General features: G+C 41.4%; 1 protein-coding gene across 1 annotated transcript; it reads left to right on the top strand.

Annotated features, from left to right (window-relative positions):
* Nucleotides 1–22161: 22161 nt before the first annotated feature.
* Nucleotides 22162–38166, top strand: LOC307139639 (uncharacterized protein). Its single transcript, XM_079838686.1, has 5 exons — nucleotides 22162–22321; nucleotides 35537–35872; nucleotides 35995–36228; nucleotides 36312–36413; nucleotides 36500–38166. The coding sequence occupies exons 1-5, from the start codon at nucleotides 22276–22278 to the stop codon at nucleotides 36571–36573; spliced, it is 792 nt and encodes a 263-aa protein (XP_079694812.1). The 5' UTR covers nucleotides 22162–22275; the 3' UTR covers nucleotides 36574–38166.
* The last annotated feature ends 19215 nt before the right edge of the window (nucleotides 38167–57381 follow it).

Genomic DNA, 57381 nt, shown 5'->3' with positions numbered 1-57381 from the left:
TTGTTGTTATCTTAGTGTTGTCAAAGTTTGCAAGGCAATAAAGCAGTTAGCTTGGGTTTTTGTCCGCCTGAGGCAGACTGACCGGCGTCCACTTCATTTGAGGCCATAAATCGTTGATTTGTTGAGTTGAGTTTTGTGTGGAATTATGTTTGAACGAATCATCTGAAGATTCAGTTGTGTCTGGTGCACCCTCAAATCTTACATCGAAGCCTTTCATAAAATCACGCAGTGCTACAGCACAGTCATAACAGTGTAGAGGACTCTCGCACGCTATTGGCTGACCAGTGGGCACTGCATGAACCAATGGCAGAGCGGCGTAACTGTGCAAACCAATCGGTGCAAAGCCTGCGAAGCTGAACGTAGAGTCCAGGGGCATCTGCCTATAAAAGGCACATACTCTGCCATATAATTCAGATTATTCTCCTTCATCGACAATCTTCGGACCCTCGCTGATCACTACTCGAAGCCTCACCTTCTTCGCCAAAAACAGATGAGCCTGCTGCGAAACAGCATGCTAGCCAGCCTGGACCATCCTGCGAACAAGTCAGCAGCCTGACATCAGCGTGCTCAATCACCAGCGATACTTGTGATTTCCCTGTGCTTTCCGGCGAAACATTACGGTGTATCCTTTTCAAAGCAAACCCCACCCCTCGCGCTCTCCCATTCCCTTTCCCGTCCGAGCCACGGCAGAAAAAACATCAGAGTCAGAGGGCTGAGTATTCGGAGGTCAGCGAGCTCACGTCGACCCGCGTGTCTCGCTCTTGCCTCAGCGAGACATCTCAACCGTGATGTTCTCGTGATCAGACCTGCATCCCCCACTTGACGCAGAGGGCATGGTCTCGTTCCGTGGGTCTGATGACGACACACGAGAGCATCCACACGATGACTCCATGTCATTGGCCGCTTCAGATGCTGAGGAATGGTCGGACTCCGTTGATGACCCTGCCCCCTCGACATCTCAGCAACGCAGTGACTCCAGGGCTGGTGTGGACGCCGAACTCATCCGCTTCCTCACTAAAGCTGTCGGTGAACTAGGCCTGGACTGGGCCTCGCCTGAGAAGCCTGCACTCAGCCGCCTTGATGAATGATGAGGAGCCTATTGGCGCCCCGGCAGGAACCAGAGAGCCGCGGCATTCTTTCTCGAGGTGCATGAAGAACTGGCGAAATCATACTCTGCGTGCCTCCATTCATCCACCTCGCACACGCTCTCTACCATTGGCGCCGCTGACGAGAAGGGATATGAGAATCTTCCGCCACTTAAGGAAGTGGTGCCCGCACATCTCTGCCCACCTTCTTGGATGGGCTGAGCTAAGCCCTGCAGGACTGCTTCGGCCTTAGCGGGTAGGGCTTACACTTCCGCCGGCCAAGCAGGCTCCGTCCTCCACTCAATCGTGGTCCTGCAAGTATTCCAGGCAAAACTCCTCAGCGCTATATACTCCCTGGCCATTGAGCCTCTACTAGGAAGAACCTCTACTAAGAACTGAGTTGCGTGGGTTAACTATACCACATTGTAATGTCTCGTTGCACCTTTCTGCTTATCTGTTGATGTAATTGATTTTATATCTGGGGCTGATGATATTGAGAAATTGGAGATTATTGTTAACTGTTTAAAAAAAAATATTCTGCAAAAGTCAACTGGGGGAAAATTGAGGCCCTTTTAATGTGTGATTGGAATAGAGGACCTCCCAGTTTACCTGGAGGTTTAATCTGGAAGAAAGGTGGATTAAAATATCTTGGAATTTTTTTAGGTAATGATGATTTTGTTCAAAAGAATTGGGATTGTATGTTGAAAAAAATCAAAGGACATTTATAGAAATGGAAATGGCTACTTCCCAAATTGTCTTATTGAGGTCGTACACTTATAATTAAGAATCTGGTGGGGTCCTCTTTATGACATATACTTGCATGTGTTGATGTGCCTGTTGGACTTTTACCAAAACTTCAAGGAGAGATGGTTAACTTTTTCTGGGACAATTTGCACCCAACACCTCAAAGTGTTCTTTTCCTGCCAAGAGATGGATGTCGTTTAGGCCTGGTCAATCTTGTCAGCAAAGGAGCGACTTATCCGGTTGCAGTTCATTCAGCGATTACTGATGGGACCTCAGAATCTAGTGTGGAAACCATTAGCACAAACCATTTTATATGGGGTGAATGGAATGGGTAGCCTGACGTCGTCATACTCAATTCTAGTCAGAATATGAGTCTGATCTGCTCCGTTGGGCTGTGATTATGGGGCGTGTTTCAACCAAACCAGGAAAGACCTCAATTGGATAGACCTACAACCAATCAGAGCAACGGAGCGATGCATAATGTTAGTTGTCAACAGGACTCAACTGCACGCACGCTGGAAGAAGTAGAAGAAGAAGATGAGTGTAAACAATATTTGCCGGTGTTGTAAAAAAGAATCGGATCAAAACAGGGAAAATAAATTAAAGATAATTAGCAAATATGACGGTAACACTTTATTTTGATGGTCCCTTTTGAACATTCTGTTGACTACAAGTAACTTTGCAACTACATGTCAACTAGCTCTCATTAGAGTATTAGTAGACTGTCTACTTAATATCTGCCAACTCTTTATTGTGATGGTCCTCCAACAGACATTCTACTAACTATAAGTAACTTTGCAACTACATGTCAACTTATTCTAACCCTAACCCTACCAGTCTACCAATACTCTACTAAACCGCTAATGAGAGTTAGTAGACATGTTGGTGCAACATTACTTATAGTCAACAGAATATGTTAAAGGGACCGTCAAAATAAAGTGAAACCAATATGACTATATGTCCAGGTGGAAACTGTCAAAAACGGCAATCCCTCAGAAAAGAATAAGCCAATTTAAGTGCAAAAAGTGCCCAATATAAGAGATCAGAAGAAGCAATGTAAATAACAGGCATTCACACACGGAGTACTTACCAACACGATCATCATTTCTGAGAGAAATAGTAAAGGTGAATGCATATCCAAACAAGTTCTCCATTTAGGATTAGAACAACTTCAAGCCAAGCGCTCTTTGGTGACGTGATGATTACATTACTGTTTATCATCTTTCCATCATCGTATAAAGCCCGCCCTGGTTATTTGATTGGTTCGAACAGCTCTGGTTCGAGTATAGTTGCTCCACAACAGATCAATTCCAGAGCGAATTTCCCAAACTCAAATGTTGTGGAAGGGGCCAAATTCTGCTGGCATCAAGGCTATGGAATGGGACTACATACTGCACTTGTCTTAATGGATCATACTCTTCTAGAGAAGAGTATGCAGTGTAGAGTAGAGCAGTGTAGAGTAGAGCAGTGCTCTATATTCCGCAAGAGACGGAATATAGAGCACTGATCAACAACTTTGTGAAGTGGTGTGGAGTGAACCATCTACAAATAAATGTAACTAAAACAAAAGAACTGGTAATCGATTTCAGAAGGAAGAAAGATCATCCCTCACCTATTTCCATTCACTGCAGAGACCTAGAGATAGTGGACTCCTATCGGTATTTAGGGATCCACATAGATTACAGACTTGAATGGACAAAAAACACAGAAGCGATCTACAAGAAGGGCCAGAGCAGACTCTATTTCTTGAGAAGACTCAGGTCCTTCAATGTGTGTAGCAAGATGCTTCACATGTTCTATCAGTCTGTCATTGCTAGTGCCCTGTTTTACGCTGTAGTGTGCTGGGGCATGGGGATTAAAGCTGGAGATGCCAAAAGGCTGAATAAGCTTATTAAGAAGGCAGGCTGTCATTGAATTGGATCTGGAAATGTTCGGGGTTGTTACAGAGAGGAGAATAATGGCCAAGCTGTTGACCATTACAAACAATACCTCACACCCCCTCCACGACATGCTTGCTGGAATGAGAAGTACATTCAGCAACCGACTGATCCAGCCACGGTGCAACAGACAACGCTACAGGAGGTCATTTATGCCTACTGCTGTGAGACTTTACAATTCATCCCTGTGCCGAAGTACCATTAACTCTTAATTTTAGAAATTAGGTTACTATATCTGTCGCATAACTGTACTTAATGCAGTTAAGTGCAAGACATGAAATGTGCATTACTGCTTTTTTTTATTATTATTTTTTTTTATTATTTATTATATGTGTATAGTAAGTTTTTGTGTGTATTGTGAGTACTTTACTGTCTTCATGTATTGCTGCCAACGCACTTTAATTTCCCAACTGGGATCAATAAAGTACTACTACTACTACTACTACTACTACTACTTCTCGATTTGATTGGTCTACCCTCTTTTTATAAAAGTCTTTTTAAAGTGTGGAGAGGTTTTAAACATAAGTGGACACAGTCGGCTACATCTCTTTTTTGGTTGCTTGAGGAACCTGTGGTTTTTGGGAGTCGCCTGATGTGTCAGGAGATGACTTTCCAGGGCTAAAAGATTTACTTGTGCCAAAGATATTGTGGAGAAAGCAGGACCTGGACTAAAAAATGCAGAAACTGTTGCTATACATCTGGGTATAAGATCAGTGAGATTTGCTAGAAAGTTTCTGAACAAACTGGACAGGGTGTTCCAAGGAAAAAACTCTACTCGAGAGATAGAGTAGGGGTTATATTTCCCCTGACGTTAATTACTTTTTCCCAGACATCAGAATGATACCTGATCTTGAAAAATCCTCATATAATTGTCCACTGTTGTGTTTGAATTAAATTGAAAATGTAGATTTTTGTACAGTTAAAGGAAATGTGATATACAAATGCGTTGTGAAGATAATCAATAAAAAGACAGAGTTGACACAGTTTGGAGAGATAAACTGGGAGTGATAGAGGAAATGAAACCAGAGTGGAGAGTACTATACAAACCACCAGTGACTTAAAGGGCAGGTGATCTGCAATGGAGAATCTTGCATGTTGCAATAGCTGTTAATGCTTTTGTGACGAAAATGAATCCCACTGTAAATGATAATTGTTCTTTCTGTTCAGAGAGAGAAACAATATTCCATTGTTTTATGAATTGTGACAGACTTTCTCCACTCTTTGATCTTTTAGATTTTTTTTTTCTTTATTAGGGATTTATTTTACAAAGCAATGTTTTATATTTGGTTTTAAGTATAGTAGACTACAGAAATATAAGTGTCAAATAATGAACTTTGTTGGGCAAGCCAAACTTGCGATTTTTATTTCCAGAAGAAATGAAATAGAACAGAGAAATGGACAACACATTGTATTGGTTTTTAAGAATATGTTCAAATCAAGAATTCTTGTTGATTTCAATTATTACAAAATGATGAATGCAATCAATGTTTTTTTTTAGATTGAATGGTGTTGTAATGTTGGTCTGTACTTAATGATGAGCTGTTTTTTATATGTGAGTTCAGGTAGTTAAAATCATGTAATGTGTTTATTATATTGTTTATTGTTTTGTAATAAAGTGTTTGTAAAATTCTAAACTGTCTCTCTCTCTCTCTCTCTCTCTCTCTCTCTCTGCCTTTCAGATCCTCTTTGTTTTTCTCTCGTTCCTCCATGTTCTCAGTCTTATGGTTCATATCAGTGTCTTTGCTCTCAAAACTACATTCATATCTTTCTCTGTTGATGACGAGTCAAAAGAGTATTCTGAAGTTCTGCAATCACTCACTTCCAACATATCCACCGTATGTCAGTTCTGGCAGGTCACGTTAGTCAACCTTGCATCAGCTGACTGTCAGCTGATCACGTCTATAGGAACACGACGTCTATCACAGCATACACATATATAAGCTCCTTCAGTATCAGCCGCTATCACGTTTCTCCAGAGCTCATTTACCCTCCTCCACCCCCAGCTCCTCCTCTCATCAGTCAGGATTTGGTATTCTGATTTCCCTTGAATCAGATAAAATTTCTGAATTATTTTGTACATTTAATATCCACATTAATGATATCTGCAATACATTATGTTGGTTTTGTTCTGTTTACCCTAGGAGGGTTATTGCTGCTCTCCCTGCTCTTATACATGCTAGGCTTGCCCAACTATAAGCTAATAGTCAAACAATCAACTTTGACAATAGTGATCCTGACAGAACTACCATTGAGATCAATGTGAATGGATGGATGGATGGATGGATGGATGGAGAGCTGAGATCAGATCAAGAGTCTTCTGTTGAACACTAATTCTGTGAATGTTTGTGAAATTTGTATCTGATTGTGATTTATGATGAGTGATATTTTATATACTCTCTCTCTCCCTTTCTCTCGCTCTCTCTCTCTCTCTCTCTCTCTCTCTGTGTGTGTGTGTGTGTGTGTTTGTTCTTCAGGTCTGGAGTTTAACTGCAGGTTGAATCAGTCAGATTCCTGTTACGCTGCTCTGGGAGACAAACTGAATCTGCAGATGGTGCTGGATGCTAGTTATGAGCTGAAGATACAAAAGAGAGTGAGCAGCGAAGAAAAAGATCCAGTTTGTAAAATAAAGAAGGGCACGATGAAGGACTGTGATCTTTTTTATAACAGATCTGAAGTGACATTCATTAATGGGACTCTGATAATAAACCCTGTGACCAGAGCAGATTCAGGGAATTACACATTCCAAATCTTTAACTCAGAGGGCAGAGAAATATCTAAAAGAGATCTTCAAGTGATTGTTGAAGGTACAGTAACTCTCTCATCAGACTCATTACAATCTCATGTTCTCCAAACATCTCACTCTCGTGCTAAGCAATCAGTTGAATCTCTGTGAAGGTTTTTATTCATGTAACACACAGTAAACACACTACATACTCCAGTGATAGAAGGAGCAGTGTGGAAGTAAGGCATTCTGCTGATGTGATCTATAAATCAGTGTTATTTTTTAATTCAGTTTTACTATCTTGTAGCTTATAATAATAATATTAAATACTTTGGTCTTCACCTTAAACTTATTTCCGTTTAGTACCAATGCAACATTTCTAATAATGTTCGTATTTTACTTTATTTCAATTAACAGAAACTTTTTCATAGTTTTATTTAAAGATAATAACTCTGCTACAGATATCAGCCTTAAAGGATTAGTCCACTTCAAAAATGAACATTTCCTGATATTTTACTCGCCCCATCTCATCCAAGATGTTCATGTCTTTCTTTGTTCAGTTGAAAATATTTTTTTTTGAGGCAAACATTCCAGGATATTTCTCCACATAATGGACTTCAATGGCAACCAACGGTTGAAGGTCCACATCAATGTAAGGATACCCTATTCCTCGTCTGTGATCGTGCAGAGCCTCTGGAGCCCTTCCCTTGAAACTGCATTGATTTGGACCTTCAACCGTTTTAAATCCTTTAAAGGGATAGTTCACCCAAAATGAAATTATCCCATGATTTACTCACCCTCAGGTCATCCTAACTGTATATGACTTTCTTCTTTCAGCCAAATACAATCAGAGTTATATTAAAAAAATATCCTCAATCTTCCAAGCTTTATAATGGGGGTGAATGTTACCTGAGATTTTGAATCCCCAAAAAGTGCATCCATCATCATAAAGGCCATCTGAAGTGAAGAAAAATATAAACATTTATAACTTTACAAACTATAATCACTGGCTTCCGGTAGTGGCCGTGCGCAAGTGACCTCTGACCTGACGGATAACAGGATGTGTCAGGTCAGAGGTCACTCTTCCACCACATTTTTGGGTGAATTAACCCTTTAACAGGCTGATTGATATGTTGATTGATTGATTGATGTGTCTGTGTTGTTTTCAGTGATTTCAGCGTCTTTGGTGCATATGCTGGTCTGGTGTCTTCAGATGATGTTTCTGTTGGGTCTTTTAGGAGGTTTTCACATCTACATGAGACTCACGTCAGGTCAGAGACATTTATCATCTTTACTATGGATTTGACATGCAAATATTACGAGTGTGAAGATGATGATGAGAATCTGATGCTTTTAGGAAAGAAGCAGGAAGATGAAGAAGTGAGAATGAGAAGATTTAGAGAAGGACATGAACACACAACAGAAGATTGATGAGACCAGCAGCAGATCTCATCACATCTGTGAGAAATCACTCCAGAATCTCAGAGACTTTCACATCCATCCAGCTTTTATTTTACACATCTGGAGTCATTTATTTTTACTTATCAGCTCTTGGTATTTCACTTTAGTTGGTGGGTTGCTGTTGATTTTCTCTTCATTTACATTTGGATGTTTAACTGTTGAAAACCGGTTTTCTCATCTCTTTTTTTTTTGTGTGGCGTCTGATGTTTTGCTCTCTGTGGTTTTAAACTTCTGCTTGCAATTGTAGTTTTTTAGATGACTTTTAACATTTAACAGTTTAGCCACATTTGTGCATTTTTCTTCACGAGATCTTTATAATTTTAGATTATTGCTAAACAAATGAAATATGTGTTGAAATTGTTAAAATTAACTTGGTATTGAGTTAAATGAAAATAAAATTATTGGAAATTAAACTGCGTTTTATTAAATGTTTAGGCTATTTAATATAGGCCTGGTCAATTTTAATTTTATTTCAGAAAGCACACATGAATAAACAAGTAAATCTAAATAGATATCAACTTATAAAATGTACTTTAGTAAATGAGTCCAGCTAAACTCTGGTTTCCTCCTGCAGGTGTCGCTACTGTAGTAACTGAGACAAATCAGACATAATTATTGTCCCAAAAGACCATCTAAAGCCACAAGTGCCTCAGTTACTCAGATAAGATGGTTTATTGCTTAAAGAATGTAGCTACGTGGAATAGGAAAGGGGCCACATTTAAGACACAAAGCCTGTAAAAACACACTCCTTTGACACAATTTAAAGACAAACAGCCCTATAAATTAGCATGCACCCCAATACATTGTGTGTGTGTGTTTGTAACTGTCTTGCGCAGTGTTCTCTGAATGGGATGTCTGATTTTATGCACATTGTATGACAGAACCAACGGTTAATGTAACCTCACCTACACCGTGTTTGGTCTATGAAAATCTGAATGAATGTGTATATGATATATCGATACCTGTGTAATATAGTAGTGTTACAAGAAGCTTTAATAGTTTCTTCATCGGCCACCAATAGAGGTCAAACATGCAAATGAGTAAGCTGAAACAAAGAGCTATAACGTCTCCAACAGAGGAATCTTCCCGTTTGGAGATTCAACCTTTCCCATTGGTCAAACGACCCTATTAGGTGTGACTTCACCCCAAAACTTTAAAATAAAGATGCACAGATCTCACACGCTCTCTTCTCCCTCACGCCTACGACTGACACGCTGCGTCTGCGGGCTTTCCTGTGGGCCTACACACACGTCAGATTCCTCGACCATGACGAAGTCGAACTAACCATGCAAATGCATCATATCTTTTTCGAGCAAGACAGAAGAAATCGATTGCAACCTCAGCAGCATCGGCCCGAACTATCAGGATTGAGTTTGAAAGCTTAATTAAGGATTAAATTATTTGATTCACTGGATCTGCTGACCGCTTGTTTAACTCCTACAGACCACATAATGTGAGCAGCAATGCCTTAATGCCCACTTGGATCCCATATGCCTCAACTAAGGTTGCAGAGGAAATCTTTGTCTTCTTCCTCAAGCTCATGACTGGTTATCTGGCCAATAATGAGGCGGCGTTCTGACATAGAACACGGAAACGCTGCTCTGTATTTACAACGTAAATACAGACAAGAAGATATTGTTGATAAAAGTTGTTGTTTTTGTTAGTTTTTTTGCACACAAAAAGTATTCTCGTCGATTCATAGCATTAAGGTTGAACCACTGGAGTTAATGTCTATACTGCCTTTCTGGGCCTTGAAAGTGGTCGTTGTGTTGCTGTCTATGTGGGGTCAGAGTGCTCTCAGATTTAATCAAAAATATCTTAATTTGTGTTCTGAAAATGAAATTCTTACGGGTTTGGAACGACATGAGGGTGAGGAATTAATGACAGAATCTTAATTTTTGGGTGAACTTACCCTCTAAAGACCCCGTGAACCAGAGATAGCAACTGATTTTTCTTCAGTGCAGTGACGCGTTTCCAAGTGAAACTGAATATTAAATAGAGGGCGGGGTTTTATTTCAGCCAACAGGTTGAAGGTCCAAATCAATGCAGTTTCAAAGGGCTTTGAATGGCTAAAGAAGCTCTGCATGGTCCTAGCCCAGGAATAGGGTTTTATCTAGCCAAACCATCTGTCATTTTCAAAGTAAAATAAAAATGTTTTTTTTTTTTTATCCTAAATTTCTCATCTTGCGCGGCTCTGTGGCACGCCACAGATTACGTAAATCACAGCGGAAAGGTCACGCTAGAAATACCTCCCCAAGCGAACCTGTAAAGACTATTACCAAAAAAAAACTCCATCTCAACTACAAAATCGTCCGACATTGTTGTTTTACAGATTTTTTCTAAAGGATGTTTGTATTAGTCTTCGCAAGTCCGCTTTGTAAACACGGGGGCGGTACTTCTGCCTACATCTAGCGTGCCCTTTCCGACGTGATTACATAATCCGTGGCGCCGCAGAGCAAGTGGAGTAATTCCAGTTAAAAAGTATCAGATCGTTTTGCTAGATAAGACTCTAATCCCCGTCTGGGATCATGCAGAGCCCTCTGAAACTGCATTGTTTTGAACTGTCAGCCCGTTAGTTGCCATAGAAGTCCATTATATAGAGAAAAAGCTTGAAATGTTTACCTCAAAAAGAAAAAAAAATATTTGACTGAAGACAGACATGAACACCTGGGATGAGAATCATAAGGACATTTTCATTTTGAAGTTAACTAGGGTAAATGTACCTATTAAGCTCAAGTACCCATTAAAATCACACTACTATATTTGAGCTCAGATTATATAAAAAAATAATGTATCATCCTACTTGATGTCTTAACCAATTGATGTGTTTGTTACTATATGCCTCCTGTAATTTCAAGCTAATCAAGCCATTGCACACTGAGATACGGGTATCCGTGTGTTCACGTGGAGATATGGGTATGAGATTAAATATCTTGTTTTAACATAACTTTTACTCAAACAAATCCCCTATGCACTAAAATGTCTCAATGCAGATTTTGGTGAGCTTAAGATATACATTTAGCTTAATCCTTTAACACAGGGGAGATACAGATTTGACTTTTTTCTTTTTGGAGCTCGTCTCTAGCAGCCAGTCGATGAATTGCAGTTTAAGTCACTTCAGTGTTGGCTTCAAGAGAGACTGCAGGATGTTGCCTCTTAGCGTGACCCCCCAAAAGTATCTACCAAGCACCAGAAAGGATGTGATGCCATTGAAATGCCCTTTAGTGTTGTAACAGGCATTGCTCAGTTGTGACTTCAGCATCTCAAAACTCTTTTGCTGTGAAGTTTCCCAGTGCCACTCTACACTACTTTCCAGGAGTTTCCTTAGTGGTGCACTAATCTCAGACAGGTTTGGGACGAACTATGCAAAATATTGAACCATATCAAGACAGCGTTGTCTCGTGGCTTATGCCAAGTTCACACTGCCCGATTTTAGCCCTGATTTTGACTCGCCGACAGGTTTTGGGAAATCACAGACAAATGCCTGAAATCATAGGCAAATTGGTGCTCGTGCACCCGAGTGAAAATCACGCAGTGTGAATGATCAAAGACGCGATCAGAGAAAATCGCAGATGAGTCGCCGACGCCCGCGAGATATTTGGCATGCTAAATATCTGGACCTGTCTGCGATTCAAAATCCTGCTGTGTGAAATGAGTTTTGACTGAAAAATACATCTGCGATGACCCACAGCCAATGAGAGGGCAAGATACAGGGCAGCGGGAGGTTCAGGCAGGAGTTATAGACCAGAATATCCGTATTTTTAATATATATATTTACAGTTATATCAAGCAGAAACAAAGCACAAACATTTGCTTGACCAGCCGCAGCAGCAGCACACTGCAAAACATTTTATTTACCTCAAACTCTCTTTGCAGAACACAATCCTTGCTCCCTGTGTCTCCCCAACCATTTCCTCCACCATAATCTTTTTTCTTTTTCTCCTTTTTGCTGTAAATCAGCACACAGACAATTTGGATAGCAAGTTTCTGAACTGCAGTCTATATTTTTAATAACAATTCCAGAACTCCGGTCTGACGCACGTCTGGCGTTGTTTCCTTCTCACTTCTTGCGTGTGTTTGCTTGTGAAACGTAGTTCATGGACGGGACAGAGCTGTCGACGATTTTTCCTCTTGTACAGTCATGCAGTGTGAAACCCCCTGTTGCCGATCCCTCGTGCAGTGTGAACACAGCAGTGACTGAATGCTGGCCCAGATAGTTATGCAGTGTGAAAAGAACTGTGATCCGACGAGTTTTAAAATCGTGCAGGCTGAACTAGGCTTAAGGCATCTACACAATTGCGTTGATTTTGTCTGGCTTCAAACCTCCTCCACTCAGTGCATGCCCTATGTACTTTATTTCTGACATTCTGATCTTGCAGTTCTCGCGATTTGATTTCAGGTTTATGCTCCTGATTCTCTCTAGAAGCCCTCTGAGCCTTACGTTGTGCTGTTCCACATTTTCTCCCCACAAGAGTATGTCATCCATGATATTAACGACTCCATCCAGGTCCTCAAGCCTTTGAGCTATGCACTTCTGGAAGACTTCTGGGGCTGATGATACACCAAAAGGTAGCCTCTTGAAACAGTCTCTGCCAAAAGGTGTATTATATGTACAAAGCTTGGAATTTTCTTCATCCAATTGAATTTGCCAAAACCCATGGTTAGCGTCCAAAACAGAAAAAAACTTTTGCATTTGGCATTTCACTCACCACTTGTTCAACTGTCTTGAGTGGAAAGTGTTCTCTTTTTATAGCTTTGTTCAAATCTTTGGGGTCAATACAGATTCAAAGTTAGTTTGGGTTCACAACAATCACCATACTATTGTAAAATGCCCATCCCGAGGTAACTAGAGAGTCCGTCAGCTCCAGTCTGGATCCAGCTTCTCGTAAAGACTTCAGATGACCAACACCTGTGAAGAGACGACTCAACTCCTGCGAGGACTTCAGATGACGCAGCTCTGCATCAACACGCACCCATGCTCATCTCTATATACCCCATTCATTAACAACATGTGTTCTTATTTCGGTGCCATTGTTATTATATTGATTAATAATAGATAGTTAGCTAAATTGTAATGTAGATGCATTTTCTGTGAAGCTGCTTTGAAACGATGTGTATCGTGAAAATGTATCGCTATACAAATAAATTTGAATTGAATTGAATTGAACTATTGACCCAGTCACCATACTATTTCTTGATAGCTCCAAGACTTTCCATTCTATTTAGGCCCAATCCCAATTCTATTTTATACTGCTTCCCCTATACACCAAAGATGGCGGCGCGAGTACATCGCAAGGCTCGGGGTCTCTCCAGATTCTGCAATTTTGCGGTATTTTTCTTGCTCATCTCAGGTCTGTTCATGCAGAACAGTTGTGCCTTTACATCGTACACCCGTGGTGAGATTTTGGATATTGGTTTGCGAATTTCAGACAGTTTTATGGACAATTTTCGACTCCTTCCTGAGATCGCTAGGACACCCGAGGCTATGCACTCTACCCGGCCGGGCGGAAGTGCTCGCAGGCGGCATCGAGATCGTAAACAAAGGCGGGGGAAGCGTCGAGGACTAAGAGCTAAGCTAAGGCTAACACCACACCGGCTCTCTTTACCCAGCATTTTCCTTGCCAATGTACGGTCGCTAGTGAACAAAATGGAGGAGATTCGACTCAGCATCACACACAGCAAGAAACGTTTGAACTGTAACGTCCTAATCTTCACGGAAACCTGGTTAAACAGCGGAATGCCGGACACCGCTATTGAGCTAGCGGGACGCCACACGCTCCGGACGGATAGAACATTAGATGGCTCCGGTAAGACTAGAGGTGGTGGATTGTGCATTTACATCAACAAAGCTTGGTGCACAAACTCTGCTATTGTTGGGAGTCATTGTTCAGCTAACCTTGAGTTTCTCATGGTTAAATGTAGACCGTTTTATCTACCACGGGAGTTCACTTCCACTATTATAACTGCAGCCTATATTCCCCCGGATGCTGATGCCAAGCTTGCTATGAAAGAACTTCATGCAGCCATCAGTAAACAACAGACTGATCACCCGGAAGCTGGTTTTATTGTTGCAGGTGACTTTAATCACTCAAACTTAAAGTCAGTGCTACCCAAGTTTCACCAGCATGTTTCCTGTCACACCAGAAGAAACAAAACCTTAGACCATGTTTACACAAACATGGCTGGAGCTAACATTGCGACACCCCTCCCCCACGTGGGACAGGCAGATCACCTTTCTTTGTTCCTCACCCCCAAATATGCACCCCTCATCAACTGTGTGAAGCCATTAGTGAAGAGTCAAGTCAAGTCAACTTTATTTATATAGCGCTTTTAACAATGTAGATTGTTTCAAAGCAGCTTTACAGTGTTAAACAGGAAAATAATGCAGCATAATTTTATTCAGCTGTATAGCCATTCTGGAAAAATTTCAAGTATCATACAGTGACAGTGTGGGCTTTAGATCAATAATTTGATCAGTAATTTAGTTTAAATGGTTAATTTAGTTTATTATTTAGATGTATTTCGATGTTTAGTTGAAAAATTTAGTGTCCCCAACTGAGCACGCCAAGCCAGAGGCAACATCAAGGTGTAGCCTGCTGGAGCAGATTCCACACTCCAGGAAAGGTTTGTACACACAGACTGGAGTGTGTTTGCTTCTCAAGCCACCAGTGGCGCTCACACGGACATAGAGTCCTACACCTCCTCTGTATTGGATCATATCAATACCACCATTGACAGTGTTACAACCCAGAAACAGATCACCACATACCCAAATCAGAAGCCATGGATGAACAAGGAAGTGCGACTCCTGCTGAAGTCATGCAATACTGCCTTCAGATCAGGAGATGCACAAGACTACAGCACATCCAGAGCAAACCTGAAGAGGGGCATCAAAAAGGCCAAGCACTGCTGCAAGCTAAAGGGACACTTTTCCAACTCTGACCCTCAACGCATGTGGCAGGGCATTCAGGCCATCAGTGACTACAAACCCACCCACTCCACCCCCGCAGCCACTGATGTCAACTTCCTGAATGAGCTAAATTACTTTTATGCTCGCTTTGAAAGGGACAACAGAGAAACTGCCACCAAGCTCAAACCCTCAGCTGTTCAAAAAACCCTTATGATGACCAAAAAAAGAGGACCGTGACGTCGCCCGGTACGGCGCAGCCGGGGCCCCACCCTGGAGCCAGGCCTGGGGTTGGGGCTCGTATGCGAGCGCCTGGTGGCCGGGCCTTCCCCCACGGGGTCCGGCCGGGCTCAGCCCAAAGGAGCGACGTAGGGACACCTTCCCGTGGGCCCACCACCCACAGGAGGGACTGTAAGGGGCCGGTGCAGAGAAGATCGGGCAGCAGTCGAAGGCAGGAGCCTAGACAGCCCGATCCATGGACACGGAGACTGGCTCTTGGGACATGGAATGTCACCTCACTGGCGTGGAAGGAGCCTGAGATTGTGCGTGAGGTTGAGAGGTTCCGAATAGAGATAGTCGCAATCACCTCTACGCACGGCTTGGGCTCTGGAACCACACTCCTCGAGAGAGGATGGACTCTTCACCACTCTGGAGTTGCCCATGGTGAGAGGCGGCGGGCTGGTGTGGGCTTACTTATAGCCCCCCAGCTCTGCCGCCATGTATTGGGGTTCACCCCGGTGAACGAGAGGGTCGTTTCCCTGCGGCTTCGGCTCAGGGATAGGTCTCTCACTGTTGTTTGTGCCTACGGGCCGAACGGCAGTGCAGAGTACCCGGCCTTCTTGGTGTCCCTGGGAGGGGTGCTGGAAAGTGCTCCGACTGGGGACTCCGTCGTTCTACTGTGGGACTTCAACGCCCACGTGGGCAATGACAGTGACACCTGGTGGGGCGTGATTGGAAGGAACGGCCCCCCTGATCTGAACCCTAGTGATGTTCAGTTATTGGACTTCTGTGCTAGTTACGGTTTGTCCATAACGAACACCATGTTCAGGCATAAGAGTGTCCATCAGTGCACATGGCACCAGGACACTCTAGGTCGTAGGTCAATGATCGACTTTGTGGTCGTTTCATCTGACCTGCGGCCGTATGTCTTGGACACTCGGGTGAAGAGAGGGGCGGAGCTGTCAACTGATCACCACCTGGTGGTGAGTTGGATCCGATGGCGGGGGAGGAAGCTGGACAGACCCGGCAGACCCAAACGTACTGTGAGGGTCTGCTGGGAACGTTTGGCCGAGTCTCCTGTCAGAGAGATCTTCAACTCCTACCTCCGGCAGAACTTCGACCGGATCCCGAGGGAGGCTGGAGATATTGAGTCCGAATGGACCATGTTCTCCACCTCCATTGTCGCTGCGGCCGCTCGGAGCTGTGGCCGTAAGGTCTCCGGTGCATGTCGAGGCGGCAATCCCCGAACCCGGTGGTGGACACCGGAAGTAAGGGATGCTGTCAAGCTGAAGAAGGAGTCCTATCAGGCCTGGTTGGCTTGTGGGACTCCTGAGGCAGCTGACATGTACCGGCAGGCTAAGCGGACTGCAGCCCGGGTGGTTGTGGAGGCAAAAACTCGGGCCTGGGAGGAGTTCGGTGAGGCCATGGAAAAGGACTATCGGCTGGCCTCGAAGAGATTCTGGCAAACCGTCCGGCGCCTCAGGAGGGGGAAGCAGTGCCCTACCAACGCTGTTTACAGTGGCGATGGGCGGCTGTTGACCTCAACTGGGGATGTCGTCGGACGGTGGAAGGAATACTTCGAGGATCTCCTCAATCCCGCCATCACGCCTTCCATTGAGGAAGCAGAGGCTGGGGGCTCAGAGGAGGACTCGTCCATCACCCAAGCTGAAGTCACCGAGGTGGTCAAGAAACTCCTCGGTGGCAAGGCACCGGGGGTGGATGAGATCCGCCCTGAGTACCTCAAGTCTCTGGATGTTGTGAGGCTGTCTTGGCTGACACGCCTCTGCAGCATCGCGTGGCGGTCGGGACAGTGCCTCTGGGATGGCAGACCGGGGTGGTGGTCCCTCTTTTTAAGAAGGGGGACCGGAGGGTGTGTTCCAACTACAGGGGGATCACACTTCTCAGCCTCCCCGGGAAAGTCTATGCCAGGGTACTGGAGAGGAGAATACGGCCGATAGTAGAACCTCGGATCCAGGAGGAACAGTCAGGTTTTCGTCCCGGTCGTGGAACACTGGACCAGCTCTATACCCTCTACAGGGTGCTGGAGGGTTCATGGGAGTTTGCCCAACCAGTCCACATGTGTTTTGTGGATTTGGAGAAGGCATTCGACTGTGTCCCTCGCGGCATCCTGTGGAGGGTGCTCGGGGAGTATGGGGTCCGGGGTCCTTTGCTAAGGGCTGTCCGGTCCCTGTACGACCAAAGCAGGAGTTTGGTCCGCATTGCCGGCAGTAAGTCAGACTTGTTCCCGGTGCATGTTGGACTCCGGCAGGGCTGCCCTTTGTCGGCGGTTCTGTTTATAATTTTTATGGACAGAATTTCTAGGCGCAGCCAGGGGCCGGAGGGTGTCAGGTTTGGGGACCACGCGGTTTCGTCTCTGCTCTTTGCGGATGACGTTGTCGTGTTGGCCCCTTCTAACCAGGACCTTCAGCATGCACTGGGACGGTTTGCAGCCGAGTGTGAAGCGGCTAGGATGAGGATCAGCACCTCCAAATCCGAGGCCATGGTCCTCAGTCGGAAAAGGGTGGTTTGCCCTCTTCAGGTTGGTGGAGAGTTCCTGCCTCAAGTGGAGGAGTTCAAGTATCTAGGGGTCTTGTTCACGAGTGAGGGAGGATGGAACAGGAGATTGACAGACGGATCGGTGCAGCTTCTGCAGTAATGCGGTCGATGTACCGGTCTGTTGTGGTGAAGAAAGAGCTAAGCCGTAAGGCGAAGCTCTCGATTTACCGGTCAATCTGCGTTCCTACTCTCACCTATGGTCATGAGCTTTTGGTCATGACCGAAAGGACAAGATCCCGGATACAGGCGGCCGAAATGAGTTTTCTCTGCAGGGTGGCTGGGCGCTCCCTTAGAGATAGGGTGAGGAGCTCAGTCACTCGGGAGGAACTCGGAGTAGAGCCGCTGCTCCTCCACATCGAGAGGGGTTAGCTGAGGTGGCTCGGGCATCTGTTCCGGATGCCTCCTGAACGCCTTCCCGGGAAGGTGTTTCGGGCATGTCCAACCGGGAGGAGGCCCCGGGGAAGACCTAGGACACGCTGGAGGGACTATGTCTTCCGGCTGGCCTGGGAACGCCTCGGTGTACCCCCGGAAGAGCTAGAGGAAGTGTCTAGGGAGAGGGAAGTCTGGGCATCTCTGCTTAGACTGCTGCCCCCGCGACCCGGCCCTGGATAAAGCGGAAGAAGATGGATGGATGGAACAGAGAAACTGCCACCAAGCTCAAACCCTCAGCTGACCACCCACCAATCAAACTCTCCTCCACAGATGTCTGCAAGGCACTGAGCCGGATCAGCGCACACAAGGCTGCTGGACCAGACAACATCCCTGGTCATGTTCTCAGGACATGTGCGGAGCAACTCGCTGGGGTCTTTACAGACATTTTCAACCTGTCTCTTGCCCAAGTAGCTGTACCAACATGCTTTAAACGCACTTCCATTGTACCAGTGCCAAAACACTCTAGCCCGAGGTGCCCTAATGACTACCGTCCTGTAGCACTCACACCCATCGTTATGAAGTGCTTTGAGCGGCTGGTCCTGGAACACCTAAAAGACTCTCTACCATCCACATTGGACTCACACCAGTTTGCCTACCGCAGCAATAAGAGCACAGAAGATGCAGTTTCCATGGCACTGCACTCTGTGCTCACACACCTGGACAATAAGAACACTTATGCACGTATGCTGTTTGTTGACTTCAGCTCAGCATTCAACACTGTCATCCCAACCAAGTTAATAGCCAAACTTGGAGACCTGGGCATCAACACCTCAATGTGTAACTGGATTTTGGACTTCCTAACTGACAGACCCCAGAATGTTCGATCAGGATTCACCTGCTCCACGTCCATCACACTTAACACTGGTGTACCACAGGGCTGTGTGCTAAGCCCGTTTCTCTACTCCCTCTTCACCGCCGACTGCAAGCCTGTGTATGGATCTAATTCCATTTTCAAGTTTGCGGACGACATTACGGTGATTGGTCTCATCAGCAACAACAATGAGACTGCCTATAGGGAGGAGATCCAGCACCTGGCCACATGGTGTACTCAAAATAACCTGCTCCTCAACACCACCAAAACGAAGGAGCTCATCGTGGACTTCAGGAAAGAGTCAAGAGGCACACACAACACCATCCACATCAATGGAATGGCTGTTGAGCGTGTCTCCAGTTTCAAGTTCCTGGGGATCCACATCTCGGCGGACATGTCGTGGACAACCAACACCTCCAGCCAGGTCAAGAAGGCTCACCAGCGCCTCTTCTTCCTGAGGACACTGAGGAAGAATCAGCTCTCCTCAGCTATCCTGGTAAACTTCTGTCGCTGCGCAATAGAAAGCATCCTGACCAACTGTGTGGCAGTATGGTATCGGAGCTGCTCTGTTGCGGAGCGCAAGGCACTGCAGCGGGTGGTGAAAACTGCCCAGCGCATCACAGGGACTCCACTACCTGCCATCGAGCACATCCAGAGGAAACGCTGTCTGCATCGAGTTCGCAGCATCCTTAAGGACTCCTCTCACCCAGCCCACAGACTGTGTGCTTCGGGTCATTGTCATGTTGGAAGACCCAGCCTCGACCCATCTTCAATGCTCTAACTGAGGGAAGGAGGTTGTTCCCAAAAATCTCGCAATACATGGCCCCGGTCATCCTCTCCTTAATAGAGTGCAGTCGCATCTCATCTCATCGCATCTCAGTCTCATCTGACCACATGACTTTCTCCCATGACTTGGCAAACTTAAGACGGGCCTGAACATGTGCTGGTTTAAGCAGGGGAACCTTCCGTGCCATGCATGATTTCAAACCATGACGTCTTAGTGTATTACCAACAGTAACCTTGGAAACGGTAGTCCCAGCTCTTTTCAGGTCATTGACCAGCTCCTCCCGTGTAGTTCTGGGCTGATTTCTCACCTTTCTTAGGATCATTGAGACCCCACGAGGTGAGATCTTGCATGGAGCCCCAGTCCGAGGGAGATTGACAGTCATGTTTAGCTTCTTCCATTTTCTAATGATTGCTCCAACAGTGGACCTTTTTTCACCAAGCTGCTTGGCAATTTCCCCGTAGCCCTTTCCAGCTTTGTGGAGGTGTACAATTTTGTCTCTAGTGTCTTTGGACAGCTCGTTGGTCTTGGCCATGTTAGTTGTTGGATTCTTACTGATTGTATGGGGTGGACAGGTGTCTTTATGCAGCTAACGACCTCAAACAGGTGCATCTAATTTAGGATAATAAATGGAGTGGAGGTGGACATTTTAAAGGCAGACTAACAGGTCTTTGAGGGTTAGAATTCTAGCTGATAGACAGGTGTTCAAATACTTATTTGCAGCTTTATCATACAAATAAATAGTTAAAAAATCATACATTGTGATTTCTGGATTTTTTTTTTTTTAGATTATGTCTCTCACAGTGGACATGCACCTACGATGACAATTTCAGACCCCTCCATGATTTCTAAGTGGGAGAAATTGCAAAATAGCAGGGTGTTCAAATACTTATTTTCCTCACTGTATATTTATATATATTCAGTACATATCCATGTCCTGCACTTATTCATCCATTGTATATCCTGCACTTATGCAACCGTTGTATATCCTGCACTTGCTGCTATTGCACTTCTGGTTAGACCTAAACTGCATTTCGTTACCTTGTACTTGTACTTGTGTAATAACAATAAAGTTGAATCTAATCTAATCTAATCTACCCCTACACCTACCGGTTCCCCTTGCCCCTTGAAACATAGTGGCAAGCCGTAGGGGTGAAAATATTCTCCTAAGAAATGGGACACCACTACTATACCATTACACGTCATCATACCACGTTTCTTTTATTAGTATCCTGTGACATTTAACCAGTATGAACAGCAATGAAGTGCGTAGGCTATATCAGGCGCCAGCACGTTTAACAAATTACTCACTCCCAACAGAGTTTTGCACTGTATATGGACTTAATAAAACAGCGCTCATTTTCAGTTCAAAAACCTATGAGCCTTAGAGTTTCCTAAGATGATACAAAATGATACAGAACATACAAGACTAGTGAAGCCGCTTTTCCATCGGGCCAAACTGTTCTCTTTGTTTATTAACCGTTCCATTCCATGCTGATCCAAGCTGGCCAGTATGGTCATGGTTTCATTTTCTACTGTGGTGCTACGATAATGTTCATACGTTATACGTCAAGTCAGTCGTTGCTTTGGTAACGCAAGAGTTTACAGACGATACATGATGTAAATATCGACTGCGTTATGAAGGATGACCAGATATATATTATTTTAACTATTATTAATATGTGTTCATATCACTCAAATAGTGCGTTTAGCAAGCTAAGGAGAAACTGGCAGCCAGGCGACACACAAGTGATCGATCCTGAGTGGCCACATACACACATTCTAGCAGCACGGTATAGTCGGTGTATGGAGGGAAATTCATCTTTGTTCGAAGTGTGGTCCTGAAAAATCTTAATTTGAAGGGCTATCTGGCCCTTCCCCTTACCCCTCCAGCCAAAAGAGAATCGAGACACCCCTACCCCTTCACATGCAAAAGTGTAAAGGGCTTCACCCAGTGGTAAGTACCAGCATACATCAAAATGTATGCCATGTTGTTGAATTAAATATTTATTCAATTATTTTTTAAATAATGAACTGCTTCAAAATGCATGCTCCTAACTAAATCATTGTTGAAACATTTGCAGTTTGCAGCACCACTGGAACAGACAGTAAAAAAAAGTGAAGGCTATAAGTATAAGTTTTTTTTACAAATGTAGGTCTGAAGATATGAATGAAGCAAACCCAGGATGTATTCATAAATAAGAGCATGCAAGTGTTTTAGTATGGACAAAGCAGACCATCCAACCTGAGGTCGATGCTCAGTGATGCTCAGTTTGAGCCCTGCAGTTATAAAAGCAACAAACGGGTGAGGAAAACCACTTATTATTACCATAATAATGTCTTCATTAAAATGTAAAATTGCAGAAGCATTAGACAATGAAAAGCCCACAGCAGGACAGAAAAGACACGGATGTGGTGTTTTTGTGTCGGTGTGCAAGACCATCAACCTCAAACTTGTCTAGTAAATGATCTGAACTTCCTTTTCTCTCAGAAAGTGTGCAGTATCTGAATATACGGTGGGCACAGACTCTTCTGTCAGATAGAGAAGCGATTGTGTGACTGAAGCAGTATCTTCTCTCTTCTGCTGGATTATTGGGCTCTTCTGGACTCTAGAGGAATGATGCTCATCTTTGGACTGATGCTGCTGCTGAAAACTGCTGCATGTGAGTCCACTTTCAGCTCAAACTCATCTTATGATGAAGCTCTCTAATTAAAACACTCTAATATTACATTAAGATAATCTGCAGGATCCAGCCCTGATGTAAGAGTGTGGATTATTATGATATGTAAGATGGAAGTGTTTAACTCACATCAACAGTCACAGCTTGTGTTCAAAAAATTTAGTTCGTATAATTATATTCTGCATATGGTCTTCATAGACAAAGTATAACAGTTTTTTATACCTCCATACCAGAAAATACAAATATCATTCTCTAACTGATTAAAAACGATAATTTTACCTCTTTTTAATGGAGTTTGCAAACTAAAGCTAACATTTTATTTTAAGAAGTCTAACCAGCAGTTCTATTCTTGTTTTCACACCTCATCACATGGTTCCTCTCTCGGTTCCCCTCTCTCTCTCTCTCTCTCTCTCGCTCTCTCTCTCTCTCTCTCGCTCTCTCTCGCTCTCTCTCGGTGTGTTTGTTGAGCGAGTGTGCGGAGTCTTTGCGTCATTGCTTCACATCTGTACACATGTTGTCCCGTCTAGCAGGCTATATTGCGTGTGAGGATGTTGGAGGTGGAGATTTATAGCCTTTTCTCAAAGCACTTGTCAATTTGATAGTGGATCCAGAAAGGTTCAAACACAACTGGAGATTCCCCCACTGTAAAATGCAAAAGGACTTTTGGGGTGCGTCTCAATCAGCTCCCTAGCTCAGTAGTCAGGGCACTGATCAGGACATAAGTCAATGGGCTGATCCCTGAACTAGGGCAGGGGTTTCTAAAATTCCTAAAATCCATCTATATATTTTTATGTATGAGAACATTTTAAACTGTTAGATAAATAGTAAGTGTGACATTATACACTCACCTAAAGGATTATTAGGAACACCATACTAATCCTGTGTTTGACCTCCTTTCGCCTTCAGAACTGCCTTAATTCTACGTGGCATTGATTCAACAAGGTGCTGAAAGCATTCTTTAGAAATGTTGGCCCATATTGATAGGAGAGAATTACGGAGCCCCCCTAGTCCCACTTTTTCAAAAAAAATTATTATAACTATCTTGTGGCCTCAAGATAGTAACTCGTGGCCTCAAGATAGTAACTCGTGGCCTCAAGATACTATCTCGTGGCCTCAAGATAGTATCTTGTGGCCTCAAGATAGTAACTCGTGGCCTCAAGATAGTAACTCGTGGCCTCAAGATAGTAACTCGTGGCCTCAAGATACTATCTCGTGGCCTCAAGATAGTATCTCGTGGCCTCAAGATAGTAACTCGTGGCCTCAAGATACTATCTCGTGGCCTCAAGATAGTATCTCGTGGCCTCAAGATAGTATCTCGTGGCCTCAAGATAGTAACTCGTGGCCTCAAGATACTATCTCGTGGCCTCAAGATAGTATCTCGTGGCCTCAAGATAGTATCTCGTGGCCTCAAGATAGTAATTCGTGGCCTCAAGATAGTAACTCGTGGCCTCAAGATAGTATCTCGTGGCCTCAAGATAGTAACTCCTGGCCTCAAGATAGTAACTCGTGGCCTCAAGATACTATCTTGTGGCCTCAAGATAGTAACTCGTGGCCTCAAGATAGTAACTCGTGGCCTCAAGATACTATCTCGTGGCCTCAAGATAGTATCTCGTGGCCTCAAGATAGTAACTCGTGGCCTCAAGATACTATCTCGTGGCCTCAAGATACTATCTCGTGGCCTCAAGATAGTATCTCGTGGCCTCAAGATAGTAACTCGTGGCCTCAAGATACTATCTCGTGGCCTCAAGATAGTAACTCGTGGCCTCAAGATAGTATCTCGTGGCCTCAAGATAGTATCTCGTGGCCTCAAGATAGTAACTCGTGGCCTCAAGATAGTAACTCGTGGCCTCAAGATAGTATCTCGTGGCCTCAAGATAGTAACTTGTGGCCTCAAGATAGTAAAGTGTCTGACACATGGACCCTTTGTTATTAAACTGGACCCTGTAGTGCAATACTTCCCATTCTGTGCAATATTCTCTGTTTTAATATTCAGTGTGCAATATAGTTTGCTGCAGTTCTGCTTCTATTTATTTCCTAGTACTGTTCATCACAATTATGTTAATACAGTAATGTAAATCTTGTAGGCTGCTTATCCATAGTTCTTTATAATTCTCCTTCATATTTTATAGCCTATATTTATACTTTTTACATATATATACTTGTTTATTTACTAACTTCTATTAATATTCCGTTAAATGTCTTTATGTGCACATCAACTGTGACACAAGAATTGTTCCCCGGGTTATCAATAGTATCAATAAAGATCAATAAAGTATTTTTGATTATGATTTTAAGTTAACCTATATTAGAGTGTGCAGACTGGTTCATTAATTATTGAAGTGTTTCATATTGTGGTAGTTTTGAATGTAAGAAAAGCATGTGTCCGTGTAGCCTACGAAAAAATGCCAGCAGAGGGCGTTCTAGGCTTAGGTCACGCTACCTCCTTTACTAAATCGAAATTATGACTTTAAAAGTCATAATTATGACACAAATCTAAATTATGATTTACTCAATCGAAATTATGACTTTTAAAGTCATAATTTCGATTTAGTAAAGGAGGTAGCGTGACCTAAGCCTAGAACGCCCTCTGCTGGCGTTTTTTCGTAGGCTACACGGACACATGCTTTTCTTACATTCAAAACTACCACAATGTGAAACACTTCAATAATTAATGAACCAGTCTGCACACTCCAATATAGGTTAACTTAAGATCATAATCAAAAATACTTTATTGATCTTTATTGATACTATTGATAACCCGGGGAACAATTCTTGTGTCACAGTTGATGTGCACATAAAGACATTTAACGGAATATTAATAGAAGTTAGTAAATAAACAAGTATATATATGTAAAAAGTATAAATATAGGCTATAAAATATGAAGAAGAATTATAAAGAACAATGGATAAGCAGCCTACAAGATTTACATTACTGTATTAACATAATTGTGATGAACAGTACTAGGAAATAAATAGAAGCAGAACTGCAGCAAACTATATTGCAAACTGAATATTAAAACAGAGAATATTGCACAGAATGGGAAGTATTGCACTACAGGGTCCAGTTTAATAACAAAGGGTCCATGTGTCAGACACTTTACTATCTTGAGGCCACAAGTTACTATCTTGAGGCCACGAGATACTATCTTGAGGCCACAAGATACTATCTTGAGGCCACGAGATACTATCTTGAGGCCACGAGTTACTATCTTGAGGCCACAAGATACTATCTTGAGGCCACGAGTTACTATCTTGAGGCCACGAGTTACTATCTTGAGGCCACGAGATAGTATCTTGAGGCCACGAGTTACTATCTTGAGGCCACGAGTTACTATCTTGAGGCCACGAGATACTATCTTGAGGCCACGAGTTACTATCTTGAGGCCACGAGTTACTATCTTGAGGCCACGAGATAGTATCTTGAGGCCACGAGATACTATCTTGAGGCCACGAGTTACTATCTTGAGGCCACGAGTTACTATCTTGAGGCCACGAGTTACTATCTTGAGGCCACGAGATAGTACCTTGAGGCCACGAGTTACTATCTTGAGGGCACAAGATACTATCTTGAGGCCACGAGTTAGTATCTTGAGGCCACGAGTTACTATCTTGAGGCCCCGAGTTACTATCTTGAGGCCACGAGTTACTATCTTGAGGCCACGAGATAGTATCTTGAGGCCACGAGTTACTATCTTGAGGCCACGAGTTACTATCTTGAGGCCACAAGATACTATCTTGAGGCCACGAGATAGTATCTTGAGGGCACAAGATACTATCTTGAGGCCACGAGTTAGTATCTTGAGGCCACGAGTTACTATCTTGAGGCCACGAGTTACTATCTTGAGGCCACAAGTTACTATCTTGAGGCCACGAGATAGTATCTTGAGGCCACGAGTTACTATCTTGAGGCCACAAGATACTATCTTGAGGCCACGAGATAGTATCTTGAGGCCACGAGTTACTATCTTGAGGCCACGAGTTACTATCTTGAGGCCACAAGATAGTTATAATACATTTTTTTGAAAAAGTGGGACTAGGGGGGCTCCGTAGAGAATCTTGCAGTTGATGGAGATTTGTGGGATGCACATCCAGGGCACCAAGCTCCCGTTCCACCACATCCCAAAGATGCTCTACTGGGTTGAGATCTGGTGACTGTGGGGGCCATTAATGAACTCATTGTCATGTTCAAGAAACAAATTTGAAATGATTGGAGCTTTGTGACATGGTGCATTATCCTGCTGGAAGTAGCCATCAGAGGACGGGGACATGGTGGTCATAAAGGGATGGACATGGTCAGAAACAATGCTCAGGTAGGCCGTGGCATTTAAACGATGCCCAATTGGCACTAAGGGGCCTAAAGTGTGCCAAGAAAACATCCCCCACACCATTACACCACCACCACCAGCCTGCACAGTGGTAACAAGGCATGATGGATCCATGTTCTCATTCTGTTTACGCCAAATTCTGACTCTACCATCTGAATGTCTCAACAGAAATCCAGACTCATCAGACCAAGCAACATTTTTCCAGTCTTCAACTGTCAAATTTTGGTGAGCTCGTGCAAATTGTAGCCTCTTTTCCTATTTGTAGTGGAGATGAGTGGTACCCGGTGGGGTCTTCTGCTGTTGTAGCCCATCCGCCTCAAGGTTGTGTGTGTTGTGGCTTCACAAATGCTTTGCTGCATACCTCGGTTGTAACGAGTGGTTATTTCAGTCAAAGTTGCTCTTCTATCAGCTTGAATCAGTCGGCCCATTCTCCTCTGACCTCTAGCATCAACAAGGCATTTTCGCCCACAGGACTGCCGCATACTGGATGTTTTTCCCTTTTCACACAATTCTTTGTAAACCCTAGAAATTGTTGTGCGTGAAAATCCCAGTAACTGAGCAGATTGTGAAATACTCAGACCGGCCCGTCTGGCACCAACAACCATGCCACGCTCAAAATTGCTTAAATCACCTTTCTTTCCCATTCTGACATTCAGTTTGGAGTTCAGGAGATTGTCTTGACCAGGACCACACCCCTAAATGCATTGAAGCAACTGCCATGTGATTGGTTGATTAGATAATTGCATTAATTAGAAATTGAACAGGTGTTCCTAATAATCCTTTAGGTAAGTGTAAATACAACATATTGTTTCCAAACTTAAATTGGCTATACTTAATGTTGGCTGTATAAACCTGAAGAAGAACATTTTCAATTAAAAATGATTTGTATAAGCAACTTTCACAATAAATGTATGTAAGCAGCTTAAGTACTGCATTAAGAATACTGCTTTACAACCCCAGTGAGCGAGATAAAGGGGACTATAGTGAGAGAAACTCACTATAAATATATAAATCAAACATACAATTCTGGAAAGTATCAATATGGCAAGAAACGAGAGACTTTACCCATTTTTGCTTTGTCTTTTTATTCTCTGCCATTTTCTGGGGACCCCTTAGAGCCTTCTGGAGGACCCCAGTTTGAAAACCCCTGAGCTAGGGAGCTGATTGAGACACACCCTCGGAGTAGCTACAGACTTGTTCGCTTAATTCATACAGTTATGGAGTTTTCTTTGTTGTGCCTTTCTCGTTTTGCTATATGCATTATGGTAAATATCAATTATTTTGTGCTAGCTGTGAGAGAGAGAAATTCTCCTCTACTCCACATTCATTTGTTGGTATATGACAGTCAGATATTAGACTGCACAGAAATGGAAACTGAACTACAGGTAGCCCTAATACACATTAAATGTAGTCACGCTATGCTGATGTTGTTAATATTAACAATTTATAAACAAAGTATTTATTTACAAAGCAAGAGACTGTGACATTAATTGCATGGAAAACCTACTAAGAGACTTGCCAAAGCTTACTGATAATCAGAGACAATGGCTTGATGCTGATATTCAATTAGATGAACTATCAGAGGCTGTAAAGAAACTCTCGAATGGTCGGTCTCCCTGCATTGATGAACTTCCTTCTGAATTCTATAAGCAATTTTGGACTCTTTTAAAGGAAGATATACTCAATGTTTTTAGAATTTCTTATAGGAGAAATGAACTACCAACCAGTTGTAGAAGAGCGGTTCTATCTCTACTTCCTAAAAAAGGTGATCTTGGAATGTTAAAGAACTGGAGACCCATAGCTTTGCTGTGCGCTGACTATAAAATTCTTGCTAAGTGTCTTGCAAATAGATTAAAAAACTGTTTAGAGTATGTTATTAATGAATTTCAAACATATTGTGTGCCAAAAAGAACAATAATGGATCATCTTTTTATTGTACGTGATGAATGTGCAAAGGCTAGTAATGAGAATGTGGGTTTTCTGTCAATTGATCAGGAGAAAGCTTTTGATAAAGTTGATCATCTGTATTTATTTGAAACTCTCAAAGCATTTGGTTTTGGTGAAAATTTTATTTCTTGGATTAAACTGTTATACAATGGGGCTTCTGCATTGTTAAAGGTTGGAGGTGGGCTAAGTTATCCAGTATTAGTTCATAGAGGGATAAGGCAAGGCTGTCCTTTATCAGGACAGTTTTACTCTTTGGCTATTGAACCATTACTTTATAATCTTAGGGAGAAATTGCAGGGGTTTCTAATTATGGGTTGTGAAAATAGGCCAATCACTCTTTCGGCCTATGCTGACGATATAACTGTTTTTATAGGAAGTGATGAAGATGTTTTGAATTTAAAAAAAGCTTTAAATGTTTACAAAAAGGCTTCGTCAGCTAAAGTAAATTGGGAAAAGAGCGAAGGATATTTATTAGGAAATTGGCAGGAGAGGGCCCCTCCAGTGCTTCCGGGGGTGTTAAATGGGGAAGAGAGGAGTTGAAGATGTTGGGAGTGTTTTTAGGGACAGAACAGTATAGGCAGAAAAACTGGGAGGGTACGGTGGAGAAAATGTGTGACCGGTTGTCTCGATGGTCGTGGGTGCTACCCCAGCTATCGTATAGGGGCAGAGTTTTGGTCACGAATAATCTTTCTGCATCTGCATTATGGTATAAAATGACTGTTCTGGATCCCCCAGAAGGTGTTGTTAAAGAGCTACAAAGAAAGTTAATTGACTTTTTCTGGGATGGACAGCATTGGAAACAATCTGCTGTACTTTTTCTGCCTATTCAAGAAGGAGGACAAGGCCTGATGGACATAAAAAACAGAATAAGGACTTTCAGACTTCAAGCGGGTCAAAGATGTTGTATGCTGAACCGTGCTGGGCTGATACAAAATGAATGTTTTTAAGTATGACGTGCAACTGTTTTTGATTAAACTGGATAACATGGACTTGAGGAATGTTTCCCCCTTCTACAAAGCAGTTTTGAGAGCAAGGACTTCAGTGTTTAAAGTTAAGAGGAATCTCTCAAAAGTTGGACTTTGGACAGAGAAAGAACCTCTTTTTAATAATCCACTGATACCTGTACCGGTACTGGAGTCCAGGAGCATTTATTTATTTTTTCAAATGATTCATTAAATAATTTTTTGTGTTGTATTTCAAATATTGAAATTGTACAAAGGTTTTGGTTTGAAGTATATCTATACAATGTAATTATAAATAAAGTAGTGTTAAAGGTCTCTCTCTCTCTCTCTCTCTCTCTCTCTCTCTCTCTCTCTCTCTCTCTCTCTCGAGTGCATGCTGGGAGTGAGTGGGCGGAGCGTGGTGAGTGTGGATGTGAGTGTTTGCCGACTGTGGCCGGTGAGAGTGCTTTTTTCCAAACTTTTTCCTTTTCTCTTGTAAGTGTATTGTTTGTATTTCTGTTTTTGTCTTTGTTTTTTTGTGAGGATAGTCTGCTTCCAGCATTTTTTTTGCTGGGAAGCATGGCGACTCCAAACACAATGGCTTTTGAAAATTTAACTCGGCGGCATGGAGTAAAAATTGATTCAAACGCTAATGTGGAAGATGTTTGTTTGGCTGTAGGAGACGTTGTGGGTCATGGAAACATTGTGTCCACTTCGCGAATGAATAATGCGTTTGTGCTTTCCTTTAGCACTACTGAGAAGGCGAATGAAATAGTGCAAAATGGTGTTGTAATTAAAGGTTCACTCACGCCGGTGTTTCCTCTGAGCACTCCCGCCAAGAAAATAATGATTTCAAACGTCCCTCCGTTTGTGAAAGATGAGATGATCGCGCAGGAATTGTCACGATATGGAAAGATAGTTTCTCCTATCAAAAAAATTCCGCTCGGATGTAAATCGCCTTTAGTGAAACATCTTGTGTCTTTTAGGAGACAGGTGTTTATGATTCTGAAGAATGGCGAGGATGAACTTGACCTGGTTTTTAAATTTAAAATTGAAGGCTTTGATTATGCTGTTTTCGCATCATCTGATACGACGATGAAATGTTTTGGTTGTTCGAAAATCGGACATCTCAGTCGTAATTGCCCTGATAAAATGAACACGAACACAGAGCAGATTGGTGCAGGTAAAGCTCCGGGGAGCGCTGTTGATGAATATAGCGCGTCCGAAATTAGTGCAGCGGTGAATCCCGGCGCGAATATACCGCTCGAGGGAACGAACAGCGCGGAGGTGCGGGCGTCGGGTTCTACTGTTGTTGTTGATGATGGAGGTGTTGTGGTGGAGTCCGTGGCAGTAGAGAACGCGCTAGGGTTGAGTACATTATCTTCTGTGCTTGTAGAACAAGACAGAGAAATTGTAAAGGAAGATCTGAGATTAAATGACTGTGGATTGGATATGGAAGTTGAATCAACTTTCAAAACACCAATTAAAAGAAGAAAGAGTCGAAACGATAAAACCAGTAAACAAATCAAAATAAATGATGCTGCTGAAGATGAAATCATAGCTTCTGACGATGATGATTCTGACTCTTGCGTTTCTGTGTGTTCAGAGGTTTCTGCTTGCTCTCAAAATGAAGCAGTAAATGTCTTGTACAAGGCTGAAGACATTCGTGTTTTTCTTCAGGAAACGAAAGGGCTAAAAGGTGTGCAAATTGAGGATTATTTTCCTAATAGTGTACAATTTGTGAAGGACACCAGATATTTGATAAAAGAAGGGGCTTTCATGGATCTTGAAGTGTATCGTTTACGGAAATTTGTAAATAAGTTAAAAAAACTAAATCCTAGAGATGATAAGAATGTCATGGTTTAAATCCCTAAGCTTGGTTTTCTTAACCATATACATAATCTCCGTCTTCTTCCATTTGAGTTTCTTGTTTAACATAAATAAAGCTATGAGCCAGCTAAAAATTGGAACTCTTAATTTAAATGGAGCTAGGGATGTCCGTAAAAGGATGATGTTGTATGAATATATAAATCAGAAATCTGTTGATGTCATGTTTATACAAGAAACGCATAGTGATCAAAGAAATGAGGTGGACTGGAAAAGAGAGTGGGGAGGTCAACTTTTTCTTAGTCACAAAACCTCTGTAAGTGGAGGTGTTGCAGTTTTATTTTCTAAAAATATGACTCCAGTATCTTATGAATCTGTTGAAATTGAAAAAGGTCGCTTTTTAAAAGTTATTGTTAAATTTGAAAAAAATGTTATGGTTTTTTTTAAATATTTATGCTCCTAATAGTGGAGTGGAAAGAGTTTTGTTCTTAAATTTAGTCAACACTACTTTGAAAAACCTAAATACAGATCATTTCTTAGTTTTAGGGGGCGATTTTAACTGTACCGAGAATGACAAAGTAGACCGAAATCACTTAGAACCGCATGTTGCATCTCAAAGAGTTATTAATCAACTCGTTCAAACTTTTGATCTCTGTGATATATGGAGAAAAATGCATAAAAAATTAAGGCAATACACATGGGTTCATTGTAAAGATAATTCATTGTCTTTGGCACGTCTTGATCGGTTTTACAGTTTTAAGCACCAGCTCAATATTTTTAAATCTTGTCAAATTAATCCTGTAGGATTTTCAGATCACAGTGCGGTTTTTTGTTCAGTATTAGTAAATTGTGTGAAGTCAAGCAGTGCCTATTGGCATTTTACCACATCTTTACTTGATGACAACCATTTTAAAGATTCTTTTACTTTTTTCTGGGATGTTTTTAAACAACAAAAGTATTTATATAGCTCTCTACAACAGTGATGGGATTGCGGGAAAATACAAATCAAAAACTTTTGCCAGCAATACACTCTTAAAATTACAAAAGAAATAACTCGATCATTGAATATTTTAGAGACTGAGATAGTTGATTTGTACAGTTTGTCTGCATCTACAGGCAAAAAAGAACACATTGAAGCTCTGACATCAAAGAAAATTTTATTGGCAAACCTGTTGGACATTAAGGCACAGGGAGCGCTGGTTCGCTCACGTTTCCAGAATATTACACAAATGGATGCACCTCCAAAATTTTTCTTCAATATGGAGAAAAAAAATAGTCAAAGCAGAATAATTCACTCCTTGGTCTCTGATTCAGGACAGGAAGTAACTAAAAATTCTGAGATAAGAGAAGTTGCTGTACAGTTTTATAAAACATTATATACAGCTGATCTGACGAGTGAAAAGATGACTACTAGTAGTTTTTTTGAAGGTCTGCAAAAACTTGATGAAGAGAGCAATGAAAGTTTGCAATTACCTCTGACAGAACAAGAACTGTATACAGCAATGATGGGCATGGAGAATGGGAAATCTCCCGGGATTGATGGGTTACCCATTGAATTTTATAAAGCTTTCTGGTCCGTTTTAAGAGAAGATCTCTTAGCAGTGTTTGATGAAAGCCTTATTAATGGGTTTCTTCCTCTTAGTTGCAGAAGGGCAGTTATCACTTTATTGCCCAAAAAAGGTGATCTTCAGAATATAAAAAATTGGAGGCCTGTTTCTCTCCTGTGCTCAGAGTATAAAATCCTGTCTAAGACACTAGCTACAAGATTGAGTAAAATAATAGGGAAGGTGATACACTACGATCAAACATATTGTGTACCAAATAGATCGATTTTTGATAACATAACTTTAATCAGAGATGTTTTAGAAGTTTCAAAGTTGTTTGGTGTAAATACTGGCCTTATTTCTATAGACCAAGAGAAGGCGTTTGATCGGGTTGAACACCTTTATTTGTGGCATACTTTACAAGCTTTTGGTTTTAATTCATGTTTTATTGATATGATTAAAACAATGTATTGTGAAATTGAGAGTGTGATTAAAATTAATGGTAGTTTGTGTGCTCCCTTTAGTGTACAGAGAGGGGTTCGACAAGGTTGTGCCATGTCTGGACTATTATATGTGCTGGCTATAGAACCACTGTTGTCTATGTTACGAAATAAGTTAAAGGGTTTAACATTGCCACAGTGTAATAATGCTTTCCATTTATCTGCATATGCTGATGATGTTATTGTTTTTATAAATGATAGTGATGATGTTGAAATGTTGCAAAAAATTGTTAATGATTTTAAGGATATTTCATCAGCAAATGTTAATTGGGGAAAAAGTGATGCTTTATTGATTGGAAAATGGGAAGGAGGAAATCCCATTCTACCAGGAGGCTTATTATGGAAAAAAGATGGGTTAAAGTATCTTGGTGTTTTCTTAGGCAATGAAGCTTTCATGCAGAAGAACTGGGAAGGAATGGCAGACAAAGTAACTGGACGTTTGAAAAAATGGAAATGGCTGCTTCCTCAGTTGTCTTTTAAAGGACGGACACTCATTATCAATAATCTTGCGGCTTCTTCCCTGTGGCATAGACTTGCATGCGTTGATCCTCCGGTCGGTCTCTTAGCAAACATTCAAACAGAAACAGTGAACTTTTTTTGGGACAATTTGCATTGGATCCCTCAAAGCGTCTTGTTTCTGGCTAAAGAAGATGGAGGCCAAGGTCTAGTGCATTTGTCAAGTAGATGTGCTACTTATCGTCTTCAGTTTTTGCAGAAGTTTATTTCAGGATCTGAAAGACTGGTATGGAGACCATTGGCTCAATGCATTCTACACAGAATAAGTGGACTTGGCCTGGACAATGTGTTGGTTTTAATGGACTCTAAAAAATTTGATTTTAGAGGAGTTCCTGCTTTCTATCGAAGTCTTTTTAAAGTATGGAGTCTGTTTAAGCCTCAATGGATGGAACCTTTAATGTCCCTGTACTGGCTACTCGAAGAGCCCATTGTGTGCGGAGCACGTCTTGATGTATCTGGTGACGAAATACCAGGTCTTAAGGATTTGTTATACAGAAGTGGATCTCTACAGTTGAAACACATTATAAATAAAGCAGGTCCTGATTTTAATGATGTAGAAGCAGTTTCAGCCTTTTTAAAGGTAAAGTCTGCACGATACATTAAACGTTTTTTAGATAAACTGCAGGGGGCTCTGAATGTACAAGAAAGAATTTTACTTGATGAGTACAATAAGGAATGCATTTTTCCAGATTGTGAAGATTTCTTTCCAGATATAAGTATTGTACCTGATCTTTCTTCATTTAATGACATTAATCCTATGTTGAAGAAGGAAATTGATGTTCAAATTGATTTCTTTGAAGTTAAAGGGAAAGCATTGTACAGAAGTATTGTGAAAGTGGCGAATATTAAATGGTTAAATAGAAGTGATACTGTATGGAGAGACAAATTGGATATCCCTGAAAAAACAAAACCAGTGTGGAGGATTCTGTATAAACCTCCGTTACCTAAAAGAGTTGGTGATCTTCAATGGAGGATCCTCCATGGGGCTATAGCAGTTAACTCTTTTGTGGCAATGTTGAACCCAAATGTAAGTGAGGATTGTCCCTTTTGCAGTGAAAGGGAGACTGTGTTTCATTGTTTTATGTTTTGTAATAGACTTCAGTTTTTGTTTAGTCTTCTAGAGCTTATTTTTGAATCTTTTGAGGTATGTTTTACGAAGCAAGATTTTATTCTTGGTTGTATGTATACCATTAAGAAAAAATACAAATGTCAATTGCTTAATTTTATTGTTGGTATTGCAAAATTAGCCATTTATATAACTAGGAGAAATAAAATTGAACAGAAAGGAGAACAAGAACTTATAACAGCTTTTAAAAAAATTGTAAAATCACGACTTGTAATTGAGTTTAATTTTTATAAACTAATGAGTACATTGAATATTTTTGAAATCGAGTGGTGCTGTGATAATGTGCTGTGTTCATTAGTTGATAATGAACTAGTTATCTCAGAAGTGTTGATGTAAGTTTTTTTTATTAGATTGAAAAGTATGTGACTTGTTTTTGTGACTGTTTTTCATTGTCATGATTTTTTTTGTAATAAAAGGATTGTAAATCTCTCTCTCTCTCTCTCTCTCTCTCTCTCTCTCTCTGTTCTTCAGGTCTGGAGTTTAACTGCTGGTTTAATCAGGCAGATCCCTGTCACGCTGCTCTGGGAGACAAACTCACTCTGCTACTGATGATGCCGGACACTCGTACATATGACCTGAAGATACAAAAGAGAATAAGCAGCAAAGAAAAAGATCCAGTTTGTAAAATAAAGAAGGGCACGATAAGGGAATGTGATCTTTTTAATAACAGACCTGAAGTGACATTCGTTAATGGGACTCTGATAATAAACCATGTGATCAGAGCAGATTCAGGGACTTACAGATTAGTAGTCTTTGACTCAGAAAGCACTGAAATACCTAAAGGAGATCTTCAAGTGATTGTTGAAGGTACAGTAACTCTCTCATCAGACTCATTACAATCTCATGTTCTCCACATCTCACAGGAATAGTGTGGATGTATGGCATTCTGCTGTGTTTGTCGTGTGACTGTCACGTGTCCTTCCCTTCAGCTCCTATTGGCTCAGTGGAAGTGTCAATCATCTGCTCCTCCAGTGGGGTGAGGAGGGCGTCCTGCTCCTCTGATGGGGATCCGCTCTTCTTCAGCTGGACTCTGAATGGAGATCCACTGATGGATGGAAACGCCACCATTGATCTGGATGAGGGAACTGATGGAAACATCAGCTGCAGCGTGAAGAACCACGTCAGTCACCAACAGATGATCTTTAGTGTAAAACACTATCCTGGTGAGATTATTACTGTTCATCTGTATCAGCAACCCATTATTGATTAACTGATTGACAGATTGACATGTCTGTGTTGTTTTCAGAGAGTTCAGCGTCTTTGGTGCATGTGCTGGTCTGGTGTCTTCAGATGATGTTTCTGTTGGGTCTGTTAGGAGGTTTTCACATCTACATGAGACTCACGTCAGGTCAGAGACATTTATCGTCTTTATTATGGATTTGAAATGCAAATATTAAGAGTGTGAAGATGATGATGAGAATCTGATGCTTTTAGGAAAGAAACGGGAAGATGAAAAAGTGAGAATGAGAAGATTTAGAGAAGGACATGAACACACAGCAGAAGATTGATGAGACCAGCATCTTCTCTGATTAGATTGTTTTCTGAATATTTGCTTACTTGAATGAGTTGTATTGCTTATTTATTTGTCTTGAAGTAGCAGTATTTACACTCACCTAAAGGATTATTAGGGACACCTGTTCAATTTCTCATTAATGCAATTATCTAATCAACCAATCAAATGGCAGTTGCTTCAATGCATTTAGGGGTGTGGTCCTGGTCAAGACAATCTCCTGAACTCCACACTGAATGTCAGAATGGGAAAGAAAGGTGCTTTAAGCAATTTTGAGCGTGGCATGGTTGTTGGTGCCAGACGGGCCGGTCTGAGTATTTCACAATCTGCTCAGTTACTGGGATTTTCACGCACAACCATTTCTAGGGTTTACAAAGAATGATGTGAAAAGGGAAAAACATCCAGTATGCGGCAGTCCTGTGGGCGAAAATGCCTTGTTGATGCTAGAGGTCAGAGGAGAATGGGCTGACTGATTCAAGCTGATAGAAGAGCAACTTTGACTGAAATAACCACTCGTTACAACCGAGGTATGCAGCAAAGCATTTGTGAAGCCACAACACGCACAACCTTGAGGCGGATGGGCTACAACAGCAGAAGACCCCACCGGGTAGCACTCATCTCCACTACAAATAGGAAAAAGAGGCTACAATTTGCACGAGCTCACCAAAATTTGACAGTTGAAGACTGGAAAAATGTTGCCTGGTCTGATGAGTCTGATGAGATTTCTGTTGAGACATTCAGATGGTAGAGTCAGAATTTGGCATAAACAGAATGAGAACATGGACCCATCATGCCTTGTTACCACTGTGCAGGCTGGTGGTGGTGGTGTAATGGTGTGGGGGATGTTTTCTTGGCACACTTTAGGCCCCTTAGTGCCAATTGGGCATCGTTTAAATGCCACGGCCTACCTGAGCATTGTTTCTGACCATGTCCATGCCTTTATGACCACCATGTCCCCATCCTCTGATGGCTACTTCCAGCAGGATAATGCACCATGTCCAAAGCTCCAATCATTTCAAATTGGTTTCTTGAACATGCCAATGAGTTCACTGTACTAAAATGGCCCCCACAGTCACCAGATCTCAACCCAATAGAGCATCTTTGGGATGTGGTGGAACGGGAGCTTCGTGCCCTGAATGTGCATCCCACAAATCTCCATCAACTGCAAGATGCTATCCTATCAATATGGGCCAACATTTCTAAAGAATGCTTTCAGCACTTTGTTGAATCAATGCCACGTAGAATTAAGGCAGTTCTGAAGGCGAAAGGGGGTCAAACACAGTATTAGTATGTGTTCCTAATAATCCTTTAGGTGAGTGTATCTCATGAAGCCTCTTCCTTTCATCCATGATCAGTGATCACCCTTATGAAAAAGAAGTGTATTCAAGTGTGCTATTAGTATACTTCTTTGAAATAAAAAAAATAAAAGAAAGTCTACTTTTATGTACTTCTCAGAAATATACTTAAAATTGCACTTAAAGGATTTGGTCACCTCAAAATGAACACGTCCTGATCATTTACTCACCCCAATGCCATCCAAGATGTCCATGTCTTTCTTTCTTCACTGGAAAATAAATAAAGTTTTCTTTATAAAACATGTCAGGATTTTTCTCCACACAATGGACTTCAATGGCAACCAAAATGTTGAAGATCCACATCAATGCGGTTTCAAAGGGCGATGAAGTGCTTCAAATGTTCCCAGCTGAGGAACAGGGTCTGATCAAGCCAAACCATCGGCCATTTTCTAAAAAAAAATTCAAATGTATATACTTTTTAACTACAACCCCAAATCAGAATAAGTTGGGACAGTATGGAAAACGCAAATAAAAAAATAAAGAAGTGATTTCTAAATTTACTTTGACTTGTATTTCATTGCAGACAATACGAACACAAAATATTTTTTGTTTTGTCTGGTCAACTTCATGTCATTTGTAATTATGCATCCTTTCCTGTCATTCAGACCTGCAACACATTTAAAAAAAAAGTTGGGACAGTAAAGCATTTACCACTTTGTAATGTTGCCATTCCTTTTCACAACACTTAAAAGACGTTTAGGGACTGAAGACACCAAGTGATGAAGTGTTTCAGGTGTAATTTTGTCCCATTCTTCCTGCAAACAAGTCTTAAGGTGGGCAACAGTAAGGGGTCTTCGTTGTCGCATTTTGCGCTTCAAAATGCGCCACACATTCTCTATTGGAGACAGGTCGGGACTGCAGGCAGGCCAGTCAAGTACCCGTACCCTCTTCCTCCGCAGCCAGGACTTTGTAATGTGTGCAGAATGTGGTTTTGCATTGTCTTGTTGAAATATGCATGGACGTCCCTGGAAAAGATGTCTTCTTGAAGGCAGCATATTATGCTCTAAAATATCTATGTACTTTTCAGCATTAATGGTGCCTTCACAGAAGTGCAAGTTATCTTTGCCACAACCCCATACCATGACAGACCCTGGCTTTTGGACTTGTTGCTGGTAACAGTCTGGATGATCCTTTTCTTCTTTGGTCAGGAGCACACGGCGTCCATTCATACCCAAAAATATCTCAAATACTGATTCATCTGACCACAGTACACGTTTCCACTGTGTGATGGTCCGTCCCAGATGCCTCCGAGCCCAGAGAAGTCGACGGCGCTTCTGGACACTGTTAACATAGGGCTTCCTTTTGGCACAGTACAGTTTTAACTGGCATTTGTGGATGTAACTACGTATTGTGGTGCCTGACAAAGGTTTGCCAAAGTAGTCCTGAGCCCATGTGGTGATATCGCTTATAGATGAGTGACGATTCTTTCTTGATGCAATGCCGCCTGAGGGATCGGAGATCACGGTTGTTCAGCTTAGGCTTGCGCCCTTGTCCTTTACGCACTGAAATTCCTCCAGATTCCTTGAATCTTTTAATTATGTTATGCACTGTTGAATGTGAAATATCCAAATCTCTTCCTATCTTTCTTTGAGGAACATTGTTTTTAAACATTTCAATAATTTTCTCACGTATTTGTTGGCAAACTGGCGATCCTCTGCCCATCTTTGCTCCTAAAGGATTAGACCTTTCTTGGATGCTGCTTTTGTACCAAATCATAATTACAATCACCTGTTGACATCACCTGTTTCAAATCACATCATTATTTAACCATTTTACCTCATTACTAGCCCAAAATTGCTCCTGTCCCAACTTTTTTTTAAATGTGTTGCAGGTCTGAATGACAGGAAAGGATGCATATTTACAAATGACAGGAAGTTGACCAGACAAAACATGAAATATTTTGTGTTCATATTGTCTGCAATGAAATACAAGTCAAAGTAAATTTAGAAATCACTTCTTTTTTTTTTTTTTGCGTTTTCCATACTGTCCCAACTTTTTCTGATTTGGGGTTGTACACATCTGGGATCATTTGGTCTTTTTCTTTAGTTTGTTGGTTTCAGGTGACTTTGCTTCATTTCCAGTGTCTGTTTAGATGTTTAACCAGCGTTGCCAACTCTCACGCATTTGCCGTGATACTCACGCTTTCAGGCTCTGTCTCACGCTCTCACGCTGCCCAACTTAATCTCACGCCAAATTGTCAAACCTGCTTTTGATATTAAGCAAAGTCTAAGCGTTTACATTTTCTTAAGTTTTAATGCGAAATTCAAACAATAAATAGCGTTTTGGCGCTAATATGGCATAACAGTTAAAGCCAGAGTGTTGAAAAACGGAGTTGCGACATGCTCTCTCATCTCCCGGTGGCGCGCGTGGTCACGTGCTTCACGGAGCTCTCAATACTTCTAGTGCTGTGTCAATACATTTGAATGGCTTGATACACCACAGCTCCACTTTACACTCTAAAAAAAAGGCTCGTAATCATAGGGGAACCTTTTTTAGTGCTATATAGCACCAATTTTGGTGCTTCAGTGGTTCTTCAGCGGTCCTTCAGAGGTGCTATATAGCACCTTAGTCAAAGAACCGGTGAAGAACCGCTGAAGAACCGCTGAAGAACCTCTGAAGAACCACTGAAGCACCAAAATTGGTGCTATATAGCACTAAAAAAGGTTCCCCTATGATTACGAGCCAAGAACCATTTTTGGTGCAATATAGAACCTTTTTTTTTTTAGAGTGTACAGGTGTTTGCAGCAAGTTTTGGTAAACAGTACAGCATAGTGTGCATTGATTATTACGTCAACCATACAGGATCGTTTTATAATGGAGAGTGATGGAGATGCAACAATGTTAACATTAATGTTAATGTTTTGTATTGTATTTAGCCCTCAGGTATTCCTTACTAATTGGTCACACTGATACACATTGATGGTCAAATAACTATTTTTTAACTATTTTCAATTGAATAAATGTTCTTTATTTTAGTTCAATAATATCTATTGAATATTTTGAGATATTTTGGTACTAAATACTATTTGTGCAATAATTATGGTCCATTAATGACCACTTAAAATATTTTTCTTCTAATATTTTTCTTATTTATATTACAATTAGTATAGTAATTAAGGTTAAATTAGAGAATTCTTATTCAAAGAGGCAAATTAGAGTCATTTTGTGGCTTGAAAAATAATAATTTCCATTTGTAATGCCACTGGTGCCTTTATGGCTCTTTAATCAATATACATGTATCTAATCTAGTTGCTCAAAAAAGTATTGCAGTTTTGCATTTTAATAAATATTTAGATATGATCAGATTTCTTTAAATGTGAAATTTTAAAATGTTAATAACGTACATATCCTTATTTCCTTATATGTACAGTAGGCTATGAATTTGATACGGAAATCGAAATCGATATGCCGTCGTATACTGTCAGCCCCTCAACACCCCAAAAAAAGAAAATCTCACTCCAACCTGATCTTAAAAGTTGGCAACCCTGGTTTAACTCTTTTTATATTTAGAGTTTTTTTTCTCAGATTAAGTTTGCATTGATTAGAGTTTAACAAAGTTGTGCCACACAATAATGTGACCCTGTCTGTGAAAACCCAGCTAAAGTCATTTTTTGGTGATTCACTGTTTTATACATAAAATCATCCTACATAATGTAAAGAACATTCTGTGAAAATATAACCTTGATATCTTTAATATTGACTGAGTAAGACCATGTCAAAAATTATTTGAATTTCGGCCTCAGAAAATCATGATTTTGAGAAATTCCAATTTTAAAATCAAGCTTATTTTTAAAATTGCAAAACATTTTAACCATTATTATTCTGACTACATGCCATATACCACATAAAAGCTAAGATTCTCCCATTTTCAGTTATATAGGACACATTTATGGGAAAATTCTTAGAGTTTTGTAAAACAAGTCTATTTATTATGATGTGCATGTCCAAAAAGCGTGAAACATTGAAACGAATGGGGGCACCACAAGAGCTTGATTTACAAAGTCAGTTCACTCTAATGATTTGTAGACTATATTATTAGTAAAATGAAATCTCAGTAGAAAATGTCATTAATAGGCCTATATATATCCATTAATATATAAAACATCCATAGAAAATCTCACTGTGTAACATTTGTAAAGTAAATCTATGGCTAAATGAAGCTTCAAAGTGTTTCATCAGGTGGCGCCTGTCGAAACTGCGTTGATTAAAGGGGGCGGGAACAAACCACACAGTCACACATCTGTATGAAACTAATTCCCCACAGTTTAAAAGTGAAGTAAATCCATCTTCACCTCGTGGGTTTTTGTGAGAGGAGAGTGATTTTGTGATAGCAGTGATTTTGTAGATATATTGACTGATAGGTATAGACAGGGACATAGTTAGGATAGATATAGTGACACATTCATATAGGCTAAGTTAGATAGTGACAGATAGATAGCACAGCATAAGTTAGATATATAGAATTATATAGATATAGATTCATAGGTGATATATATGCCAGCAACAAGTGTCCCTTGTGAGAGGATTTTTTCAAAGGCTAGAGAAAAGATATGTAAAAAAAGAAGTCGGCTGAGTCCTTCAACAGCAGAGCAATTCATATTTTTGAAAAAAAATGTTTTGTGACAAATGTGACACATTGTGGCTTTATTTATTTTATTAATGTTCATTTTGTATAACAAACAAAATATATATAGTTCTTTACAATGACGAGGCTACAGGTTACAAAACCAAGATCATGTAGTTGTCAGACAGATGTTAAAAACATTTTTTTTTACATGGATCATTGTCAAGGTATTTCAGATCAACACATGCAAATGACCACTAGATGTCGCCGTAGAGACGGGTGTCAGATTGATTCGAAGCTTCGAAACAATATGGCACATTTGCTTCTACTGCTTCAGTGCTTCACGAAGCCTCGGTCTGCCCATCACTACCACAGACATCCTGGAATCAGCCTGTTGAGAAGCTTGAGCCAATGTCCTAGGCCTAAACTCACTTGGACTGCGATTATGTGCTGCTCTTGCTCTCCATTGTGCATCAGAAAATCCAAGAGCAAGAATAAACACCAATCCAAATCCAACCTGCCAAAACCCCATTATTGCCAAGCTTGTTTCAACAACACTTTCGGGTGCTACCATCCAAATTTATACAGATGTAAATCAGCATGGCTCCACCTTTCTCATGACAGGCATCATTTTTCTCTGCACCTGCCAATTTACTCAATCAATATATCACAGGTGTAAGTCATTGATTGTTTATCACTCAGGATCAAATGAAGTACCAAATAAGGGCAGGTTATTAGTAGCTAAACCAAATGATTTCTTATTTCAAGAATTCTCTAAAACACAAACAACCAAGTCTTTTTGTGTCTTCCTTTTTTTTAAATTCAGAAACATGGCCACAAACAGAATTGTACACTAGAGTATCCAAAATAATAAAGTTGAGTATGTTTATAGTCAGGTTTAGATTGTAACAAACGTTCTTCCCTCACATCGACAGCAATCTTAACAAGCCGGAACTGAAACACTGCAAAAAATGCTCCTCTTGCTTAGTATTTCTGTCTTGTTTCTAGTCTAAATATCAAAAAATTCTTAAATCAAGATGCATTTACTAGATAAGTAAAATTACATGAGATAAAACAAGCTAAATTATCTGCCAATGGGGTAACAAAAATATTCTTGTTTCTGATTGAAATTGTTTCTTGTTTCTGTCGCAAACAGATGTCCTTCCTGCAAGATGACAGCACTTAAACCCTCTGAGCTTGCATCAACAGAAAGAGTCACGTCCTTGTTGACATCAAAGAATCTGAGAACTGTGGCATTGCTCAGTTTTGACTTCAGCATCTCAAAACTCTTTTGCTGTGAAGTTTCCCAGTGCACACTCTACACTTCTTTCCAGGAGTTTCCTTAGTGTTGCACTAATCTCAGACAGGTTTGGGACAACTTTGCCAGATATGGAACCATGCTAAGAAACCTCATCAAGGCAGCTTTGTCTCGTGGCTTAGGCATCTCCACAATTGCTTTGATTTTGTCTGGCTTCAAACCTTCTCCACTCAGTACATGCCCTATGTACTTTATTTCTGCCATTCTGATCTTGCATTTCTCTCGATTTAATTTCAGGTTTATGCTCCTGATTCTCTCTAGTCGGGCTGTTCCACATTTTCTCCCCATATGAGTATGTCATCCATGATGTTAACGACTCCATCCAGGTCCTCAAGCCTTTGAGGTATGCTCTTCTGGAAGACTTCTGGGGCTGACAATACACCAAAAGGTAGCCTCTTGAAACAGTATGTATTAAATGTACAAATTTTGGAACTTTCTTCATCCAATTGAATTTGCCAAAACCCATGGTTAGCGTCTGAAGCGGCAGGTCAGATACCTGTGTCTCTTCTTTTATACACATATCCTTTTCAATGATTCTTTTTATTATATCCATAACCTGAATAATCCAGGATAATCAAAATAAATATCTCTTTCTCTGCTTTCATATGTAATCTAGAGATGATTGTAATTCTGTGTGATTTTATACTTTTATATATTTAGTTTGAGGATGATTTTGTAGTGTTAAATCTAGTCTCCCCAGCTGCTCTGGGTTGACCTCCAGCAAGGATGCATGGCTCACTCTCGTGAAGGATAGCTGTGGCGGTATCGCTGTTTGGGTATTGAGTGTTCTCTTGATAAACGGTCATAATCCCCTGACATTAACTAGAGTGTGATGCCCTAGTGCTTGTATGTGTGTGCGTTTCACACGTTCTGTGCAGGGTTGTTGGAGCTATCTGATCGGGGCCTGACCCCCTTACCGACATGCAGGCGCCTTTTACGGCGTCTGAGGCCAATCTTACCCTTCTGGGAGGGATGTTGCGACGAGCATCCTGACTAAACTACGCCATTCCGGCATATCTATACATGTGTGACAAATGTTTAGGCTTTTAGTTCCCTTTAGCCAATTAATGTTTAGGCCATCTGTTATTGTTGATGTAATCAATGTCCTTGTAACCGGTATAACTGGGCAAAATTCTCTGTAGGTGAGAGTCTGGCCTGCGATTCCACGAGAGACTCTGACGCTGGCTTCTGCTGATGAAACTGCAAACTATTCTTCAGTAAATATTTCTTTACTTAATCGAACTCCTGACTCTTGGTCTTAATTTTTCACTACTGGTCCTGGGTCCTAAACTGTTACCCCAACACGTCCAATACAGAAAAAAACTTTTGCATTTGGCATTTCACTCACCACTTCTTCAACTGTCTTGAGTGGAAAGTGTTCTCTTTTTATAGCTTTGTTCAAATCTTTGGGGTCAATGCAGTCACCATACCATTCACAACAGTCACCATACGATTGTAAAACGCCCATCCCGAGGTAACTAGAGAGTCCGTCAGCTCCAGTCTGGATCCAGCTTCTCGTAAAGACTTCAGATGACCAACACCTGTGAAGAGACGACTCAACTCCTGCGAGGACTTCAGATGACGCAGCTCTGCATCAACACGCACCCATGCTCATCTCTATATACCCTATTCATTAACAACATGTGTTCTTATTTCGGTGCCATAGTTATTATATGGATTAATAATAGATAGTTAGCTAATCTGTGTGCTTTGTATATGTGCATTTCTGAAATGCATAACATGTACAAATCAATTTAAATTGTAGTGTAGATGCATTTTCTGTGAAACTGCTTTGAAACTATATGTATCGTGAAAAGCGCTATACAAATAAATTAGAATTGAATTGAACTATTGACCCAGTCACCATACTATTTCTTGAGTGGCAAGGCGTAGGGGTGAAAATATTCCCCTAAGAAATGGGACACCACTACTATACCATTACACGTCATCATACCACGTTTCTTTTATTAGTGTCCTGTGACATTTAACCAGTATGAACAGCAATGAAGTGCGTAGGCTATATCAGGCACCAGCACGTTTAACAAATTACTCCCTCCCAACAGAGTTTTGCGCTGTATTTGGACTTAATAAAATAGCGCTCGTTTTCAGTTTAAAAACGTATGAGCCTTTGAGTTTCCTAAGATGATACAGAACATATAAGACTGGTGGAGCTGCTTTTCCATCGGGCCAAACTGTTCTCTTTGGTTTTGTTTTCTACTGTGGTGCTGCGATTAATGTTCATACGTTATACGTCAAGTCAGTCGTTGCTTTGGTAACGCAAGAGTTTACAGACGATACGTGATGTAAATATCGACTGCGTTATGAAGAATGACCAGATATATATATATTTTTAACTATTATTAATATGTGTTCACATCACTCAAATAGTGCGTTTAGCAAGCTACGGAGAAACTGGCAGCCAGGCGACACACAAGTGATCGATCCCGAGTGGCCACATACACACATTCTTGCAGCACGGTATAGTCGGTGGAGGGAAACTCCTCATACCCCTTCGTTCGAAGTGTGGTCCTGTAAAATCTTCATTTGAAGGGCTATCTGGCCCTTCCCCTTCCCCCTACCACTCCAGCCAAAAGAGAATCTAGACACCCCTACCCCTTCACATGAACGCCTAAAACGAAGGGGTAGGGGAAAGGGAAGGGCTAAGGGGTAGAAATGGGATTGGGCCTTAGTTAGTTTTTTATTTTGTCTTTTAGTGCAATTGGCACTTTTCTGTGTGGATGTATCACCGGAGACACTGTCTGATCAATCTTGATGTGATGCAATCCAGGTATGCACCCTAAACCATTGAACACATTGTCAAATTCCTTCATTATGTCTGTGTTTTCTTCACAGTCTACTCTATAGATTATTTTAGACCTTCCCAGGATAGCAGGTGAGTCTCCGCTTCTTTCTGTTTGAATTGGCAGACAAGCTTTTACTTTGCCCTTTGACTCCATCTTGTGGCCAGAGTACGGAGTTCGACTTTCACATTGTCACAGATTTTCCTGCAACCGCTCTGAAGTCTTTATATGAAATCACTTTGCACTCCGCTCCAGTATCCAGTTTAAAAGAAAGCGCTCTTTTGTTTACTCTAAATGTTTCTGTCTGCTTGTCTTTTCCCACAACTGTGACATCAGTTTCTTTGTTAACCTGTGTCTCGGCTTTCTTTCCAGTCTGCTTCTCTTCAAGGGCACCAACAAACAGTTCTGTGTGATCCTCTTGTTAAATCTCATGAACGTTTCTCACGGTAAACCTTTTGTCTTTTTGTTTTTGCGTTTTACACATCTTTCCGAAGCGTTTTTTTTTCTGTGACACACTTTACATATTTGTCCATATGCAGGACTCTTCCTCAGTTCATGCCTATAACCGTATCTGGTACATAACTCTTCTTTCTTTGACCATGTTTTCGGAGCAGAACTATTCTCAGGTGACTTCTTGGTTAGCTTGAACTTGCTAATTTTGTTCACAGTCACTTCCGTCTCCTCGTGGAGTGCTTTAATTTGGCTTTTTGTGACTTCACTCGCTCTGCAGATATCCACAGCTTTGTTCAGATCAAGATCCGGTTCTCTTAGGAGTCGTGCTCTGATTTGATTGTTGTTAACGCCACACACTAGGCGGTCTCGGATCAGTGATTCAGTCAAATGTGCAAATTCACATTCTTTGGCTTTGTTTTTTTAACTCTGTCACATACGCATCAATCAGTTCAGTTGGTCCCTGAGCTCGAGTGAAAAACATGTGTCTTAGATAAGTTAACTTTTCCATGGTTCACAGTAACGCTTGAATGTTTCTTTCAGTTCTTTATAATCATTCGCTTCCTCCTCTTCAAAATCCATGGTATTAAATACCTTCATCGCTTCATCCCCGGCAACGTGAAGAAAAGTAGCACATTTTATCTTGACTGATTTCTCGGATGTTCCACTTGCAATGAGATCCAGCTCAAACTTCTGTATCCAGGTCCGCCAGTTTTCTGCTGTATTTCCTTCGAAATTGAGTTTTCGTTTTAACTGGTCTATTGTGAACTTTTGACACCATGTAATATATTTTAGTAACTCCTAGTTTGCTGTTTAGGCTAGGAAAATAAAATATATAATAAAGGCACGACACACCACGGCTGTGTCCGAAACCTGGAAAATGCTGCCTTCAGAGGACACATTTCAAGGTAGGAAGGCATCAAGGCACGTCTAAATCTAATGTTAGCTTCACTTCTTGTCTCCTGAGAAACCTTCATCTGATCGATTTTTGAAGGCAGCATACATGTATCCTTTGCTGCCTTTGATATCCCTCAATCCTGTGCGTTGCATTCCGTGACACAGTTGAGCTGGGGAAAAAAGATGGCATCCGAATGTTGCATTTGCTGTTCAGTATGTGTGTAAACCAACGTTTTCCCCTTCTACTACTCATGTAGTAATTAATTATTTGTTTAGTTCTCACCAAAGCTCTCTCTATTTTGCTGTAGATCATTAAACGATTACACTGCCTAAGAAGTCTGTCCGAAATCAGTTTCGTGAGGTGCCTTCATGCACAAACGTTGCCTTACAAGTCATTGTCTGATAAGGCAGCTTGGCAACAAGTCAGCTGACTAGGTTTTCGGACGCACTGTGGCCCTGTCCCAAATGGCACACTTCATGTGCACTTTCGGTCTTGTGGACTTACAATGGCCACTGCATGCGTATGTCCGTTAAGTCCACGAGAGAGCGCAGTCCCATTTGTCATTTTAGGTCTCAGACGGGTGGTCGATATGTGCACTTCTGCCGAGCCCGCACTGGTGTGGGTTACACAGCAGACTTCTTCCCGGCAGTCAAAGCGACATTACGTCGTGAAAGTGCGGACTCAGAGGAAGACCGTGAGGGTTTAGGGTGCCATTTGGGACAGGTCCTGTGTAACTGTTCTCTTCTGTCGTTTCAGGGTCACAATAAGTGTACAGGGCTCCACCTAGTGGTAAGTACCAGCATACATTACAATGTATGCCATGTTGTTGAATTAAATATTTATTTAATTATTGTTTAAAAAATTAACGGCTTCAAAATGCATGCTCTTAACTAAATCATTGTTGAAACATTTGCAGTTAGCCCAGGCTACTGTATGAATAAAAACACTACAGCACAACATAAATATAAACATAAACACATCTCATAACCAAACAAAACCAACCGTCATTGAGTTCTTGTAACGGAACAAAGCCGACCGTTGTTAAAATCTCATAATGAAATTAAACCGACCATCATTGAAATCTCGTAACCGAACAAAACCGACCGTCATTGAAATCTCCTTAGGAGCAGCAAACTTAAAAGCCTTTTCCCTAATTCAGTATGCACCACTGGAACAGACAGTAAAAAAAAAGTGAAGGCTATAAGTATAAGTTTTTTACAAACGTAGGTCCGAAGATATGAACGAAGCAGACCCAGGATATATTTATAAATAAGAACATGCCAGTGTTTTAGTATGGACAAAGCAGACCATCCAACCTGAGGTCAATGCTGAATGATGCTCACTTTGAGCCATGCAGTTATAAAAGCAACAAACGGGTGAGGAAAACTGCTTATTCCCATAATAATGTCTTCATGAAAATGTAAAATTGCAGAAGCATTAGTCAATGAAAAGCCCACAGCAGGACAGAAAAGACACGGATGTGGTGTTTTTATGTCCGTGTGCAAGACCATCAACCTCAAACTTGTCTAGTAAATGATGTGAACTTCCTTTTCTCTCAGAAAGTGTGTAGTATCTGAATATACGGTGGGCACAGACTCTTCTGTCAGAGAGAGATTGTGTGACTGAAGCAGCATCTTCTCTCTTCTGCTGGATTATTGGGCTCTTCTGGACTCTAGAGGAATGATGCTCATCTTTGGACTGATGCTGCTGCTGAAAAATGCTGCATGTGAGTCCACTTTCAGCTCAAACTCATCTTATGATGAAGCTCTCTAATAAAAACACTCTAATATTACATTAAGATAATCTGCAGGATCCAGCCCTGATGTTTTCTGGTTTTAAGAGTGTGGATTATTATGATATGTCAGATGGAAGTGTTTAACTCACATCAACAGTCACAGTTTGTGTTAAAAAATATATAGTTTGTATAATTATATTCTGCATATGGTCTTCATAGACAAAGTATAACAGTTTTTTTTGTACCTCCAAACCAGAAAATAAAAACTTAAGTTAACATTTTATTTTAAGAAGTCTAACCAGTAGTTCTGTTCTTGTTTTCAAACCTCATCACATGGTTCCTCTCTCTCTCTCTCTCTCTCTCTCTCTCTCTCTCGCTCTCTCTCTCGCTCTCTCTCGCTCTCTCTCTCGCTCTCTCTCTCGCTCTCTCTCTCTCTCTCTCTCTCTCTCTCTCTCTCTCTCTCTCTCTCTCTCTCTCTCTCTCTCTCTCTCTCTCTCTCTCTCTCTGAGTGCATGCTGGGAGTGAGAGGAGTGTTGTCAGAGTCAGGCTTGTAGAATTTGCCTCCATTCAATTCATGAATTGGAATTTGAATTGAATTGACTCCGCCCCACAAGAATGACAGGAAGTGGAATTAAATTCATGACAATTCAAGGAAATTCTTGAAAACAAATGTGTTGAATCTCACATACATTCAGTGTTAGGAAGGTATGGTTGAGTCTGCACCGTTCTTGTAATGTAGCGGCAGACTCGATAGGATCCATGTGTAGCTTTATTAGAAACAATCGTAGTCGTACAGACAGGGGTCAAATACCAGCAACACCAGTGTCCTATTTCAGTGAAGTGATGTCACCGATGACATTCGAAGCCTCGTTTGAATGCAGCGAGGTTCACTTTTGGTGGGATGCTTTGACATGACGTGTCAAACTACACAAGCACTTCCCTCACTTAAGTCCACATTAATCACTTTCACTTTTGTTTTATCCAATCTAAAGAACTCCATTTCCCTCTGTTCAACAAAAGCACTCCCCAGTTTAAAAATTATGAGCATAAATACTTGAATGATTATATATATATATATATATATATATATATATATATATATATATATATATATATATATATATATATATATATATAATGTATATGTATGTGTGTGTGTGTGTGTGTATATATCATATAGGGGTTGAACGACTTCCGATTTTTTCAAGTCGACATTTATGTGATGAAAGTCGAGTCGAGTCGACGTTGCTGATGACGTCATTAATAAACAAATAACCCTGAACCTTGAGCTGAGACGTGAACACAAGTTTTCTTATGCACAGGACAGCTATGGCATATGACACAGCGCTGCCCATAAGATTATTGCTCCTACTACAACAGCTTTTGTATCAGTTCTTTTGTCTTTCGGTCGTTATATTTCTCACAGATTTCTGCTCGTTCTGAATCAGATACAGATAAAGTAGCACAATAAAGATTACATGTATATGAATGCATTAGTGGAGCGATTGCGTGAGAATTAATTGTACTTGCCAGCGTCTCTCTACTAATAAGCTGTGAGTTTTAGTTACTAAGAAATGTTATAACTTTTCAGTTTCTAAGCTATTTTAGTGATACATAACAGAACAGTGTTGATACATTTCTGCGCTACTGAACTGTTTTGTGTAAGGCGCGCACGCGCGTGATGTGCAAGCTGTGTGTGTTATAATGCAGCACGCATTTAGAACGGTGATTAACTGACCTGTACAATAAGCGTGCATTCTCTCGATCAATTTTGAGCTTCCAGATGGTATAATCAAACATGTCTTGTGGAGAGCTCTCTGAGTATGTATTTATCTGTAATTTTTAACTGTTGGAAGCCTGGCAGCCTACATGTCAGGAAATGGCTTATCCTGTCGCGCCCTCTATAGGCCAGCGACTAGTCGACGTCAAGCTTAAAGCGTCATGGCAGAGCATTAAAGTCGACTAGTCGATTAGTCGCCAATTCGGTGCAACCCCTATTGTGAACACATATTGGCACTGTCACAGTCATGACAATTTTTAAGCACCATTTTTGCATTGACCAGCAGGTGTCTCAAGTGTGCATTCGAAGCCTCAAAAAATGAACCACTTTTCAACACATCTGGCTGGAAAGCTTCAAAGCTTCCTGAAGCTTAATTTCGCCACCACTAAACAGTCATACACAGGAATACAGATAATGGAAAACCCCTCAGCAGTGTCAGCCGGGGCAAAACAAGACTTTGCAATGGGCGAGTGTGCGTCGACTTAAATAGTCTGGGTTATGGGAGACAGATGTGTGTATGTAATCAGCCCAGGTACAGGGTTATGGGAAATGTAGTCCATGAAGGGTTAATACTCAGGTGAGGGAGCCACAGAGGCCAAGTTTGTGACAGTTCTGGTCTGAGGATCTTTCCTGCAACACTAAAGATTCTCTCAACAGGTGCAGAGGAAGCTGCTATGGCAAGATGGACATGTATATGAATTTCTTTGATTTTTTTTTAATTGAATTTCAATTCTGCTTCCTTTAATTCAAATTAAAATTGTAATTCTAGATCCTGTTTTTTACATCAATTCAAATTCAATTCAAATCAAGAATTGAGTTGGAATTCAGGAGTCATTCTCAATTCAATTCTGAATTGTGCACAAGCCTGGCGTGAGTGGTAAATCGTGAACAAGAGAGGGGTGTTGGGCAATGGAGTACTTCCCAGATGTAGGACAATTTGTGGAAAAAACAAACAATTTTATGGCTGAAGGCTGTTTTTTAAAACAAGGAGGTATACAGGTTAAAGAAAATAGTGTGAAAAGTCAACATGGATTTAAATGATGGCAGTGAAAAAGCTTAAATCAATGAATATGAATCATAGTCTGATTTTATGGCTGAAGTGTGTATTGCATCATTGAATGTGAATGGTGCAAGAAATAGTAAAAAAAAAACATTTGAATTGTTTGAAGTCATTAAACAGAAAAAAATAGATGTTATTTTTATCCAATAAACACCAGTGTTGGGGAAAGTTACTTTGAAAAGTAATGCATTACAATATTGCGTTACTCCCATAAAAAGTAACTAATTGAGTTACTTAGTTACTTTTTAAGAAAAGTAATGTGTTACGTTACTTTTGCGTTACTTTTGCGTTACTTTTTCTCACCTGGGCTGGGCTTGCTTTTTAGTTTTGTTTTTTAATAGCAAAAAAAGTCCTTTTTTGTGCAAATGTAAAGACCTCTTCATACCAAAATTGAAATAATAGGCCTCAGGCTGAGGTATAAATGTGCTGCCATTCTGGATAATGGAAGAATAGGACGCAGGAGAAAAACAAAAAATCTAGTAATTTTTGCTCATGGCTTAACTGAATCATCAAAGGTCAGCAGCACGACATTGGTCAATAAAGGTAGATTAAATGCATAAAAATAGTTGTTCTATTTAACATTTATATATTTGAGGTTTGAGTACTCTGATTTTGCATTTGACTGATTTTATTCATTTTGAGGAGTACAGAATCTTTATTGTGCAAGTGAGATGAGTAAATGCTCACATTTAGTCTAGAACTACAATAACCATCATGTTCACACACACACCTCTGCACTTATTTTTCACAACATGGGGGCAGGAGAGCTGTCAGTTAAATAAATGTGAAAAAGTAACTTGCGTTACTTTTTTGAAAAAGTAACTCAGATATTTTGTTGTAAATTTGAAAAGTAATGCGTTACTTTACTAGTTACTTGAAAAAGTAATATTATTACGTAACTCAAGTTACTTGTAATGCGTTACCCCCAACACTGATAAACACACAGTGATGTTAAAAAGGCTGCTGATTGGATGCAGAAGTGGGATGGTATTTCTGTCCTCAATCACAACACCACACTTATACCCCTTTTCCACCAGAATGAACCGGGAGCTAGTTCAGAGCCAGTGCTAATCCCAGTTCATAGTTGGTTCGACTGAGGAGCCTTCTAAGAACTGTTTGCTTTTCCACAGACTGAGAGCCACAACAGAGCCAGGTCTTACGTCACTGTATACGTCTCATCTTTCTCAGCAACGCTAGCGAGGCAGCGGCAGTGTTGCCATGTCGGCTACTTCATCACTGTTGCCGCGGGCTGTTTTTCATGTTCGTGGGTTGAAGCGACCCCAATTATGTGATATTTAGCCCCGGGAATGCGAATTTTAGTAGGCAACCATGCCAAAAAAACACATATTTTACCCCCAAATGTGATTTTTACCGGGGAAGCCCCCCTGAAACGCGATTGGGCTTGTTTTGATTAGCAATTGGGCGGGTTTTGTTGTGAAAACCTGGCAACCCTGGGCAGCGGGAAACACACACACACCAGGCTTGTTCGAGATGCATCGGCGCTGCGCAGACGATCCACGTAAGATATTTTAAAAAAACGCATGAGTGAATCAAAAGCATAAGGAGTCATATGCTCTCGCTGGACTCGTTATCATATGGCGATCGGTCTCTGCACAGCACCGCTGCGAACAAGCCTTCCATCAACAATGCAAACGTTGCGTTACTATTAATTCACATGGCTTTATGATCCTACATCGGCATCAAAACACAACGAAAACACAGCGAATCCAACGCATTCATGCAGTTCGCCATAATTTGTATAGACGGAGATTACAAACGAGCAGCAGCTGTTAGCTCCATTAGCTGCTATTTCAAAAATGGCGGATTTCAAGTTTGTGTTCGTCTTGTTGACCCCGCCCCCAGCGCCTGACGTAATCGGTTCTTACTTCTAGCCCTGTTCTAGCCCAGCAATGTTTTGGTGCTACTTAATACCCCTTTTCCACCAAGGCAGTGCTAGAGCTAGATCGGAGCCAGAGCCTAGTTTCAAATCGGTTCTTTGTGTTTCCACACCCAAAGCCCCAGCTCCGAGCCAGGAGAAGTGGTTAATTTCTTCGACTAATCTTCCTTGATGCCAATGGTACAACTGACTTTAAGCTTCAAATCATTGAGTTTGTTCTACGGACAAAAAGTCAATGATTGGTTAAGGTTTTTCCTTTTCAGCTTCATTGCCAAACAACCATGACAGAATGGCATTTGTGTGACTCTATCTAGGGTTATTGTGGTTTCAATATTTGATGTATTTTGTTGATGGGGATATATTTTTGTGGGTCTTTTCATAAATATATATAACCAAAAGAACATCTATTTGTGTTTTGGGGTTTATGTTGAATTGTTTATTTGCTCTTTATCTTTGAATGTAAGATTGGTCAGTGGGTCCCTCCCTCAAATTTATCTTGTATAGTTGTCTTACCTAGGTTGTTCCTAGGGAGACTGTGACACACGAGACTCAACGGAAAGAAAATAAACTTAAGTAAAAGAAAGGAAAGTGAGAGGAGAGTATTCAGATGGCTTGTAATGAAATCGTTAACCCATTTTCTCTGATCTTGGTCTGCCACCATTGTCTATCTCGTCATCTTATGTCTTCTGAGATTAAACTCAAAATGTCTGCGCTCCTGGATGGGTTGACCAATTAGGTATCATCTTTGGTTCCGAGGTGACTGTGTCTCCACCCTCACCATCAATTATCTGTTATCTGTGGTCTCTTACTTTCCTGCTCTAAGCAGAGAGTAACTTTAGACCTGATTTCTTATTATAAGAACATGATGCATTCTACAAAGACTTCATTAAAATCATCTTCTGGATCATAAACAAACAAACATAAAGATACCAAGCACGGTGCACTTTCATTCACTCATTCAATATTTGCATAATTACAGGAATTGTGAGATGTATATCTGCATAATGGTCAGGTGTGTTCGTTATAGAATTATGCAGTCAGAACTTGCAGGCTGTTTGAATGCAAGTCCGACGATCAATGATCTGATGCAGTTTATATGTAACAACAGACTCTGTAGGTTTTTCCTGTGGATTGTAACTGTGTCACTCAGAGTTAATTTAAAGGTTGTTGCGAAAAAGGAGATCTGGTTTGACTCTTTGTCTTGGGGAGTCAAATAACTTTGTTGTTATCTTAGTGTTGTCAAAGTTTGCAAGGCAATAAAGCAGTTAGCTTGGGTTTTTGTCAGACTGAGGCAGACTGACCGGCGTCCACTTCATTTGAGGCCATAAATTGTTGATTTGTTGAGTTGAGTTTTGTGTGGAATTATGTTTGAACGAATCATCTGAAGATTCAGTTATGTCTGGTGCGCTCTCAAATCTTACATCGAAGCCTTTCATAAAATCACGCAGTGCTACAGCACAGTCATAACAGTGTAGAGGACTCTTGCATGCTATTGGCAGACCAGTGGGCACTGCATGAACCAATGGCAGAGCGGCGTAACTGTGCAAACCAATCGGTGCAAAGCCTGCGAAGCTGAACGTAGAGTCCAGGGGCATCTGCCTATAAAAGGCACATACTCTGCCATATAATTCAGATTATTCTCCTTCATCGACGATCTTCGGACCCTCGCTGATCACTACTCGAAGCCTCACCTTCTTCGCCAAAAACAGATGAGCCTGCTGCGAAACAGCATGCTAGCCAGCCATGCTAGCCAGCCTGGACAAGTCAGCGGCCTGACATCAGCGTGCTCAATCACCAGCGATCCTTGTGATTTCCCTGTGCTCTCCCGCGAAACACTACGATGTATCCTTTTCAAAGCAAACCCCACCCCTCGCGCTCTCCCATTCCCTTTCCCGTCCGAGCCACGGCAGAAAAAACATCAGAGTCAGAGGGCTGAGTATTCGGAGGTCAGCGAGCTCACGTCGACCCGCGTGTCTCGCTCTTGCCTCAGCGAGACATCTCAACCGTGATGTTCTCGTGATCAGACCTGCATCCCTCACTTGACGCAGAGGGCATGGTCTCGTTCCGTGGGTCTGATGACGACACACAAGAGCATCCACACGATGACTCCATGTCATTGGCCGCTTCAGATGCTGAGGAATGGTCGGACTCCGTTGATGACCCTGCCCCCTCGACATCTCAGCAACGCAGCGACTCCAGGGCTGGTGTGGACGCCGAACTCATCCGCTTCCTCACTAAAGCTGTCGGTGAACTAGGCCTGGACTGGGCCTCGCCTGAGGAGCCTGCACTCAGCCGCCTTGATGAATGATGAGGAGCCTATTGGCGCCCCGGCAGGAACCAGAGAGCCGCGGCATTCTTTCCCGAGGTGCATGAAGAACTGGCGAAATCATACTCTGCGTGCCTCCATTCATCCACCTCGCACACGCTCTCTACCATTGGCGCCGCTGACAAGAAGGGATATGAGAATCTTCCGCCACTCAAGGAAGTGGTGCCCGCACATCTCTGCCCACCTTCTTGGATGGGCTGAGCTAAGCCCTGCAGGACTGCTTCGACCTTAGCGGGTGGGGCTTACACTTCCGCCGGCCAAGCAGGCTCTGTCCTCCACTCGATCGCGGTCCTGCAAGTATTCCAGGCAAAACTCCTCAGCGCTATATACTCCCTGGCCATTGAGCCTCTACTAGGAAGAACCTCTACTAAGAACCGAGTTGCGTGGGTTAACTATACCACATTGTAATGTCTCGTTGCACCTTTCTGCTTATCTGGTGATGTAATTGATTTTATATCTGGGGCTGATGATATTGACAAATTGGAGATTATTGTTAACTGTTTTAAAAAAAATGATACTGCAAAAGTCAACTGGGGGAAAATTGAGGCCCTTTTAATGTGTGATTGGAATAGAGGACCTCCCAGTTTACCTGGAGGTTTAATCTGGAAGAAAGGTGGATTAA

The sequence above is a fragment of the Gobio gobio genome (genome assembly GCF_949357685.1).
Source record: "Gobio gobio genome assembly, chromosome: 16".
In the NCBI taxonomy this organism is placed as follows: domain Eukaryota; kingdom Metazoa; phylum Chordata; class Actinopteri; order Cypriniformes; family Gobionidae; genus Gobio; species Gobio gobio.
Note: the sequence above shows the minus strand (reverse complement) of the source record. Positions and strands in the feature narration are given on the sequence as shown.

What these genes read in the sequence shown, in the direction of transcription:
- LOC307139639 (XM_079838686.1), top strand. Translation starts at nt 22,276, where the DNA reads ATGATGCTCATCTTTGGACTGATGCTGCTGCTGAAAACTGCTGCAT. An exon ending in GCTGCTGAAAACTGCTGCAT is followed by an intron (nt 22,322 to 35,536) that starts GTGAGTCCACTT and finishes TCTGTTCTTCAG; the next exon opens with GTCTGGAGTTTAACTGCTGG. An exon ending in TCTTCAAGTGATTGTTGAAG is followed by an intron (nt 35,873 to 35,994) that starts GTACAGTAACTC and finishes CCTTCCCTTCAG; the next exon opens with CTCCTATTGGCTCAGTGGAA.